Genomic DNA, 72,089 nt, shown 5'->3' on the forward strand with positions numbered 1-72,089 from the left:
AAAACAAGTCTGGTCCCACTGGAAAAGAACAGTGACAGAAGGGGACAGACAAATATCTCTGGGGAGGGAGTTCCACAGTTTGGCGCCATGGCCAAAAAGGCCCTTGGTTGCTACCAACCTAATATGAGAAGGCAGGGGAATCTGAAGTAGTGCCTTGGTATAGCTGATTTTATTAATATTATATAGTAATTATAATTATTCATACTGGCATATCTAGCTGAAAGATGGCATGTCTAAGGGTGACATACCAGATTTTGGTAGACAGAGGAGAGATTTTCAACAAGGTTCAGAGATCTGTTTAATTCAAAATTAAATTGCAAAAAAAGCAGTGGATTTCAAGAGTATCTGCTGTAATTACTTTTATACACCCTATAATTACAGTATTGTCATGTTCACAGGTAGTCTTTTGTTATGTAGAAGAATCTGAGTCCTGAGGGTATTATCATTTGTGAGCAAAACCACCAGGGAAGATTTCCCTTTCTCTTAGGCCCTTCTTAAATAACATCTGTGATAATGTCATAATTTTTAATATTACACAGACGCAACAATCAGGGCAGCTACTGCCAGTGAGATTGTGGATGGGATAGAACAACTAATTGGGGCCTGTCTCTCTGAGGAGGTCAGATACATACATCACATGCTATTTCCCTTCACTGGCTAGGCAAACTACTATGGAGCTGAGGATTGGTTATGGGCTAGAATGGGGCAAAGAAGGCAAGGGATTATGTAATCTTGCTTCTGAAAGTCAACTCTCTTTGTCAGACATAGTAGAGATCTACATTTTTACTCTGCTGTGTCTGACGAAGAGAACTGACTCTTGAAAGCTTATATCCTGAGAATGTTGTTGGCCGCTTAGGTACTGCTGGACAAATTTAAGCGTCCTATTGCAGCTCAACATGGCTACCCTCTGAAACTGTAATCCTGCTGCTGCAAATGAGCTATCATGCTGTGCCGGAGAGGCAGTTGTGTTTTTGCCTTTTCTTCCCTTTTCAACTACGTATAGTGAATGAAAGAATGGACATGGGGGAGCAAGGGGGATTTTGAAACAAGCATAGATCAGCAGGAGATAAAAGTAACAAAAATGACTCATAGGTTCTCCAGTTGGGTTCCTCCAAGCAGCATTATCCGGTAAGCTGAAAACAAAGCACCAGCTTCTTGACCCCCCATGGCTGTTCCTCTTGTTAGCTGGGCGGAAAATTTCCACCCATCTATTACACTCTCTGACTCATTCTGTATGAGTTTAGACTGAAATAATTCTGCATAGAATTGCTCCATCAGTCACATGAAATAAATGAGACACTAGGTGGTGATTATATGGAAGGAAAAGGTAAATATATGTACAGGGCAATCTCAAATTTAGAAACAAAGTAGAATTTAAAATATATAGAAATGATAATAATAAATAATAAGTAATAATAATTTACAAAACAAAAATAGTTTAGTGTAGCCTGACTTGAGACCTCTGCTCAAATGAGTTGACCATGAAAGGGAAGGAATCAATGGGATAAGCTTTTGTTACTAACATGTTTCAGTTAATAAAATGGAACAAGCTTGATTCTAGGTCTTCTTGTGTGTACGATGAACTAAAGGTTCTTAGTTTAGTTTTGTTATTCTGACACTCATAATTAGGTTTCTTTATAAAATTTTGAATTCCAATCACTGTAGGTGACTTCACCTTGCTGTGGATTATCTCCCATATGGGAGATTTCCACTACCCCACCTCAGTGTTGGCAACCTTTCTCAGAGAGGAATTTCATGACAAACTACTAACTTCTTGGAGAAGAGGGAGGCGAGGAAAGATCAACTCTGCCAACTCATTCCATAAACTCATGGGTAGGATTCACGCCCCATGTGGAGATACCAATTCTTATAAATGGCTCCTATACCTGAGTGTGTCCTAGCCTCTAGCCCAGCAATTCCCAACCAGGGTTCCGTGGTACCCTGGGGTGCCGTGAGCATGTCCCAGGGGTACCGTGGCAACACTATTGCCCCCCCCCCCTCACTTTTGTGGTGTCTCCCGCCGGTGCCAGCAAGGACATGAAGCTGGCCTAGGGGGGCAAGGCCTGCCGCAAGGTCAGCAACCATCCCCCCCCCGCCCCGCCCAGTGCTTCCCTTCACCCTGGGAGGGGAAGATTGGGGGATGGCAAGAAGGGGCATTGGGAGAGGAAGGTGGGGGATGGTAGGGGTACCGTGAGATATGAAGAGTGAGATTAAGGGTACCGTGACGTTGAAAAGGTTGGGAAACTCTGCTAATGAACCTTCCGATTAACGTCCCCTTGGTTAATATGAATCAATGTATAATTGGGCATGCTTATCTTTGGGCATGGCTATACTTTTGTCTCACCAAAAGATTTCAGGAGATTTTTTAATTTAACTGCTGCCACTTCCTGGACCTCACCAAGTTGGGGCATCTGAATGCAAACAGTCACCTCAAATGCTCTAGCTGGGACATCATTGCATGTGTATGCCACCAACCACAACACAGTACACAGACACACGGCATTAGGAAGCACAACTGAGACTCTGGATCCATTTTCTTGCCCAATCTTTCAACTGCAGTAGATTCCCCCCCTGCTGCCCTTGCTCGAAAATCAAATTAAAAAACAGAGCCCTGCAAAGAAGACACACTTGAAACCTGCCTGGGCCACTTTGTTCACTCCCATGCCAGGAGGCAACTGTGATGCTGGCTCGCAGTCACCTGTCTGAAACCTCCATGGCGAGAAAGCAAAGCTGCTTCCCATGCTCAGGCAGTTTGTTCTCCAGACTGATGGAATCCCCCCCCCGCCCCCCCCGTTAGTCAATACAAAATTATTTTCCCACTGCAGGAGCCCTGGTGCCCATGGCTCACATTCTCCTTTGCACTCTTACACTTTTTCCTCTTTGCACGTATTGTACATTGGAGAACAGGCTCAGCGGGGCTCTCCTCACATAGTGAAAGACACAAGTACTTTCTTCCAAGCCTCTACAGCACTAATCAAAGGCTAGCCTGGCTTGGTGTGTGTCTAAAGTCGCCGCCCCGCCCCATAATCACAAACACCAGGCTGGGTACACATGAGGGCAAGACACCACACAACTGCCACAACAGTCTCCCGGTTCCTTCCCCACCACCCAAATTGCCAAGCCAGGCCTGCCAGCCCTGCCAACTCACTGTGTGCTCACTTGCTCACTCACAGGCCTGCTCATAGTCCTTCAGGACTATTTTCTGCTGCAGAAGCAGGAACATCTGCCACACAGCTACTGACTGCATCTTTCTGTAAGACAGAGTATAGTATTTGATACCATGCAAAAGCAGCATGAAGTCAGCATATTATGAATAAGGTCTTTTTAATTATAGGAATATTCTTTGGGGAGTGGGTTTTCTTTGCCATGAAACAATGTTAAGAAGCCACTAGACATGAAGGAGGAGGAGGAGGAGTCTTCTGCTTGGTTAACATATGAAATTAAAGGCTTGATGTAAAGATTCAGTATTGCAGTTTTAATGTTTTATTTGCCCAACTTTCATTGGAAAGACGATTAATTAAATCCCGCCATTTCTACATTAAAATTTATATTTTATATAAATGTGTGTGTATGACACACACACGTGTGCATATTTGCAATGTCTTTCAAAATCTGTATCTTGAAATATCTTGTTATTCTAGAAGCTATATGACAGAAATTATACCCATATTTTCCGCACTACTGTATTGTTGTCAGAATTATTACAGATGCATGTCTTCCTACCTGGTACATGTGCTAATCAGTTTGTACATTCTGTTTCGGAAAATTGTCATTGTTATCTTCTACCACGTTCATTTCTTAATATCAAGATTTGCCTTAGCTTGGGACTTTTCTGCATTTTTTGTTTATTTTCTTTTCTTTTTTTGCTGGTAACATGATTGAAATATTTGGGTGATTCACTCTAGGTCCAGAGAGCTCATTCAGATGGGTAGAACAAAGCTTTTGTCTCCCAAACGGCTGTCTTTTTCGTCCTCCCTCGTCATTTCTGAACGGGGATGATTCATGCACCTCTCGTATTTACAGTTTCAGAGTCTGCTCAGGCCTTTCGTAAATGTTCACTTCTTCCTCCTTTTCATTTTGTTAAAAAAAACTATTCAGCTCAGAGGGCAGGAAACTGGTCATCATGGTGTAAGATAGCGTAGTGATAGAAACAGGACAGGAACAGAACGAACAGATCAGAAACAAAAATGAAATCACAACATTTACCACCTTTGAACAATTCTCTTGTTTGATGTTCTGACCATTTTATGATAAATTAGCATTTAAGACAAAAATAGTTTTTACACGTGCACACAAATCAGCTGAAGAGTCACTCTAAGGCTGACGTGTGATACTCTTATTCATAACTTTGTGACAAATAACGTGGGAAATACTTCTGTCTTTTATAGGCTAGGTGTGAAATCTGTTTGGTGCATAAAATAACACATGAGAAGAAAGTGGGGAAGGGAGGAAGATGACAACATATTCTATGCCCCTTGTTGTTCCTGTTGTTGTTGAATCAATTTCATATGATAAGTCTAGTTCTCAATTTATTTTACCTTTTATCTAGAGATTTTTTAAAAGCCATGGTTTGAAATTCATACTTTAAGCTCTGGAATGAGATTCTGTGTTATTCAAGGCCAGCTCTAGCGTAACTATTTAAAGCCAGGGGTTTATAATAAATCTAATTAACTACCTTCATGAAAGGTTTCAAAATGTGTTCGGGGGAAACACTCAGTGTTCTTTGAAAGCTCTTCAGGTGCGAATATTTGAAATGGCTTTCCTAGAAGCTGGTTTACCCATCTGTACTGTCCTTTTACTGCAAAGCATAGAAGCAATCAGGTGCTGGGTATGCTGTTGGGTACAGTTTCAGTTCATGTAGTAGGATAACCCAACATATAGATGAAGCAGTCTGCATAGATTGAACGTATGAAATAGAATCACGTGCATTGTGCAAGAATTTCACAGCTGACACAGTGTAGAAAGGACTCTCCATAGGGCAGAAGTTTGAAATCACCGCTGTTATACATGAAGTTCTTTTTTGTTTGAGTGAACCTGAATAGGAGTATCATGAATAGGAGTATCATATTTGTATCATTCATAATTTTACAAATCTCTATTTTGATTTCATAAATCTTTCTACTAAAATCCTGCCAACAAATCTAATCTGAAATCTAATGTGTAACCATTTGATACAGCCAGTAGGCAGTGTCCTCTCACAAGTCTGATTTTCTGCCCCACTAAAAGACTTTCAGAACATCTTCCAAATAACATAATTCAAGATCCATGAAGTTAGATCTAGTCAAAAGCCCATAGCAAAGACATCATATCAGTTTCCTCTTGTCTATAGTATACCAAGAAGCTCTTTCCATAAGTGCATGACTGGGATAGTTGAAACAGCACGGTCAGTGATCTGCTGCAAATGGTTGTCATCATTTTGTCTTGGTTGCAACAGATATGTCCTCTTACAGTTGATGTTTGGGCATCTTGATTATTTAGAGTGAAGCCTAATACACATTGCCCACTAAAGTCTGAAGACAAAATCCTCTTTTTTCATCTGGTGGACCCTCACGTTCCAGCTGTACATGATGGCTTTAGCCCCAGTCCAGTTTTGTGCCTGTCTATGTCTCTGGACAAATTGTTTTGACACCTTCTCTTAAGGAAACACTCTTGGAATAAAGTTCCATCCTACTCTACGGAATAAAGTTCCATCCTACTCTAAACTGGCCTTGATGTGCCCTACAAATTGGGAGATGAAATAATGTTTCACATCTAATTCCAGAATCCACGTAAGGGTTGGAATATGTCTGGCCAAACCCTGCTAGGAAAGGGCAATCTTTAATCAACTTCTGTTCAGCCAGATCTTGCTTATGATTTCATCATTTATTCATTCCCATTGGGAAATGGTTTGTCAAAGAGCTGGAGAAAAACAGATGAAATGAACGTTTGGAAAATGTTGTGATGAAAAGATTCTATAGAATGGTGACTTCTTTGGGATGTATTTAAATAATAATTTGTTGGGCTTTTTGTACAATGTGAGAACTCACTTGTACATTATATTCACAATAGAGATAAAGTTGACTTGAGAGGGAATATATACAATTATGGTAGCTGGTCATGATGTCCAAACCACCTACAATAGCGAGAAACCATTGAGTTTTGTAAAGCATGAGCATGTTAAATTAGAGATCAGATGCAACTGGATACTTGCACTACTGAAAAGCAAAAAACCCCACAAACCAAAAAGTAATGTGTGAATAATCCCAAAGTGACATGGCAGTGTTGAAAGAGTGCTGGGAGGACAGGGCCAAACACACTGCTACATGAGCAAAGAATAGTGACAAGTCTCAACATGTTGGAGTTGTTATATGACCTTAGTTCACTACTGAAAGCTTAACACGACATGAATCAATCTGTATACACTGTGATGTACTTCTGGAACTTACAAGGTTTGACTTTCCACAGCCTGAGGACTTTCAGATTCAGAACAGCCAAGTACTGTTCCCTTTTTATGACTAATGCTATATTTTCGATAGCCTTTTATGAGACACAAGCATCACCTCACACAGTCACATGAGACAGTCATGTATTATAGGGAGCATGTTAGTGTACTTACTTCACAGAGAAAATGAATAAGTATTCTTAAGTTTTGTGGCACCAAGAGATCTCTTTTTAAACAGACAGTAGGAGGCATTTCCAAATCGTGCTACTATAAGAACATGTCTGTTCAGTTCTGTGAAAAAGTGAATCGTTCACGTAAAATACAGATTTGTTATTTTTTTAAAAAAAATTCTTTAGTACTGCCTTCCTACCCAAATAGGAATCCCAAGGCAGTGAAATAAAAACATTAAATCATCTCAACATTAAAAGTTCAAGACATTAAAAGAAGAGTTCAAAGCTGTTTTTAGTGTCACTTATGATGGCACCTGTTGGTCACTTTTCTAGTCCTTTATCCATTATAAAAGAATATTAAGCACAAAACAATAGCAGTTTACCATCAACATTGCTCTCATACTGTTACTTTTATCCTCCAGAAATTAGGTTTTGTTAGACTCAACAGTGCAAATCAGAAGTGGCATGAAATATACATTCATGTCCTAAAGGTTATCTCTGAGTTGAAGAATCACATACAATTTTAAAAGTTGGCAATAATGATTTAATCTCTTCTGACACTGTTATCGAATCCAACTCTCTTCACTGCTTAGGGCAGTTGCAGTTATATGTTTCATAATTACATTATAATTTTTAAAAAGGAGAAAGTTCAAAGAACAATTACGGGTTTTGATACCCTGAAGAGAATCCTTCACAGCACAGAAGGTGTATGTCTATGGGCTACTCACAGCTTAAGAATTCAAATACAAGAACTGCACCCAGAGGATCTTAAGTCAGGTGACTAACACTAAAGATCCTGTCTCATATTTCTGCACAGTGTAAGCACAACTCTCAGTGTTCCTAATGCTTCCTTGTTACAAGAAGCATCACTTATTTTATATTCAAATTTATTTCCCTCCTGCTAAAGCAGTGATGGCGAACCTTTTTGAGACCGAGTGCCCAAATTGCAATTCAAACCCCATTTATTTTTCGCAAAGTGCCAACCCGGCAATTTAACCTGAATGCTGAGGTTTTAGTTTAGAAAAAAACGGTTGGCTCCCTCTTCCTCCGCCCCATCCGCTTGAGCAGGGGCCAGCCTGCTCTAGCCTCTAGTAAGTCCTGCGCGCACCGCTCTGTGCCTCTCTAGTATCTCTGCCTCAGTGGTGGGATCCAAAAATTTTAATAACAGGTTCCAATGGTGGTGGGATTCAAACAGTGGCGTAGTGCCAATGGGGCTGGGCGGGGCACGACAGGGGTGTGCCCAGGCATTTGGTGGGCGGGGCATTCCTGGGCGGGGCTGTGACAAGGACGCAGGGCACATGCGCCCCAGGTATAGTTCCCTTTTACTGTAGCCATTTTTGTTAAGGGCAAAAGCTATCGGCTGCAGAAAAGAGACAAGTTAGGGATTGTCTGCCAATTCCCATCTCGCTCTGAAATGAAGGTAAATGTATGGGGGTGGGCACCTTGGGGTGGGGGGTAGGGGTGTCATGGGGGAAGGGGGCCACAGGGGGCTCTAGGGGGCAATTTTGCATTTCCCACTTGATGAGATTTGCTGTACCCAGGGACAGTGATTACCCCTTTTGTCCCTATTGGAGTTAATCATTAACAACCGGTTCTCCGAACTGAGAAAATTTTAATAACCGGTTCTACCGAATAGGTGCGAATAGGCTGCATCCCACCTCTGCTCTGCCTCCTCTGCGCCCCCCCCCCCTCGGGCAGCAGCCACCCGAAGCACAAGTACCAGGCCTGCCAGCCGAGTCCTCCCTGCTCACCGCGGTGCACGCACGTCGTGCTCAGTGGCCCAGGCCAGCCTAGATGTGTGTGTGTGTGTGTGGGGGGGGTGATTTTCCACCCCCACATGATGAACTCTGTGTGTGTGTGCCCACAGAGAGAGCTCCAAGTGCCACCTCTGGCACCCGTGCCATAGGTTCGCCATCACTGTGCTAAAGCATGACTTTGCAAAAGAGAAGTGCACTCCATTTTTAAAAGTCTATGCTGAAATGAAATATGCAATGATAGAACTTAACAGATTCTAAAGATAGTAGCACTTGATTGGGATTTTTGGGAATGTGTACAAACCACATATGTAAATGTATGCATATGTACATTCATGTACGTTGTTCTGCAACAGATAGGTGCTTAACAGAAAAATCCTTTCTTTGAATTATGCATGATGGATGAGAGCAGCATTACTATTACATTTTCTTCAACTGCCCCAAAGATATCAGCCATAGTGGATTTACAATGGCAGAATATCACTTCTGCACTGATGTAACTGCTGTGGCACACCACCAGCACAAACACAAATACAAACCAGATGAGTGAAGTGCCATTAACACTATCTATGTATATTCCTTGACCATAAAGTAGAACTCAAAAATTGTCTGCGGAGGAGGAGGAGGAGGAGGAGGAGGAGGCTGTTACTTATACATTCTACATACATACTTTCTTTTGGCCATTGGTCCATAGAATGGACATATAGTTGGAATTGGAGTACAGTGTCTTCTTTGTACCCCTGACTATTTTCTTCTCCTGTTGTCTGCTCGGGGTTCTATGGGATTCAAAACCTTTATTGTAGGAAGACCTGTAGGTTGTAGGTTATGGTTCCAAAGAACGGAGAATTAGCTGCTTGTCTTCCGTTTTCTGTGCAGTCCCAGTTTGGGACTGCGCATGATTGTCTGTAGACAGAATTTTCCAGCTTCTAGGACAGGGAGGGGACACTTCACCCCAGTGCGCATGTATAGCTTTTTCTGCCACATCGGAGTGTGCCTAAAAGGAGAGGGCCCCCTTTCCCCTTAGTTCTTCTTGCTGCTGAACTGAGAAGTTCAGTTTAACTTTGTGCCTCAGTTTACTTATCCTTCATTCTTTCTACTGAGAATTCTTCTTCTTCATCACAATGGCTCAAAAGACATTGTTCAAGAAATGTCTCCAAAGCTAAGGTGAAGTTCAGACTTGTGGACAAGGGCTCAGCATTTCGCCAGGTACTCTTTTGGTTCTGGAGCTTTTGGAACTGATTGTGCTTCAGGAGGTGCTTTTACCTTTTCCTTGCTTGGTCCATAGAATAGCCAAAAAATAAAGATTGGATTGTTCTTCCAGGATTTTCACAAAGGGTAGAAGAGGCTTAATGGTTTGTTACCCATTCAACTGATAGGGTACTTTCCCGAGAGAGTGCCTGGACTGTTTCCTACGTGCCAGTTGATTGAAGGTGAGCAGATATAGTGAGCAATGATCTGCTGGGTGTGCTGATTAAATCACTGTGACTGCTAACAGTAGGGTTGCCAACCTCTAGGTTGGGTCTGGAGATCTCCTAGAATTAATTGTTACTGGTCTCTAGAGATCAGTTCCCTTGCAGAAAACAGTTGCTTTGGAGGATGGGTTCTATAGCATCATCTCCCTGCTAAGCTCCCTCCCCTCTTCAAATCTCACCCTTCCCAAAATCTATCATCTAAGTCTCCAGGAAATCCCAACCTGGAATTGACAAGTCTAGTCATGGAAGCCACAGTAAAATAAAAGGACAGTCTTCCTATCTACCTCAACTTGTCAGTCATTCATGACCTGTCTGTTCCCAGCCCTCTAAGCTCTCAGTTGGAAAAGAACTAGTGAATAAAGTGGACCCAGAGCCATGGTTTTCAAAAACAGAAGCAGTGTTCTGCTTCCAAAATGTGTTTTCTGAAGTGCCACACATCCTAAATACATTAATCTGAGTTGTCTTCAGATTTCCATATATTCTTTTATCTTGTAAACCCTAATTCCAGAGAAGGAAGAGTAGGACAGACATTGTAGTTGCTGATGTCCCGTGCCTTTGTGGATGGCTGCCAGTTTCAGGATAAATTTAAATTTTGATGTCTGTGGAGCTGCATTATCTGTGAAGAGTTCCAAATGTGAACCTGTGTACTTTTTTCAGCAGCCAAACGCTTTGGAACATAAAGGCCTATCCGTGGAAGGAATAAAGTCCATAGAGGCAAAGTGATGTCAGACCAGAGAGGTTATCTCTTAACGTCACTAGTTTGCTAAGTAAATCACCATTGATTTTGGCCTTTGTACCCATTTTCCACGAGTAGTTAATTATTACACATCCAGATGAATGCCAGACTGGCTTTGTAGCCTCTTTTCTCTTAACATATAAAAAAGCAAGGGAAATAGTGGACCTTTCTCCCACTCCACTATATATTTATCCATAAAGAGACCCAATATATTAAAAACATAATAAATCTGACTATGAAATCATGGTGAGGTGGCTGGGAAATGAGTCTCCTTCCCTGTGAGTCTGACGAAGCATTATCCTCATGTGTTTCTCATGTCACCATGAGCTAGTTAATAATATACTGAGTAAGAACAACGTAACCATTCCTCGGCCCGCTGTCTTTTTAAAGCAATATGAAATGCCGAGGAATGTAAGGGTGTACATTGCTGATGCTGTACATAATTTGAGCACTGAGCCCACTGTTGCAGAAGACTCATAGTTCTTTTACAATATTATTCCAGATCAAAATCAGGGGAAATTGGTTTTTTTTTTCGACAGAAGAAGTCAGCTGAGCTCTGACTTTGCTACGCTACCCCATCTTCCAGTTCTTCCCCAAAGCAGTTTTTCACTGATCGATTCTGCTTTTCTGTGGGGTAGAGGGGGGAATTTGCACAAGTGAATATATACAAATAAGTAAGACTCAAGTCCAATATGTAGATGTAGTGCTTTAACAGTAAAAAAAAAGGGAAACTGACTGCCTGGCTCAGAAAGACTCAGCATTCAATTAACTGGTCAGTGCCTCTCAGTCAAATAGATTGTGAAGGTGGGAGAAAGTCAAGCTTAAGTTGTAGAAGAAAAAAATAGAGCAAGTCCTGATTTGCCAAATTCTGATTTGCCCTGACCTGGATGGTTCAGGTTAGCTCAATCTAATCAGATCTCAGAAGCTAAGCAGGGCTGACCCTGGCACTTGATATGGGAGACCACCAAGGAAGTCCAGGATTGCTATGCAAAAGCCGGCAATAACAAACCACCTCTGAATATCTTTTACCATGAAAACCCTGTGTGCACATTTTCTGGCACCTGAATTGAATCAGTAGGTACCCTAAAGAATATCTCTGGATCCACATACTCTAAATAAACAACCAATTATCTGCTTTGCACACCACAACAAAGTTCCTATTTAATTTTTTTAAGGCCAACTATTTGAGATTCATTAAGTTAACTTTGAATTTCCTGGCTTTTGTTAAGTCAGGAAGGAAGTCCAACCCAAACTTAAGTCATTAGAGTTATTTAAATGTGACTCTTAGCATTGTGTCTCTTGGCTTTTTCATGACTGGTCCTTTGTTCCTTTTTTTAAAAAAAAGGGTATTTGGAAAACAAACAAATACGAGATAAAGTAAGGAAATGTTGTGAGAACAGCTCTGCTTTCCTCACACGCTAGTTTTTAATTTATATAACCCAACAAGGGTGTGATATTTCTTATAGACTGCCAAATCAGTAGAGACAATCATTTCTAAAGGTCTGTGAATTACTAGCATTCTGTGAAACTGTGTGGCTCAGTATCCAGATATATTCTTTTGGATCAGATAAATCATTCCAGGAGCTTAAACAGCTGGAACAGAAATGCAAATAGGAGTGTGTTTGTGTGTGTATTCTGTAATTTTTTTACCCTACCCTTTCCCAGCATGTGGGGTTCTGGGCTAATAATAACATAATTTACATCATGTATCAATAGAACAAAAAACAAATATAAATATATATTTACCAGCAATAATTAATATTAAAACTCCAAGGTAATTTTAAATGGCACTAAAATAATCATTCACTCTCTGCAAAGATCTGTGCTTACCCCAAAGCAGAGATCAGAAGCTAAAATGACTCCAGAAACAGAAAGCTGACCAATAGAGTCTAAGGAGAAAAGGCAGCAACACTGATATCCAATCAGATCACAGGAATATTGCCATGTCTTTGAACCTTCAAGCCTTCAAAGTATCAAATCCACACATGCATGTTTAAAAAAAATTGAAAACATTTTCAGTGCAAACTACCTGAAATGTTTTACTTTGATAAGCTAAAACATTTGCAGAATGTTTTACAAGTCAGAATGTGGACTAAATCCACAGAAAAGATAGTTTTGAAAATGTTCTGTAAACATTGTAACTGCTTTGTGCAGAAAGGGCCATTGCATAGAATTTAAATGGATCCTTAGTGTGGGTGAGGTTAGTCCTAAGGTGCAATAGCAGGAAAACCTAAGGGACAATGGGGGACAAAGATGTAAAAGATCCAATAGGGTCCAGGAAAAAAGGACAGGGGAAGGAACAACAGGGAAGGAGAAGAGAAAGAGGGGCAGGAGGGAAGAGGGAGGGAGGGAGGGCGACCAAAAGATGTAGACCATCGCTGCCCTCAGTCATAGACCTGGAGAGACAGCTAGGTCTTACAGGCCCTGTGGAACTAGGCCAGATCTCACTTGACATCTTTAGTATCCACAAACTGCTTTTGACACTTCATGTGTGGTTGGGGGGGGTGGGGATTAGTGGATCCCATCTCCATCGCCTCTGATTTGACCATAGGCCACAAAACTCCTCACAGCTGTTCTCCAATGAGACTCCTTCACTAACAACTGAATAGCATTATTACATCTCCTTACAGAAACAAGAAATGAAATGTCATCAATATAATGTTCAGAGAAACATGATTTTTCCTGGCTGTAGTAATATGTTTGAATATCGCTTTGACTATCTGCCCGCCTGTCTCTCTGTCAGACAGAAGGATTCTGGCATAGCCAGTTCCCTGATAATACTTGTGGAGGACAATACCTGTGAAGGGTGCCGATACATTACCAGCAACACTATTATTTAGCCTCTGCAGCGTTGTATTCCTTAACAAATTTAACCCCATCTTCAGTCTTGCAGTTGCATAACCTAGGCTTGGGGGCTTCTTCTCTGGGTTAAATTTTACTGCAATAACAATCTCAGGCTTTTAATCCAATGTGATTCTGGGTACTCAAGTGAATCTTTTTGGGAAAGTTCTCTGACAAATATTCCTTTCCAGTGGGAGATCAAGGCCCATTAACCACAATCCTTGAAATAACTTTTCTCAACGTGAAGTAGGTGACACAGTCAAACTTACCTAGGTATTTCAAATGTCATTTAATCAAGAAGGCTGTTACAAGCTTTGGTACAATTATTCAGTATTAATAAGCATGCCTACACAAATCTGTTTTGGGAAAGTATTAACAATGCATAACTGAATCCAAAAACAATTTTATACAGTGAGCATAATGTTGAGGTTTCTCCTCTGATTCAGCATCACTCAGCCCCCAATAATATTATTGCAAGTTGCCTTGAATCATGAAGATACATGAGGTGTAAATGGTTTACTGCATAAATAAATATTGATAATGCAAAGTTTTCTGAATCTTTGTCAGTCTTGAGAATGAAAATATGTATCTTTGTAGCAGAAGGATCCACTAATATGTATACTACTAGTCTTGAAGACTTCATGAAGGTCCTAACATCATATAACAACATGGTTAGTATCTAGGATTGTCAACCTCCACATGGATAGCAGTCACAAGACTGAATATGTTTTAAAAACTTAAAATACTCTACTACTATATACACAAAACAGTCCTCTGAAATTTTAGCACATTATACATTTATGTGGGATTTATACCTCAGTTTCCTCTGTAGTACAATTTCAAAATAATATACAGATATGTGGGACTTGTCTCTCAGTCTCCACTGTAACACTTTATATCAGCACCATTCCTAGCAGCATATACCTAACATACAAACTTATGGTGTGTTGCAGATTCTTAGGTTTGAAATGAATAATGGTGCTGCCTGACCTTGTTGTTTCTTCTTCACAGGCTCAAAATATTATTAGTGTTCCCAAAGTCCCTCACATTTAACTATTTCACAGCATTCCACTTGGACAGTGTTCAGCCATAGAGTTTCTAGCTGCCGCTTCAGTGTCCTAGCCATTCAGTCATTTTTAGATTTACAAAACATTACTGTCTTTTAATTTTACTTAGAAGCATCTGTGATGAGACAAGGGTTTAAAGATCCCAGCTCTCTCTCTCTCTCTCTCTCACACACACACACACACACACACACACTCACACACTCACACACACACACACACACACACACACACACACACGCCCACATCTTTCCTATATGAAAGTTGCCCCTTCATACACTATTAAATTGTAAGGGTGTATTGTTGAAGGCTTTCACGGCTAGATTCAACTGGTTGTGGTGGGTTTTCCGGGCTATGTGGCCGTGGTCTGATGAATCTTGTTCCTAACGTTTCGCCTGCATCTGTGGCTGGCATCTTCAGAGGTGTATCACAGAGGGAAGTCTGTTACACACTGTGCTTATGCCAAAATTACACACTGTGCTTACCCCACACTGTAACTTCCCTCTGTGATACACCTCTGAAGATGTCCTCTGTGATACACCTCTGAAGATGCCAGCCACAGATGCAGGCGAAACGTTAGGAACAAGATCCACCAGACCACGGCCACAAAGCCCGGAAAACCCACCACAACCAAAAAATTGTAAGGGTATTCACTGGAAAAATGATAGGAAACATTGAACATAATAGGAAAAGAGGAAGGCCAAGCACGAGACAGACTCAATAAAAGAAGCCAAGGCCCTCAGTTTGTATGACCTCAGCAAGGCTGTTAATGAGAGGATGTTTTGGAGATCATTGATTCATAAGTCAGAAATGACTTGATGGCACATAACATGAATAGGCCCTCCTTTCCCCCCACCCTTTCCCAAGGTGCAAAATCAGGCTCCTTGGGGAAGGTCAAGCCTATCAGATGAGGTCTACTCATGGTCTTTGGCAAAACCAAGCATATCACAGCTCCCAGTTTTAAAGTTGGGGTAGCAAGGACAAGAGAACAACCCATCCTCTTCCCTTGCAGGCTGCTCCATTTTACTCCAGGCTGCTCCAGGGCTTGCAGTAGCTCACTAGAGCACAGGAATTGAGCTTTCCCAACATCCTAGCAGCACCCTAATCGGGGAACAGGCATGTACAGTACAGAATGAGCCATCTCTTGTGGGCAATTGACCCTCCCTCATCTCCTGCCACTGCACCCTCTTTGCCTGCTACCCACGGCACCTGCCCCACCCCCTCATATCCCCTAGATCTGGCCCTGCCATTTACAACACAAATATAGAAATGATGCTTTTAGGCTACAGAGTATTTTCTGGAAAGGATATAGATTTGAGTCAATTTTGTCCCACTTGCTTAATACTGGGATTAATAATTCTCCCTCATGTGTATTTCCCTGCCAATTTATTCACACAATTTAGACTACATGGAGGGCTTTCAAATGATCTCTCCACATTCAGGAATCAGCTCTGTGGAATGCCTGTTCACATTAATTAGTATTTCCCAGCCTCTCATGGGAAGTAACAATAGCTCTGGATTTTTCACAGACCCCCCACCCCCACCCCCACCCCACCGCAGGACTGACTGTGAGTAACCAAAGTAGTTTGAATCCCCTTTTGTGCTCTTTTAACAGAGCAGTTTATCCTAAGCAACTGGAGTGTGCCGTCACCCAAAGTTTAAGAGATGGCTGCTTCCACTTGTGTTCCATTACTGGCAGACTTCTAACCTATGAATCCTCAAACCTCTTCACCTCAGTTTTACTCTGTGTGTGTGTTTGTGTGTGTGTGCCTGTCCCTTAATATATAACTGGTTTTTTATTCATTTTCTTTCCAATTATATCACCTAGACCACACTTTCTATTTCAATATCCCCTCTCTGATAGATATTTTCTTTTCTAATCCATGATTAGAATACTCACAGACGGCCTTGGCTGTCTTTCTTACATTTATACAGATGTCATTCTTCCAGAACATTGTCACCTTTTCCAGTATTTTCAGAATTGTAGACTATTATCTATTCCAGAATCTTTTAGATCAACTAATAGTAGTGTAAATAAGTAGAAGATTAACAGTACTCTATTGAAGTTAAACCAATAGTCTCAGTATAACACTTCTTCATAAAAGTTATTATTTTATCAATATTGCCAGAACCTTCCAGAATCTTCTCTGAAGTTGATACTTATTATTTTAATGTCTTTTGTATTTTTTGTATTTTAAGTCTGACAGCATATCTCAGTTGAATGTATTAGAAATATGTTTTCTAATGAATTTTTATGTTTTATGAATTTATTATAATACTCCCATTGTTTCTAGTTTAAAAAAATCTATGCCAAATCTGGCAACATGTAACTGATTGTATAATTGTTTGTGTTCAGTAGTTTTACAGCCAACAATTTAGACTAAAAGACAAGCCAGATTTTGTTGTCTTGAAAATAAAAACTGGCAGTTTTGTTCTTTTTCATTTCTATTTATTTATTGTTGATGATGTTATCACAATAACACCATGAATCAGTGACAGACTGTGAACTAAAGGATCATATGTTCTGGGAGTAAATTCCACTCTTGTTCCACTGACATCGTTGTAAAAGTAACAGGAGCAAAAGTAACAGGAGCAAAGGCTTGTACAAGTAGGGCACTAGACCGAGAGAAAGGGAAATAAAACGACCCCCATGTGACCATTCCCCAGTATGTTTCAGTAATGTTAACATTTTGTAAACCTTGAAGGGCTGGTCAGCACTGGCGTAATGCCCATTGGGCAAGATGGGCAGCTGCCCAGGGCATCACCTTGTGGGGGGCATCAAAATGCTGGGTTCGTTTTGGGGTATTTTAGTGGTTTTCCATTTTTGGCCTGCAGGGGGCGCAGTTTTTAGGCTAGCGGCACCAAATTTTCAGCGTATCATCAGGAGACTGTCCTTATGCTACCCCCCAAGTTTGGTGAGGTTTGGTTCAGGGAGTCCAAAGTTATGGACTCCCAAAGGGGGTGCCCCTATCCCCCATTGTTTCCAATGGGAGCTAATAGGAGATGGGGGCTACAGTTTTGAGGGTCCATAACTTTGGCCCCCCTGAACCAAACTGCACCAGACATGGGGGGTATCATTAGGGCAGTCTCCTGATGAGACCCTGAAGAAAGTTTTGAGACTGTGCCTTCAGAAATGTCCCCCCCCCCCCCCACACACAGCCTGTAACCCCCCATTGACAGCAATGCAGAAAACTCAATGCAGAACAAAGATTCTTTGGGCAAATTTCACCGTAGGATGTTCCTGCAGGGGTGCATTTTTTTAGCGGATGGTCGGGCACGAAAAATTTCAGAATCATATGGAGATGATAGCTTTTAAAGTTTGTTGCAGCGTTTGGTTCCAGGGGGGGGGGCCAAAGTTATGGACTGTAGCCCCCATCTCCTATTAGCTCCCATTGGAAACAATGGGGGATGGGGCACCCCCTTTGGGAGTCCATAACTTTGGACTCCTTGAATCAAACCTCACCAAACTTGGGGAGTAGCATAAAGACAGTCTCCTGATGATATGCTGAAATATTGGTGCTGATATGTCTAAAAATGCACCCCCTGCAGGCACCAATGTCCTGGTGCAAAAAAAAATTTGGTCATGGTGGAGTGGCCGCCCATGGGAGGGGGGCATCCAACTCAGGTTTTGCCCAGGGCTACAGTTTGCCCAGGGCTGCCTCGTTATGCCCCTGCTGGTCAGCACAGAACACAGGAATGCCAAATGTATTTTTATCATGTGATTTAGGAGCTTCATGAAGTCCACATTCACAAGATTTGCAATAAACTCACAATAATGTGTCCTTCTGCTACAAAGATACATGTTGTCATTCTCACATAACATGGGAATAAATCTGCATTACTAATATCTCACTTCCTTGCTTTAAATTTTACTGTGATAAAGATCTCCGTCTTTTAATCCAATAGAAATTATTCTGGGTGCTTGAGTGATCCTCTTTGGTCTCTGACAATTAATATTTTCCAGGGAGTGATTAATGGCAACTACAAACCTCAAAGTATGGGAACTATTTCCATGATAATACCATACACTTGAGGATCCTGATCCTAGATCCTAGGACCTAGAATGATATTGTATTAAGTGTGCAAAGCATTCTGTATGATAAAGAAGATTATCATATAACCACTGTCTCATACCTAATGCCAATATAGGTTATTGTGATTATTGTGATAAGAAGATTATCAACCAATCAACACAGGTGGCACTCACAACAGTTATTTTTTCCAACTTCTGTCTTGTTCCATCCCAGGGACCCACAACCCCGATTGGTACATAACAAGAAACAGAAGATGAAGGGTGTCCCCAGTCATATCAAAACAGTACCTGGCTCAAGGTTGACTCAGCCTTCCATCCTTCTGAGTTGGGTAAAATGAGTTCCCAGCTTGCTGGGGGTAAAGTGTAGATGACTGGGGAAGGCAATGGCAAAGCACCCCATAAAACAAAGCTTACCTAGTACATGTTGTGATGTGATGTCATTCTATGGGTCAATAATGACCCAGTTCTTGCACAGGAATTACCTTTACCTTTTTTTAAAAAAACCCTTAACTACAACCATTATAAGCCAAGCCCCTAAAGTCTTACAGTTCTGCCAGTAAATCATTTGGTTGAGACTCCAATAGACGTCTCTGGGAACAGATTTCCACAGTTTTAGAACAGCCACTGAATACATCTCTTCTGTCTGTTCGCACTTGGTCCATGGTTTGTATGATCCAGACCCTTGCCCTCTTGAAACCACGATGGGAAGGTAAACGGTGTCTATATTTACATCAACTCCCATTTAGGAATCAGGTAGTTGCTACCCAAATGCTATATTTATTTTGCTTATAAGGGGACTAAGAAATCCTCCTTTTTGACTTCCACATAAACCAGAGATAAAGACTGGATGTTGGGCTCAGTGTTGGCTCATGGCATCAGTGACGATGTTGACGATTTTATTCCAACCAGCAGAGGGCAATGATGAGTCTAGACTTCATATAGGAATATAAAATTAATATCAACTCTACCACACCGGACTGGTGTTAGTCAATTATAAGAATGAATTGGGGCTTTTGCATGTGAGAATGGCTCTGACTTTTGCTCTTACATCGAGACCACTTTAATTCCTCTCTGAAAAGCCAGGCTCTTGCTAGCAGGGAAACTAGAGCGAAGGGTTACATCAGTCGATTATATCCCTCAGGAGAGGAAGGCTTTGTGTATGGATGCATTCAAATCGGCTTGGCTGTTCTGCCTGCTGGATGACGTCAGCGCTCCGGGGCTGGGGAGTGTCGCCGGTCTGGCTCTCAGCCCGGTGACGTCTTCCACGAAAAGTAGTCACGTGACCCAGCTCCATTCACAAAAAAAAAGCCGAAGCGGCAAACTGCAGCTACACTATATAAGGCGAGGCGCCGCGTCCAGCGAGCAAGCAAACCGTACCAGCCACGCAAGAAGAGCCAATAAACTAGACGCGCAAAAGCCAAGCAAGCGTTGTCGTCTTCATTTATCCCGCCAAGTCCAGCTACCTTTGGGATACAAAGAACAAGACCCGGTGAGAAAGAAAGAAAGATTTGGTTTGCAATCCGCGAAGCTTTCGGTTTGCAAAGCTCCAAGAAACCCTCCCAGCAAGAACAAAGGAGCAACCTGGGGAGGACGCCGCCTGCCAGCCCAAGACAAAAGGGAGCCCTGGTCGTCCCGGTCCGCTCCCCGAGGCCATCGCTCGCCTTAGCGCTGCCCACCCAGTCCCCAGCTATTATGGTCAACATGGATGTGTGCGCCCTGGATTGTGAGACGCTGCAGGGGCTGCTGAAGGACAGGTCCTTCCAGTGCCTGCTCCTGGACTGCCGGTCCTTTTTTTCCTTCAACTCCTCGCACGTCGGCGGCTCGCACAATGTCCGCTTGAGCACCATCGTCCGGCGGAGGGCCAAGGGGGCCATGGGGCTGGATCACATCCTGCCCAACGAAGAAGTGCGCTCCCGTCTGCACAAGGGGCTTTATCACGCCGTGGTGTTGCTGGACGAGCGCAGCGCCGACCTTGAGGCGCCCAAGAGAGACAGCACCCTCATGCTGGCCCTCAACACCCTGTGCAGAGAAGCCCGCGACACCCGCATCTGCTTCCTCAAGGGTGAGTCTCTCGACCTGCCAGCAGATCACCATCCCCAGACACTTCCTTCGCTGGGAATCAACACACACAGCGCTAAAGGCCCACACCACACAGGCCCACGGGGACATTAGGAAATAATTTAAAAAGTGTGATTGCTGAAGAGCCCTAAGATCTCTTTCTTCAAAGAGAGAAAACCTTTAATTGGAAGGTTTTCAACTCCTCATGAAGACAAACGGGGCAGTGTGTTTAGGATCATTGGGACTAAAGGAAGTTTTCTAGACATTCATACACAAACCCTAGACGTAAGATGTACTTCTCTGAAAATAGCTAACCATCCCATCTTTTTTCAATTTTCTCCAACAGGAGGATACGAAGCCTTGCTGTCTACATACCCTGAGTTGTGCTCAAAGCCGTCTGCTCCAAAGGGTCTGAGTCTGCCTCTCAGCACCAACCACATGTCTGGCGGTGCAGATTCAAACTGCAGCTCCTGCGGGACTCCTCTGTATGATCAGGTCAGTCACAAAGCATCAATTATTCTGGGGGAAATACTCGTTTTTCAGCAGTTAGCTTGGAAATGGTGTGTCTGAAATGGGGGCGGCATCCACAGATATATTCTGTTTCGAACCATAGAGTGTTGAAAACAAAAGAAATGTTGGAGGTGACAGACAGCAATCAAACAGAGACAGCAGTGTCGGAAGCTATTTTTGAAGCAGGATTAATGGATTGATTTCTTCTCTCTTCTCTATTTTAGGGTGGTCCAGTGGAAATCCTACCTTTCCTGTACTTGGGCAGTGCCTACCATGCTTCCAGGAAAGATATGCTGGATGCTTTGGGGATCACAGCCTTGATCAACGTCTCTGCCAACTGCCCAAACCATTTTGAAGAGCACTATCAGTACAAAAGCATCCCTGTAGAGGATAACCACAAGGCTGACATCAGTTGCTGGTTTAATGAAGCCATCGACTTCATTGGTAAATGAGTTTTCTCTCGGCAGCCTACCAGTCACAGTAATTAGCTTATATTGTCCCTGGGAGTCAGTGTCTTAACTGAAGCCTCTAGACCCTTAAAAATTGAGCTGTGGGATATTATGTCTTCGGGGATTAAAATAGCATGGCCTGAAATAAATCTGTAGCTGTATGGGCGCTTGAGCCACACTGGAAGATGGTGTTGTCAAATGCTAAGAACGTCAGTCGGTTTACTGAAATAACTGCATCGGCTAGTAATTTTAGCCAATGTCCTGCTGACAGCATTTCCAAATGCAGTTTTTCAAACAAGAATTAGTGGGAAATGGTTAGACAACATAAGAACCCTGAAGTCAGAGCTGAGTATGCATGCCTACTGGTTTGCCTCATACTCCATTCCCAGCAAAGTAGCATAATACTGTACATTCTTAGGAAGGGAAACTTTGAAGGTCAGATGAAGAACTTTTGCACAAGAGCTATCTGTTTGTTAACATGGATATTCCACTTATTTGCAGATTCTGTTAAAAATGATGGCGGACGAGTTTTTGTTCACTGTCAAGCTGGCATCTCCCGCTCAGCAACCATCTGCCTCGCTTACCTTATGAGGACCAACCGAGTCAAACTGGACGAAGCCTTTGAGTTTGTCAAGCAGAGGAGAAGCATCATCTCCCCCAACTTCAGCTTCATGGGACAGTTGCTGCAGTTTGAGTCTCAGGTCCTTGCTCCAAATTGCTCAGCAGAGGCTGGAAGCCCTGCCATGGCTGCATTGGACAGAGGGGCTCCCACGACAACCGTCTTCAACTTTCCAGTCTCCATCCCTGTCCATCCTTCTGCCAAAGCACTAAGCTACCTTCAGAGCCCTATCACCACTTCTCCAAGCTGCTGAAAGGCAGAAGCAAACTGACTCTCAAAACAAGATTTGATACTGTGGCTGTTATCTCAAAAAGTGCAATAACCCCGGGGGACAGTTAGCCTCTGCACACATAGGTTTCTGCTCCTTTCAGCTGCAAAGCAATACAGAGTCATCAGGACAGAGCAGCATATCCAGAAAACGAGGTTCTTTTTGCTAGATTTTGCTGAGATGTGTGTTTGACCAACATTTGGATGCCTACAAAGGAGACAAAGCACAGTGAACATTGCTTTTTACTCCTGAACTATTCCTCTTAACATTTTCTGTCTCTTTCTGTTTTGTCAGTCTGTGCTTTGATAGCGAACCTTACAGTATTCTCGTTCCTGGGTGTGCTAGGCTACAGTGACACTGTCCCCTTGTGTAAGGAAGTCTCAGTATTTATTTATTTTTATGCAGTGTTTGTGTGTGTGTGTGTGTGTTACCTTTATAAGTCTTTCTTTTTCAAAAAAGAAAGAAAAACCAAATACCTCAGTATTTTTTGGGTACTGTAATCTTGTAAATATCTCTTAAACTGTTCCCTAAGCACTGACATTGAAAGCACAAAGGAGTGGTTGTGGCTGTGGTTGCCAAGAGTAGGATGTTTGCTGATTTATTTATGATGTGAAATAATATATTTCTTCTTATGATGGAAGATCTGGGTTTTTTGTTTATAATTATGCCTTTTTATACACATGGAATAAATTATGACATTTCTATTAAAAATGTATTCCTGAAAGAGTTTTCTTTTGAAGTTGAAAAATTACAGCTGTGAGTCCAGAAAGCCTGCTAGCTAGCACACAGTAAGGCCGTATTCGTAACAGCTTGCTTTGTGGAGGGAAATGGTGCTGGTAATGATACTTACATAGCCCCAAATGAAAAGACCTGTGCCATGATTTGTAATAAATCCAATCAAAGATCTCCACAAAAATTTCGATTCAGTGGTTACTGCCAGTGGGGACAAAAGCTCACATTGCAGCTATGCATTCCCCAAAAGATGATTAGCAGTACTGTCAATTTTGACTATTCTGATCACTTACCGTAAAGAGAAAAGGGAACCTAGCTTACATCTAGCAGTCTTTGCGTGTACAGAGAAAAGGGAACCTAGCTTACATCTAGCAGTCTTTGCCCTGTAACTATCACAAGTATTATCAGATCCAATTGTGCAAACTTCTCTGTTAAGTGGCTGGGAGAGCACAGCAGTGGAGGGATTGGATGAAGGCCCTGCTCTCCTGCAACATATTGTAAGAAAACATGCAAGAACATCTATTAAGACATCACATCTGCCAGCTTCAATGACTCTCAGTGATCTGAGGGACTACTTTTCTACAGCTTAGGGTCTTACTACAATTTCTCTTGTATCTATCCTGTGTGTGTTAGGGCAGGGCTGTAATCAAGTCACTTCCCTGATATAAAAATTGAGTCTGGCCGGCCCGCTACGAGGCAGTGACCTGCACAAAGCTTCCAAATCAGCCCTGCCACATGCTTCCTTGCACTACTGACAGCTGAGTTACAGAGGCTAGCGGGTCTCTTGTTTTCTCCTGAACTAAGAGCATAGATTCGCAATCAGCAAAGGATAGTGGGCAAGGCCAGGGCTTCTCTCCCTTGTGCTGAGCCATAGAAACACAGTGACAGTGCTAATGGCAGCCGTGCATCCTGGTTCTCTTTCTGTCTGTTGAGAGGGCAAGGCATATATATGTGTGTGATGGCAAAGGGAGAAGTGCAGCAGGGAAGAGCAGAAGGGGGTTTCTGGATGGAGTCTGGCTGATCATTGTTCATAATCTCAACCTTATGGAATTATAGTGGGGTGCTGGTATTGCCTGTTCCATAAAGCAGAGCCTAATGAGAGGCTGTTCATCACTGAAAGTCAGTGATTATGATAATAATTCCACACAGTTTTCTTAAGAGCCACTTCAAGGCACACAGGGTACTGCTGTATACATACTGCAACAGTGGTATTAATGCAATGCAAATTAAATCACAATTCCATAGGAGTGTCTGTGTGTAGGTCTATAGCCTGCATATACTAGTGTGGTCTTTACTGTGTGTATAGATAATTCTTGCATATGGGATATTTCACAGACTTACTAATTGTTCCCATTTTGTGAATGGGCAATTGAAGCCATCCAATTATGCCTTCCCTGAAGCCAAATTGTGAGGCTGCAGCTAATCAGGAATATGAGCCACCCATTTTTAGGTTCAAGGCCAATGTTCTATTTATGGGATTAAGATTTCTTTCACATGCTGCTAGCCCTAGGCCTCAGACAAAATCTGTTCCACAAGGCCCACCTTTTCCTTCCTTTTGGGGTACAATTAATGCAGGGTTTTGTTTTGCTGCCAAGTCACTGCTGACTTATGGCAAACCAGTAGGGTTTTCGAGGCAAGATACACTCTGAGGTGGTTTGCCATTGTCTGCCTCTCTGAAGTGGGCCTGGACTTCCTTGATCCCATTCAAATTCTAACCAGAGTCCTGCTAAGCTTCTGAACTTTGACAAGGTTGGATTATCCTGAGCTATCGAGGTAAGGGTGTTAATGCGGTTAACTGTGCCAGAAAAGAAAATAAGAGAAACATGAACAGTTATTTAAGCTTTATGCCTTTAAAGTCCAGCGGCTCTTGTTCTGCTTTTAGGCCATCCAAAACAGGCTTGCACAGGTGCAGACAAAAGGAGTTTCTGTCCCAGTGACTTCATTGGAAGTGTGCTAATCACTAAACCAAAGCCCGATGTTCAGGATGATGTGTGGCCACAGATTAAACATGGGGCGGCTATGCTGATAGCAGTTACCCCCCTCAACAGTTCACTGCTAACATCTTCTGTATACATTTCAGTTTTGTCAGTGACAAATAGCCTAAGTCAGGAGGTTTAGTGTGTACTGTTATTTTCACTGAACAGGAAAATTAGAACAAGAATGATAACTCAAGATACAAAAAGAAGCACAAAGAAGATATGAAAATTTCCTAATGTTCAGTATGTACATGGACAGCTGAATATCATATTCACAAATAAACTTCTCTACATTCTCTTCCAAACTCCTATCTTTCTAATGTTCCTAATACAGCTTTTAAAGTTGTAAACAGCCCAGAGCACTTTGGGGGTGGGCGGTACAACAAATATGATGTATAAACAAACAAACAAACAAACATTTTTGAGGGAATTTGAAAGAGTAAATCCAGAGACTGAAACCTCAGAAAGCTCACTGAATGATTTCAAGCCAGTCATTACGTTCAGTGTAGCCTACTTCACAAGATTATTGCGAAGAAAAAAGCACAATGGGTGGGCTAAACCACATATATCATCCCAAGCTTGTTGGAGAATAGACAAGATAGAAAGTCACAAAGCAAGAAATAAAATCTGCAAGGAACTTTATTCTTCCATGTAATAATGCTCTCCCCCTTGTGCTTCTTTATGTAACAGTTATTTCAGAATAAAATAGGTGTGTGTGATGTGGCCTGTGCAATGAAATTCCACCTTTAAACCAAATCTCCATCAGTGGAAAAATACAACCTTGGCAGCCTTAGTCCAAACACATACACCCACCAACTGATTAATTGAATTTCTGATAGAATATAATTCCCCTGTGAGCCACAGGAGATTTTTATGTATTTTAGAAAACAATAGAAAGCATTACCTGGCAGCCCCTTGACTTTACAATCTAAGCAGACACTTGACAAAAACGCACAAAGGAGCCATTTGGGCATGATTCATGTTCCAGAACAAACCCAACCCAGCTGGTTGCAGCTTGTGCTGTAGGGCACAAGGCCATACAATCACTTTCGAATACTTTTTCGTTAATTGCATTCAGTGATTTATTATAGAGGAGAAAGCCAAGGTTATTTTTTTTAAAGTTATTTTTACTGGCTCTGAACAATCCCTAATATCTTAACTAGAAAATATATATATATACACACACATAATAATTTGCTATTTTACCTACATTCGTAGACACCCAGACAGTTCTTTATTTAACTATCTTTATGATTAGGGTGTTCTGACTGTCTCTCCAAGTTGGTGCTCTTTAATATGCCTCCATTTGAATGAAACACAAAAGTTGTGTGTATAACTTTAAGATTATATAAGTCTGTAATTACACAGTTGCCTATATCCCCATGGCAACCACTAGGAGTTTCCCTTTTGTGAGGAAGGCAATAACATGGCTTCCTGTTGCTGACAAAACAGTTTGTCACGAAGTGGTAAAAAAGGCCTGCTCAGCGTCGGCAGGAACCTGTTTCAGGATTAGTTGGTTGCCATGCAGTGCTACAAAAACACACACACGCTTAACGGTAAGCATTGTCATCACTGACAGGTCGACAGGGAAAAAAAGTACAATTCCGGTGTAAATGATCAGACAACTACGGAAGCCCACAGAGATACATACAGAAAGGACAAGAAAGAAAACATAATCAGCATGATCCAGGAATTATAGCACATACACAAATATAAGGTTGCCAACCTCCAGGTTGGCCTTGGGGAGCTCCTGGACTTACAACCAATCTATAGCCTACAGAGATCAGTCCCACTGAAGAAAATGTTCTTATGCCTTCCTTTCCCAAACCTCACCGACCCACTATTCAAATTTCCCGGACTTTCCCAGCCCACAGTTGCCAACCCAGCATATGTGTCACATAGGAGCAGGGATTCTAACTGTAAACACCCAGTTAATTATTTCCAGGTGCATTCCTTGTGGCACAATGTCTTTGACTTTCTTTAGCAGATTATCTTTTAAAAGAGGATTGTGCGTGTGCCTGCTAGCTCATAGAATGCCATGAATACATAATGTTTGTTATCAATCCAGCATAGTACCAACAGTTACATTACGCCATACAGGTAATTACTGAAAAGCAAAATTAAATGAGATGGATGACGAGCTGGGCTCATTTTGTAAGTGGCTGTTTGTGTTTTGGCGTGGCTTTGGTGCAACAGGATAAGGAAGAAGCAAGTCTTATCTGCGTTGACCTCAGTTGGGAAGTTGTTAAGCACAGCTTTAGGTATGTAGGTCATTATGGACTAAAGTAAACTGCAAGTTTTCCTCCTTGATTGCTGGCGACACTAGTAATTAAACTAAATTTTGTCTATGCTGGTTCATTACAAGTCAAAACAGACATCAAGTTCATCTGACATACGTTGGCTGTGCTCATTGGTTTCTCTCATACAGACATTCTTGGGAGATAATCGCTGCCTGTTCCAGTCATGGGATTTCCCTGGTTAATTATCCTGCCTGTGGGCTCATACACATTTCCTGGCAAACTGAGAACTACAAAGTGATTTGCTTACCCTCAAAATACTTCTGCAAAGGGGAAGAAATGGTATCAAAAATCTAACTTGTAGCTGTGGGTATTGACTGGCTCCTGTCAGAGTACACATGACTCGGATTCTGTACAAAGATTAAGGAACTGTGTCAACTAAAACTGTCTCAGAAGAATCACACTTTACAATGCAAACGTGATTGCTCTTTATGCACCAGTGTAGCATCAGTATGTCTGCCCACAAACTCATAAAATGTGGAAGCTGTACATCCATGGCCTGGGAACTCTGATTGGGGCCCATCATGTATGAGTTTGTAAAGATTCATATATACAGGAATATGACATCTGCACTTAATGGGGAAACCCCACTGTACCTGTAGGTTGCAGGCATGCTTAAAGAGGTGCTGTACACGGAATAGTTCAGAGAATCTTGCATGTCTAAGAGCCTAAAGTACAGCAAAACAAAAATATCTGAAGACTCAACATTCATAGGGAGCAGATATCCATGTGTGATCACATATCGAAGTTCCAAGAGGAAATGTAAGAACTTATAGAGAGAATTCCATAGGGATGTCAACTAGCCCAGACTTACCACATGGATTCTGCTTTATGTAGCTCCTGCTGAAGACTGAACCCAAATAAGGAGTTGTTCATGTGCATCAGCCTGTCAAGGAGATTGGGTGGTATTCTATGTATTACCCTACTTGTTTTATTTATCACATTGCATCCTACTCTTCCTCCTGGGGTTAGATTGAGAGATAATGACTGGTGCAAAAGCACACATTAAGTTTCATAATGCAGTGGACATTTGAATCCTGATCCAAGTCCAAAAATCTACAACATAGGGACCTTACATGTTTGGTTTAATAAGATGGCCCTAGGTTTATTGAGTTGGGTCTGGGTTCCTATGCAGCTATGGAAAATGGCTTTTAAGTAAATGAGAGCCCAAACAATCTCAGATGTCCTCCATGGTAGGAGGACAAAGGGCCCCTCTCTCCCCCACCCCATCTTCCCCTATGGAAACAGTGCTGGGGGAGTTACTCCTTCATTGTGATGCTTAATGTCACAGAATACTCCACATGAAGTGACTTCCCCCAGTACCGTTTCCACACAGGAAAATGGCTAGGGGGAGTATTCCTTCCTTTAGAGGGGTTTTCCAAGATTATTTGGGCTCTCCTTTATTTTTTAAAAGCCATGTTCCACAGTTGCCACAGTTGTGGCTGCAGGAAACCCAAATTGCCACAGTTGTGGCTGCAGGAAACCCAAATTGGATCTTGGAAATCTGGATCCAACTAATTTAAAAACATGTGTGTAGTTTGGCTCTAGGGAACCCAGTATGGCAGGACAGTTATGAACTAGGGAGCTCCCTGGTTCTCTCTCTGCCACAAATCCAAAATTGGATTTGAGAATGTTCTCATTGCCTCTGCTTCAGTAAATTCAAGATGTAGACAGCTCAGTCATCATTGTGCACTGCTGGGGTAGTTTTGGGTGGAGTCTTTTGTAATGTTTTGCAAGCACAGTCCATTTAATAAGGACCGCTCTGAGATCATCGATGTAGAGGACACTGCAGTAAAAAGGGAAGGGATATTTTCAATAAATGCTGCAGTAGACTACAATACTCTCTCTTATAGAAGCGATTTCCTATGTTGATCATTATACCACCACTCAAATCCTTTAGTAAAAATGCTGTCCTAAACATTTCAGTTTTGTACATTCTGTGAAAATGATTGATGTCCTGACTACTTCAGGCAGATTATTACATAAGGTGGGAACCATCACAAAGAACATATGTGAAAGGACAGTTGTTGATTTTACCTGTTACCTGTTACAGTAGCATCTTCCGAAGGCCTTACTCTGATGAAAGAGACTGCTGTTGCAGGAGGACATAGCTGGAGAGGTAGTTCTGTGGGTCTAAGGCTTCTTAGGTGATAAGCAGAGCCTTGAACTGAACCCAGTAACTTATCCATAGCAAAGGAGTGTTTTCAGAACCAGGTGGAACATTAATATTATGGTTCATGTCCAACAGCCCCACATGGAATGTACTGCCGTAATCCAATGTAGATGTAAGCAAGGCATGCAACACAGTGACAAAACCTTTCCTGCCCAAGAAAGGTGCTGGTAAAAGGTGCTCCTGGCCACAGGTGCCAGCTGCTTCTCTGGCAGTAGGCCTGGGTCGAAGAGTACTCCCAAGTGTTCCTTCAAGGACAGTTCAAGGCCACTCAGAACGGATGACACCTTAAATCCTGGATCAGACCTTCCACTCAGAAGTAGCACTTCTGTCTTATCAAGATTTTGTTTCAGTTTATTAGCCTCCATTCATTCCAAAACTGCCTACAGACACCAGTTCAGGGTTTCTACAGCCTCCCTGGGATCAACTGGAAGTGCAAGATAAGAGCTGATAGTAACCTGTGCATTGGTGACAATGCAGCTCAGATCTCTGGATCCTGGTTTCATGTAGATGATGCAGTGGTGACAGCAGCAAAAAAATTCCTACTGCTCTGTAACCACTGCATCAGCTAGTTCACACCCAGCTCAGCTGTTTGAAGTATTTTGGCACTTATTGGCTCCAAATCTGAGCCTTGTCTGGGAACTGGTGTTTTGAAAGGTTTTTCTCCCCTGAGAAAATTTAAACATGTTCTGATTCGTATGCTGAGAGCTGGTGATGGGTCCATTTGATCTCCTGCCAGTTGCCACTGGAGACCTGGCATCCCTATTTATGGATCACTTTGATCCAGTTACCACGATGGATGCTGACAGGATCTTGGAGTATGTGAGTATTTCTACTTGTATTTTGGATACTTCCCATCCTAAAAGCATGTGAGGGTCACATTAATAAGTCCCTAATGTCTATTTATAAATCAGTTACTGACTTAGGATGTCTTTCCTCCGGCTCAAAAACAAGTGGTCACCCAATTACTACTTAAAAACTATAGCTAGAGGAAAACGGTGGCCATTTTTCACCTGGTTTCTAATTTGCCTTGGCTGGGCTAGATGATAAAAACAAAGTTAGCAAGGCAACTCTAGATTTTCCTGGATAATTCAGCTGCCCTAGACCAGGGGTCTGCAACCTGCGGCTTCAGAGCCGCATGCGGCTCTTTTAGCCTTTTACTGCAGCTCCACGTGGCCTGGAGGTCGGAGAGAAGCGCTGGAAGGAAAGGTGAGTGGAGGTGCCGAACCGGAGGTGGCTCCGTGCGTGAGGGCGCCGCTTTTCGAGTCCCCTCCACTCACCTCTCCTTCCAGCACTGCTATGAAGGGTTGGAGGGACACGCCCACGCTGGCCAACCCCTGGAGGTTGAAGGGTACCGTGAGCATGTCCCTCCAGAGCAGCCGCCACCCCCTCCCTGCCATCCCGCAGCCACCATTCCCCTCTGCCCAACGGAGCAGGCGGCTGTCTGCTCTGTCAGGCAGAGGGGGTTTCCCTGCCTGGCACCACTACCTCCCTCTGCCCCATGGACAAGGTGACCAGACGTCCCGTTTTTGGCGGGACAGTCTTAAACCAATTTGTCCCGCGTGCCGCGGGTTTTTTTTCTGTCCCGATTTTTGGAAGGCGCCCCAGAAGGCAGTGCGGCAGCCTCCCGCACATGCGGCCGCAGGAGTGCACTGCCTTCTGGGGTGCTCCCCGGTTTCCTGCCCTGTCACAGGGCGGGAAACAGGGGAGCGTCCCAGAAGGCAGTGCGCTCCTGTGGCCGCAGAAGGCAGTGCGACAGCCTCCTGCGCATGCGGCCGCAGGAGCGCGCTGCCTTTGGGGCGCTCCCCAGTTTCCCGCCCTGTGACAGGGCGGGAAACCGGGGAGCGCCCCCGTGTGCGCCCACCCTGTTCCCGGTTTTAAAAGGTGACAATCTGGTCACCTTACTCATGGAGCAGGCGGGCAGAGGAGGTTTCCCTGCCTGGTGCTGCTGCCTCCTGCAGCACGAGAGGTGGCGGCACCAGGCAGGCCGCAGACGCCATCCCCCCGTCTGCTGCACGGAGCAGGCAGCTGCCTGCTCCGTTGGGCAGAGGGGGTTTCCCTGACCAACGCCCATGCCTCCTACAGTGCGAAAGGCAGTGGCACCGGGCAGGCTGCAGCTGCCATCCCCACTCTGCCCCACGGAGCAGGTGGCTGCCTGCTCCGTCAGGCAGAGGGGGTTTCTCTGTCTGGCACCTCCACCTCCCAGAGCTGGAAGGAAAGGAGAGGGGAGGGGCCAAACCGGAGGCGGCTTCAAGTAGAGCCACCTCTTCGGCTCAGTAGATCTTCGGGGCCATGAAAAACGGGTCCAAATGGCTTTTTGGGTGGTAAAGGTTGCCAACCCCTGCCCTTGACTTTTTAAGTTCTAGTCAAGGATCTCTGTATGAAAGTAGATAAGAGCTGCACCTCTCTGTTCCTGGTAAGGGATTTGTCAGCAGCCTCAGATACTGTGGATCATGCAATCTTGTTCAGACATTACAGGTAGAAATAAGGATTAAGGGATATATTTTGAATTGGTTTACATTGTTTCTGAAGGACAAGACACAGAGGGTTGCCTTTGAGGACCAGTGTGGAACCTGTCTTGTGTGGGTTCCTTTAGGCCAGTGGTTCTCAACCTTCCTAATGCCGTGACCCTTTAATACAGTTCCTCATGTTGTGGTGAGCCCCAACCCTAACATTTATCCATTTTACAGATGGAGAACACTGATGCAGAGAGTCTTAGGTGACCCCTGTGAAAGGGTCGTTCGACCCCCCAAAGGGGTCCCGACCCCCAGGTTGAAAACCCCTGCTTTAGGCTCAATACTATTTCCCCTGCTATTCAATTGCTATGTAAAGCCCTTAGGGGAAATAATTTGTGGTTTTGGAGTAAGTTGTCATCAATATGCTGATGACAGCCCAGTTGTATTTCTCTTTATCTGGTGACACAGTAGAGGTTTTGAACCAGTGCCTTACTTATGTGGTTAAATGGCTGAGAGTGAGCTTTTTCCTTAGCCAGATTCAATGTTATATCATCCGAAATCCTGTATGGAAAATATTAACATGTAACATATTCAGACAAGCATTGCCCTTGTAAGGTGGGCAACATTAAATCTATCCATCATGCTGTATTTTATTGCCCTTTTATCTAGAAGTCTGAACAAAGAATCAGCCCTATTTTAGTAAATAGGACAGGACTTTCTGATTTTGAAAAGTTGTTCCTTCTCTTGAATAAGTCCAATGCTGAAATAAGCGAGAAAGTTGCTCAGTTTTTGCAAGATGCTATAAAGCTGCACCAGCTGACTGTACCAGCTGACTGGAAGATAAATAGTGCTTATTTATTCTACCTGTAATCTGCAATTATGGCTTACCCTTGATTTTGTTTGTAGTTTGATTATAATTATTTGGTATGTTTTATATGCCAATAAAGGTTTTCTGTCTGTGTCTCTCCTGCATGGGTTCTGCCCTCCACTAGACCTCGCTTGGGCTCCACTTGCTGGCTGTAGCAGGCACCCAGGCCTGTAACTGCACTCTCCCAAACTCCCACTTGGTGAGTGATTTTGGAGACCATATGCTGGGGGGAGCAGATCCCGTCTCTTGAGCTCCCAGGGGAAGGGGTGGAGATGCGACCAAGCATTCTGGGGCTCTCCCCACCAGCCCCGGGTCTTTGGAGGTGCACTGAGGCATCTTTGAGTGACTTGGAGACTACCTGGCCTTTCCTGGGCACCCTGTGCAAAGCAGGCTGGCTCAGTGGAGCTCAGGGGTTCCCTGGACGTTCTTGAGGTTTGGGGAGAGGTGGCACAGCTCCAGGCAGCGCAGAGACTGTCTGGCTGTTCCAGGTGCTGCAGCATGAGGCCAGTTGGCTTTCTGTGGCATGGAGTTTCCCCAGCCATTCCAGGGCTCTGTAGGGCAGGTGGCGCAGGGACGTCCCAAGTGTCAGGGCCCACAACCATCTCAGGACAACAACTCTCTGTATCTGAAACTAGCTGACAATCAATCATAACCGTATTAAGTGCCACATAGACCCCCAATAATTACACAGCAACCTGTAGTGTGATATGCATGAAAACAGACAAAAAACTGGAACCACTAATGATAAATTTAAACATGGTCAGTGAGAAGACTGTGAACAGACTCCTTTCATATGCCTACCTAAATATGGCATAGTCAGAAATGAACATTCAAGTGCTGTTATCGTAGGCCCCTTCCGCACATGCAGAATAGTGCACTTTCAATCCACTTTCACAATTGTTTGAAAGAGGATTTTGGTATTCCGCACAGTAAAATCCAGCTGCAAAGTGCATTGAAACTGGATTGAAAGTGCATTATTCTGCATGTGCGGAAAGTATAAAAGTTCCTCATCCTTGGATCTTTTGTGCTATCTATGAAATCAAATGAGACAGCTTGAAAAACAGATGCAGTTCAAAACTTCAGTTAGCAGCACATGATTGGTTCTTTTTCCCCTCATACTTATCCAGGGGTGTGTGTGCATGCGCGCGCATGTGCACGCACACACGCATATGGGAACAAGACAGTAGAACCAGCATGATGTAGTGTAGAATCCTGGACTAGAATCTGGGTCATCCAGGTGGGACTTGGGAATTCCCTGGAATTACAGCTCATCTCCAGGCTACAAAGATCAGTTCCCCTAGAGAAAATGGATGCTTTGGACTAGGTGTCAAACTCGCTGCCCTCCAGATGTTATGGACTACAGTTCCCAACATTCTGGCAGGAGATGATGGGAACTGTAGTCCACAACATCTGGAGGGGCATGAGTTTGACACCTGTGCTTTGGATGGTGGATTCTATGGCATTGTACCCCACTGAGGCCCTGTCCTCCCCAGGCTCCAACCCCAAATCTCCAGGAGTTTCCCCATCTGGATTTGGCAACCCTACCCCCCATAGCCCACTGGTTGCTGGGGGGACCTGCCAGCACTACCAGGCTCAAATCACCACTCTACCATGGGAACACAGTGAGTGAGCGTCACCCTCTTCCAGCCTAACCTGCCTCGTGGCTTGTTGCTGTGAAGATAAAATGGAGCCTAGGAGAGGAGAATGTGTTCTAAACTGCACTGGATCACCATTGGAGTGAAAAATGAGGAAAAAATAAATATTGATAACTGCTGCCTGGGAAAATTATCTATTACAATAATAAAGGGAAAGTAAAAGGGAAAGGTAGTCCCCCTGTGCAAGCACTGGATCACTACTGACTCATGGGTTGGTGTCACCTAAAAACATTTACTAGGTGACTATGTTTACAGGGTGTTTGTGATTGCCTTCCCCAGTTATCTACACTTCACCCCCAGCAAGGTGGATACTCATTTTACTCGCCTCGGAAGGATGAAAGGAGAGTCAACCTTGAGCCAACTAACAGAAACTGACCTCTGTCAGGATCAAACTCAGGTTGTGAGCAGAGCTTTGACTGCAGTAGTGCAGCTTAGAACTCTGCGCCACAGGACTTCTGAATAAAGAAAAGACATTTATTGAAAGAAAATGGCCATTGTGAAATTATTTTCTTGCAAACTTCCAAAAATCTCTAGTATATAAACATGATTCTCTGAGGAATACAATAGATGTCTTGTGATCCTGATGCCTTCTTCTCAAGACCCTTTTGGGATGCCAGCAGGTTGTAACAATTTTCATGCAGCAGTTTCTGTGCCTTCTCACCAATAAAAAGAATCAAGGAAGGCATGAATAAAGTCCAAAGGAACAGATTTTCTGCATCGCTTTCTAGCTGCTTCAACTATTTTCCAGCAACCAGTGGCCAACTCAAGAAAGAAAAAAGCCCATCCTCCTCCTCTACCTTTTATGTCTGTGCGGGTATAATACGTGTCCATGGACGTTAAAGCAGATGGTCTTTACAACTTCCTTTCATCCCTCTGTTTATAGCTTCTCTTCCAAACTCCAGGGACAGCTGACGTCATGGCTTTGCAACTGAGCTGTAATATTTTTGTCCAGCACTAATGCATTCCATAAGTTCTTGAAATCTAAAATGCAGTGGTGAGGTGCTTTTATGGGGGGTAATGGGATGACGGAGGAAGGGTGCATAGGCTAAAGGAAATAGGAAAGAGGTAGCTAGGTTGGCAGTGTTACCTATTTGTCCCAGTACCATCGACCAATTAGAGCAACAGACAGTGCTCTGGTCATTTATGGCATTGCATTTGTGGCAGATATGCTCATTGGGGGGGACCAGTCCATCCATCTGTTAAAGGCATCAGAGTGGATGCACGGCACTGAAGGTTACGCACTGAGCTATTTTAAGGTGGCCTGGGCAGTATCCCAATTACAGTTTGCTCTATTCCTGGGTATTAAATGATATTCCTGGATGCTGTGCAATTTTTTAAAATGTGAAACACACAGCTTTTCGTTCCAAGCAGGCAGAAAGTGAAATAAATGACTGGGGGGAAAGGCATATAATGGGGACCAGGATAATGAGCATCTAGGGAATTGGCATCTTGAAATGCAGTGGTTCTCAACCTTCCTAATGCTGCGACCCTTTAATACAGTTCCTCATGTTGTGGTGAGCCCCAACCCTAAGGTGACCAAATTTCTACTATTGAAAAGCGGGGCACGCATGCGCGCACCCACATGAGCACATTGCCTTTTGCGCGGCGCTCCCCGGTCAGGAAACAGGGAAGCGCCCCAGAAGGCACTGCGGCAGCCACAGTGCCTTCTGGGGCGCTTCCCTGTTTCCTGACTGGGGAGCACTGTGCAAAAGGCGCCACCGCAAAAGGCAGCGTGTCAAAAAACAGGGAAGTGCCCCAGTCCCGGTCAAAAAACAGGGAAGTGCCGGTCAAAAAACTCCCGGTCAAAAAACAGGGAAGTGCCACCTGAAAAGCGCACTGCAATACCGCGAAGATGCCTTCTGGAGCACTTCCCTGTGTTCTGACAATAGCGGGGCGCCCATGCCGCAAAAAGGCAGTGTGCTCCTGCGGCCGCGTGCGCACGGAGCACATTGCCTAATCGGGCCGCGTGCGCAGGAGCACATTGCCTAATTGGGACAATGCCAAAGCCCGGTAGGGCGCGGGACTTTACATCAGCGCAAAAGCGTGGCGAGTGTCCATCGGAAAAAGCGACGGCTGGTCTATACCCAACCCTAACATTTATCCATTTTACAGATGGAGAACACTGATGCAGAGAGTCTTAGGCGACCCCTGTGAAAGGGTCACTCGACCCCCAAAAGGGGTTCCGACCCCCAGGTTGAGAACCACTATTGAAATGGCTCACGGCCTCTGTTGAGGCTTAGATGAATGTTCAAATAAAGAATGTTTTGAGTTAATCAGAAGTTTGCATACTCTGCTAACAATGTAGTTGGCTCAGTCAGTCAGATATGACTTTACAAATTTTATAGCCTATGCAGTCTGAGTCATACAGTTTATTTCTGAGCAAGAAAAACTGCGCCGCCATAAGTGAAGCTTTGTGTGAGTAAGGCACGTGGTCAGCATATAAAACGAGGCGAGAGGCGGAGATAACATCTGAAATTGAGATTACCAGCGAAGGGCCAGCGCGGAGGCCGATGTTCCTAAAGTCTCCCGCGTGCTGGTTCCTGGCACCTTTTATTGTGATTCTATTGGGGGCGTGTAGAGGAGAGGAACGGAGGGAGTTCCGAGAAATGAGGTCAGGAGATCATCATATGTGATGCATGATCTCACCTATTTCACGATCTTGAGAGGAGCGTAAAGCGTCTGAGCCTAATCCTCACCTGGGGGCAAGACCATTGTCCCTAAGCCCGGTGACTAGGCCAGACCAGTTCATGACCCGTGACTCATAGGGGGGGATGATGAAAGGTAGAGTCTCGCGGTCGCGACCAGAAGGCCGTAGGTCCGCTGGTGTGCCAGCGTTCTACCACGGTGCTGCTGGGTCAGCGGTGCATTACTACATCTCCTCCTTTTTTACATTTTAGAGGGAAGGTCGAAATGCAAGGACGCGATTCAGGGGGACGCTTGTCTCCTCCGCTGTTTGGTCGAGTTGACCCGAGCTGCTTGTGCAACATTTTAACTTGGCTAAGGAGCAATAGCGGGGAAGGCGGGGAAATTAGAAAGGGCTTCTTACACGGAGTTGTTACAAAGGCAATATTAGATACACGATGAGCAGAAACCTTGACCCGGCGGTAATGGGGCATACTGAAATCAAACCAATGCAGAATTGAACAGTAGTACGGTATCTGGCAACTCATGCACTTTCAATATGAATCCCAACAATGACAAACAATCAATGGCGGCCGCCGATCCAGAATTGGTGGACTACGCAAGGGCGCAAGGCCAGAGCGGTCGACAGTCTCTGAGTGATGACCACGGAAATAAGTCAGGTGATTCCCACAAAGGAAGTCGCGAAGAAAACATACTCATGGCTAGAGCAGCCGCGTCTCCTCCGGCCAAAAAGAGGGGCCGAAGGAAAGGGGGAGCGACGGCGGTAGCTTCAGGAGGTGGAGCCACAGAGAGCAGGGCGATGGTGAAGCGGCAGCAGAAGGTTCAATGAAGCCGGATGCAACAACAACAAATAACACTATGCTACAAAAGATTAAAGCGTGCAATAACTTCCATGATCAGCTGGGTTACAGTACTCAATAATTCCTTTGGAGGAGGTCAGCTCCAAAGGGCATCATGCTCTCAGATGGAAACAATAATCATAGCTAAACAATACAAAGGCTATGAGTGATGCCAGAAAGGAAAAAAAAAGGGGGGGCAGCCCATGGCTGCATAAATGTCCAATGCACGGCTCTTGTTGTGTGAGCCAAATTAAAGCCTTTAAGAAGGCGATGTGGTGGTAGTAAGGTCCATGGATTTCTCAAGAACGTAGAGAGAGAGTTACCACGAAGATAGTCCTTAGCATTACAAGTTCAGTTGACTCTCTATCGAGCAAGGCCGCGCAGAGAAGGCATGTTCCGATAACAATCAGGTGGCTGGAAACAGAGGAGAGTTCCAAAGGTTAGCCTATCAGGAATGTTCCTGGCTGCAACTTCAAACTCCAGCCAGGGGGCGGCAGAGAGGGAGAGAGAATGGCGGTTGTAGATGAAGATCCTGCAGGGGGTGGCCGATTGCCACCGGCGGGGGGTAGTTGTGTAAGTAGCTGCTGATGGCTGTGAAATCTGCAGCGGTAGCCGCAGAGGTTGCAACTTTGGGGTTCTTGGGTGCTCCTTGAGGCGGGCCGGCTGCTGCGGGGAGCCTTCGGGTTCAGAGCTGATCATAGCTCCTGGCGCCTTTGTGAGATCCCTCTGGATCTTCAGGTCGTTCCGATGTTGATTGTGGGTCTGCTGAAGCTATGGGACGGGGTACTCCGGGGCTGGCTTCGTTCGGCATTGTTCCTCGAGCTGGTCGGACATGTCGGGCTGGGATCCATAGAGGGCCTGTGGGGAGAAGGACTGAAGCATACCCCCTTCCCCAGGTTATGAGGGGGGCCGGTCCCCGCCAGGTTCGGTCTGGGAGCTGGCGGTAGTAGACCTTGGCGTGGGGGAGGGGGTCTGACTGCCTGAAGTGTCTTTCATCGGGGGTGATCTGTTGCCCTGATGGTAGAGGCAAGCAAATTTAAATGATTGATGAAAAGGGTGAAGAGTACTTTTGATACCTCGTCCTTCGTTGTATGTGGCCTAAATGGGAGGCTACCTCCCCTTTCTTTGGTTTGTTTGGCTAGAATTTCTTTGAAGTTCGCGATTTGCTCTCTCAACGCATTGCTTCGCCCGGTGCTGTTGTACGGGAATTCCGTGTGTTAGCAGCACGATTCCCCAGATTGAAGTGCAAAACTGGAGCATGGCTGCGGGCGCATTGTCCGTTTTACCCCGTATGAGGGGCGGCCCAGTAACGGGTTAAGTGCATGCAAAGAGGTGCTGGATGCCGAAGCGTGATTGGTGGTTTCGGCTTCGGAGTAGGGTGGCCCAGACGCACCTCGAGTAGGTATCTATAAGTTACGTGGCAGGTTAAGCACCAGGGGCTAGAGGGCGAAAGAGGATCAGGAGTTTCACGTCCATTTGCCACAAGTCATTTGCCAAAAGGGCCCCTCTCGGATTTACCCCGGGGTCTGGACGAGGGGCCAAAGCGTGGAGCATTGAGCACAAGATTCAACGATAGATTGTGCCTGGTTGAGGGAGGATGCTTTACAGGATCGAGGCGAAAGTGCTTTTGCCCTGGTGGAAGAAATCGAGTGGGTGATTGAAAGCGGGTCGGAGAAGAGGGTGCTGGAGATGTGGGTAGCGCTTGTCCTGCATGCGGCTGGTTCCCCTCGCTGAGGGGCGCCTGGAAGCGGTGGTAATGCGCATGTGGCCCAATGGAAGTATTGAGAGGTTCTGGATGCTAGTAGGTTCCGTAATGTCAGTGGAAGAGACTCATGAGGTTTTGAGTCGATCCGGGAGGCTTAACGTAGGCTCCGGGTAGGTGGGCTTATCACGCATGCTTAACGTATTGGGAATGGACCAAAAGGTTGAAAGGTTGAGGGAAGGTTTGAAAAGCGCCAGAATGAAAGCTTAGCGGGCGAAGTTCGCTCCGTTGGAGCCGGAGAGCTTCAGGCGGCGTGTAAGCGGTCTGCCATTGGCCATTTTGTTGAAAACGGTAATGGCGCCGACGCTGGGCTTGCCCCCGTCGGGCGAAGATGGTGGGGGCGCCTTGGAGTGGGGACAGAAGGCTGCTAAAGAGCCCGAACGGGACAGGGGGGTAGAGTGGAGGAGAGTGAGGCGAGGATCCGGGGGGAGGTGGAAGCAGGATCTCCCGCAGCGAAATCCTCCAGGAGCCAGCTGGAGGGGTGAAGAAGCCGTTCAAGAGATGCTGGAATTCTGCTCTGTTTAGGAGTAAGCATGATGATTTTTTCGGGGTCCCCACCCCCACCATTGGGCTTCATGGTGCGCCTGGCGCCCTTGGTTGATGAGATCTGCGTAAAAGCTGGCCCGGAGTGGAGAGATTCTTTGCCGGCATCGTGAGGTAGAGTGAGGCCATTCAACCAAGAGAGGTTCTTGCGTGATCGGGTGTACCCTAGGGACTCCGGTTGGGAGAGAGGGGGGTGTTCAAGGAGGAAGAGGGAGAGAGGTTGATCTTTGAGGGTGGGGACCCGATCCACCCATCGGTGGAGCTAGGACCTCCCTTACTGCCCGAAAAGGCGTCTTTGTGCTTCTGGGTAGGAGTTGGATCCTGTCCCCTGGGTTTTTTAGCGAGTGGGAGTAGCGAGAACAGTGGGCTGAGCAAAGGGGTAGTGAGGGCAAAGAAAGGACGGGGACCCAGTTGAGGGTTCGAGCAGCTGCTGCAGCTGGAGGGAGGAGTGGGTGTGATATCTGGGATCTGCATCTCTGGAAGGTACTTGACAGGGGCGGAGTAGGAATGGAGTGAGTCTATGCCCCAGATACAAGAATGGCTCGTTCCTTTGCACCTTCGGGAGGCGATGTATAGAGCCTGGACTGTTTTAATGTGCCGTGCCAGCAAGCCGTTATCCACTCTTGCGGGGATAGTCGAAGGATGCGGCTATGTTAGGATATCATCCATGTAATGGATGATTATGGCTCCAGGCGCTTAGTACGCGAAAGCGGGGCTAAGAGGCGTGATGGACAAAAACTGGACACAAAGGTGGGACTGTTGAGGCATTCCTTGGGGGCAATACTTTCCATTAGTATCTGGCCGTTAGGCTGCTGATGATTAAAGCACCCGGCACCGTGGAAAGCTTAAAATGCAATTCTCGGATCTTCGGGAGAGAGGGGAATAGAAAAGAAACAATCTTTCAAAAGGTCAACAACCCAGGGACCTGGTAGTCCGAGGGGATAAGGTTGGGAGTTGGGTAAACCACATTGAAAGAGGGCCCATGGGTTGGATGCAGGCATTTACTGCTCTAAGAGGATCCTGTAGCAATGTCGGCCATCGCCGAGCCACTCTTGCCTTTATCCCGCAAAGACAGGCGTGTTCCATGGTGATGTTAAGAGGCCTCAATGCTGGCCCCGCAGCCAAAGCTATTCCTCCACGAAGTTGGTGCATGGCAGTCCAATTTTTCTCTGGGCAGTGGCCACTGTTTCTACCCATACTACAGGGTCTTGGTGGCCCATGTGAGGGTGAGGGCAGTGGGGCGCGGAAGCTTATTCGATCTCGAAGGCTCTCCCGCTGGCAAATGGGGAGGGCGAAGCTGAGTTACCGTCCGAGGATTCTGGGGGGGGTTTCCGGTGTAGCCCGGCTCCCCTTCCCTTTTCCCAGAAGCGGCGCAAATGCGCCCTGAAGCCGGCCATGCTGATCAGGCCGCCCGGTCACTTCGCCGATGGCCGTGCGAGCTCTCTGCACCCTGGGAGTTTTACCTGGGCTCTTAGAACTGTGTGAAGGGAGTGCGCGGATGCTCTTAGGGGCGTAGGAGCCCGGCGGCAGCGGGCTGCCCTGCGTGAGGCTGTTCCTGCAGGACACCACGCCCACGGCATTAGGGTGAAATGTCGCGGGCCCGCGGAGCAAAGCGAGGTCAGCGGCCCCTGCAATAAGGGATAAAGTTCCTGGGCTGCAAATTAAAAGGTGAAAAGAGTTGACCGGGGGACGGACCTCCCTGGGGAGGGTCTTCTCCCCTTAGGGGAGACTCCCCCCCAGGTCGCGGGTTGCAGAGCCCCCCTACTGGAGTAGCCTGCAATCTCTAATGAGAGTGTATCCCGGACTGGTGGCAACTGAAACACCAGCCAGGGGTTGTTTCCTAACAATGGAGAGGAAGACTCTGGCTTCCGGAGGAGTCCGTGGTAGTGGAGTGAAAAGACCCGAAATATCCTGGCAAGCTTTAAGCATGTCGGGCCAGTTCAGAGGGTTTCCCTACCTAGACTTCCTGTGATTGCTTCTTGTGGCGGCACTCAGCGGAGGCGTTCTCCTTGGCAAAGGCAGCTTAAGGAGTTAGCCTCTGGGGCCTCCTCGTTGTCCAACTTCTGCCTTTTGAGGAAACTTCCTGGAGCCTGCTCTAAGCAAAAGCTCGGCGTACAAAGGGAGTTCCTGGGGTTTTTGCCGGATGGTGGAGAAGCTCTGAGTGGGCTGGCTGGCATTGGGAACTTTGACAAACGCCTTGTAGGCGCACTCGGAGGCGCTCGCAAGGATGGCCTCGGGTAGGATAATCTGATTGTTGGGGTTACTGAAGGGCATACGAAGCCGTAGAAGCACAATGCTTGGCGGTGTAGAAGCGCCGGGCTTGAGGTGGCTGCCTTGCTGAAGCTTACTGCTGGCGGAACCTCGCTTTCCCAGATCGCAAATGGCGTAGGGCTCCCTGGAGACATCTGCGGAAGGTGGTCTTCCAGTCGTCCGGAACCATTAAGTGATTCCTCGCGACTGCCTCTAGCATGCCTCTCACCGTAGGGGCTAGTGACTCCTACAGCATCCCGCATCGCTTTGCGGAGCTCAGTGAGGATGTTATAGCCTAGGGGGCAGTACTCGACAACCCGCTGAACAATGCACCACCCACTCAACCGGTATCCTCGGCAGAAATGGACGGGGCACAACGCGAGAATATCGACATCGTCTTCCGTCAGGGTTTCTTTCTTTTGCAGATCGTGGGCTAATCACGGCTTCTGGGCGAGAGTTTCGAAACCCGCGCCATTACAAAGTGGGCGCTGACGGAGGTGCGTGTGGTTTCGAAATGGAAGGCGGGGAGCAAGGGGAGGTAAAGGCTGAGCCGCTGGAGAATTAAAGGAACATGGGGCCCGGAGGAGCAAAGGGGGGGCAGAAGGAGGACAGGCGTCCAATTTAGGATGGATAGGAGAAAATTCCGGGGCTGAAATTGAAGGTGAAAGATCGAAAGTGAGAGGCTGACTCTACGGCAAGGGAGCCATAGGTCTGCAGGGCTGATGGCGACATAACATTGTCTCCACGGGCCAGTAGCAGTGACATCGGCGCGCTACGAGGCTCTGTGCTTGTAAGAGTGCGCCCGATGTTTTCCCAGTCCTTAAGATTCAATGTCCCCCCCTCTGGGATTTACGCATGGACATTGAGCTTCAATCTCCTCAACCAATTTGCGCCCAGCTCCCTTCTCTTTACGGAGGACTCCTGCCGATTTCGCTAACGGCTTTCAGTTCGTCAACGTTTTGTCATGAAGCTACGCCGCTTTTTGCAAGCTCCCATACTCACCGGGTGTTCCGTGGGACGAGAGAGTGTCCTAGGACGGCGATGTTCTCTGGATGCGCCGATTCAGAGGGACAGGCGATACCGAAACGGTGGTCCCTGGATGCGCCCGATCCAGCCGGGAATCTCGGTATCGCGGTACTTTCCCAGGCGACGATGCAGCAGGGTGGGAGGTTCGGAGATTCCCGGGTTTTCGGCACCAGCTTGTAAGCTCGACCGCACGTGGGTCAGCGCAAGAACGGTGACGAGCGCTGGAGATAACATCTGGTGGAGATCGCCAGCAGCGGGAGCGCCGGAGGTCCGTGTTCCTAAGTTTTGAGAGTCTCCAGCGCTGCGGCTGGTTCCTGGCACCTTTTATTGCTTGATTCTATTGGGCGTAGTAGAGGGAGGAACGGAGGAGTTCCGGGAGAGCGGGGAGAGTGAAGGGAGAGATCATCATGTGATGCATGATCTCCCGCACCTGGCTACGCAGCTTGGGAGAGGAGCGTAAAAAGATGCCTGAGCCTAATCCTCACCTGGGGGCAAGACTCATTGTCCCATGCGCCCGGTGACTGGAGCTTCAGACAGTGTCTACTGACCCGTGACTCATAGGGGGATGAGGAGTGGGGGTGCGGTGCGACCAGAAGGCCGTAGGTCCGCTGGTGTGCCAACGTTCTACCACGGTGCTGCTGGGTCAGCGGTGCATTACTACACTTTGCTTCCTCATTTTAACATGGAAAACCATTGGTCTAGAAGAGTTCCCACATGAAAAACATCCACATTACTATGCTATAGAAGGTTCAAAAAGAAGTTCAAGGTTTAAAAAGAAGTTACTGCACAAGTTATTTCCCTCTAGGAGACAAGAAAGGGTTGCATGGAATTCTGTATGTAGTTTCTATATACTTTTCTCCATATATTCTGGCCCTCATTCAAATGTATCTTAAAAGTCTGGCCAGCAGTAGTTAGCAATGCAGGGGAATGTCTGGCTAGCATTTACCAACAGTGGTACCTTTTTTGTTATGTACAGAAAGCATATCTGCATCTGAGATGACATGGCCAATAGGGGAACTCTTATTGAAAACTGTGACTGCTTTCATACAGAGGATTTTCCTCATGTCAGTCACCTGATTCATTACGCTTTTTTCCCTGTTTCAACATCACATCATCCTCTACTCAAGTTCAAATCACAAATAATTCGTCTCTTCCTCTGAAAACTTTGGTGTATTTTACACCAGGAAAAACCCCGTTTTTGCTTCAGCATGACCTTTTCAGCACAATCTGTTTCTTGTGTTTAAAAAGGAAATGACACCTCGTGTTTGGTTTGACAGGAAGCACCTCTCCCTTCCTCTTCACTTTGAACTGCTTGGTGCCCTTGCTGGCAATTCAGTGAAACAAATTTTTATTTATTCTGTGTATGTTGAACAACACGGTAGTGCTATTTCAATACAGGATAATATCTGGTGTGCCAGTCTCTGCAGCACTCCAGGTAGTCAGGTGGGTTTCTAGTGACCGGGAAACACCCCCCCCCCCCCGGACAACTAGAAAGGCAGGAGCCGTACCCCATCCTCAGTGCCCCTGCTATTGCTAGTGGTTTGGTCAAGGCAGTGGCTGCAAAGGAGGCAACAGCTGACACTGCTGAGGGGCCAATGTTGCTGCCAATGTTTGAGACTGAGGCAAACAGCACAAGCAAATGACACCTCCCCCCACCCCCCCCACCCCCGCTCCAGCCCTAGGAGGAGCACCAGGCAGAGGTTCAGCTTTGTTGACATGCTGCCACTGAATTCCTGGTTAGCAAGGCTGGCTGAAGCAGTGGAAAACAAAGAGAAGCTATGCCCTGACAAGGGGAAGGTGTTCACTGATTTAACTACTCCTGTGGTAGCAGCAGTGTTGGGATGGGAAGCCTGCCATGTCTAATATAATCACAGTAATGTCAGGCATACACACCCATGTAACATACCAGAACACACAATTGAGAGGCAAAGATCTAAAATGAGGTGGAGAGGCAAGGGGTAAAGAGATAGAGCAAGAGGGGAAAGCAGAGGCTTGTAGCTACTTATTCAAACAGGTTCTGTGCAGAAATCCAGATCCTCAGGCTGAGTTCCCAACATACCTAGATAGCCAGTCATCTAAAATCTCTGTCCAGAGGGGAAAGCATTGTGAAGCTGGGTGCGGCACTGCACTCCCTGTACACATTAAGATTAGAAGATGAGTTCAATTTTGCAGCAGATTCTTGCCTCAGTTACAGGATTGGAGGTTTGAATTAAAAACAAAATATTTAATTCTGTGCTTAGGAACCATTGGTGGTATAGTGGTTAGAGTGCTAGACAAGGATCTGCGAGATCCAGGTTCAAATCCCATCCCTCCCACACCCCACTGTGGAAAATGGTCCGAGTGATCTTTCAGTTTAGCCTACCTTACAGAGTTGTTGTTGTTGTGGGACAATGTTATAAATCACTTTAGGTTTCCATTGGGTGGGTAGAAAGCAAGCAAGCAAGCAAGCAAGCAAGCAAGAAAGAAAGAAAGAAAGAAAGAAAGAAAGAAAGAAAGAAAGAAAGAAAGAAAAAAAGAAAGAAAGAAAGAACGAAAGAACGAATGAACGAACGAACGAAAGAACGAAAGAGGGGTAGAGAGGAATGCTCTATGATTGATCAAAGGTAAGTAAATTCTTGAATCCTGTGAAAACTTTCAACTAAAGAAAGAATGGGGACATCTCTGGGTGGAGAAAGGGAGGAATCTCTGATTGCTGCATTGGTGTACAGTTTGAGTGGGAAATTCAAGCATTTCAAATTAGATTACCTGGAACAGAGACCCTCTTAGTAGAAAATGTCAGTGTGACACTAGTTCTTTGTGTGCAGAAACGCTAAGGCAGCAGGATTCTTTTGCAGATCCTCTCAATGGTCCAGAGAGGGTTGGGCCACTTCCAGCTTTTGAGGCCCCTAGCCATAACAATTTATTTTTTAAAAAATGCGGACAACTGAGCCACATAAAAACAAGCCACAAAACTTATCAAATGCCAATAATTTAACAAGGTCTTTGAGGTACCTTTTTGAGCATTAGATTCAGGCCAAATAGTTCTCCCATACCCACCTCCAATCAGCCCTGCTCCTTTGCACTATGCATACTCTCAATCCATTGTTTTAGAATAGGGTAGCCAACTCTGGGTTGGGAAATTCCTGGAGATTTGGAGGACAGGACTTGAGGAAGGGAGGTATAATGAGGTATAATGCCATAGCATCCACCCACCAAAGCAGCTGTTTTCTCCAGGAGAACTGATCTCTGCAGTCTGGAAATCTCAGCTGATTCCTCTGGGAAATATCCAGACCCCATCTGGAGGCTGGCAATCCCATTTTAGCAGACCCATTTAATGGTCTGAAAGCCCCAGATCTTGGTAGGTCTGGATCTCTCTGGAACATAATGAAGTTGGAGAACCCTGATCCCTCTCTGCAGGCCTTTTGTCTTGCAAATAGCCTGAAACCTCTTGGCCCCATGTGACTGGCAGAAAGAAGCTGCTTTTGCATCAAAATGAAGAAGGAAGAAAATGGAGGTTTGATGGCAGAAGGATGGCTACACCAGCATAAATGCACTACGTGACCCTATCTTTGTATTCCACTGGTGCAAAGTGTTTTGCTATAATAATCTCTTTGTCCAGCAGGTATACTCAAGGCTAGAACTACACTGGTGATATCAATGACAGAGCGCTAAATGGTGTTTAGAACCTTGCAAAATAGTGACGACTGATTCATCACATTTCGGGTATGAGGATGGTATCCCTTTTTCCAGTTTCCAAAAAATTGTTTTTAAATATTGGAAAGTATTTGCAATGGAAATCTTTGGTATTTCTAAAGGAACAGTTGTCTTAGCACATGATGGATGGAAGATTTTCCTCCCATTCTTTTGTTCATTTGGAGAAGAATTAGGTCTTGTGAAAGATTAACTGGAAGAATGGACTAGTGTTCATTTAATGATGACTGGCACTAAAGAACTGCTCTTGAAATTATACAAAACTCTTATTTTACAACCTAATTCTAATCACCTAAGAAGGGGATTGATGATGAGATTAGGAGGATTAATCTGCCACCCTGTAGCATTGCAGGTCAGGTTTAAAACACCCAGTTGTTGTTTTTTTTTTTGAAAAAGCCAAAAGAAGCCCAACTCCCATACTGGTAGGGTAGGGGATTTTTCCTGGATTTTAAGGGCTTTTCCAAAAAAATTGGTTTTTTTAAAGCTCCCCACCACCACAAAACAATTCAGAGCCTAGGAGCTGAATGCCGGCCTTCCCTCAACTGAACCCAGCATTCAGCCCTGCACTTCCAAATGCCTCCTGTGTCTAAGTGAACTTTGGAAGTGATGGAGGTGTACAGCTGAATGCTGGGCCCACTGGACTTTTAGAGGTGGCCTTCAGCAGGAAACTGAGGGGGAGAGGGAGGGTGGGAGTGTTTTTTTTAATGGCAGCTGTCCAAAGCAACCTGAAAAATGCCAGGAAATTTAGACATTTCTCAGGATCTGCTTTTTGGCTTCCTTAAATTGTGACTATTTTTTCTGGCCAAAAATAAACCCCAAAAAAGCCTAAACAACATTTTTCAGGTTTATTTTCAGTTCAGCTTTATTTGTTTGTTTGTTTGTTTATTTACATTTTTGTCCCGCCCTTTCCTTAGTAGCTACTGCAAGCCATAACAAAACAAAACATTGTTTGAGACCTTTAATCAAATATGTTTAGATTTGTGGTTCTTTATATGAACGGTTCTTGCTCTCCAATCCAATGAATTCATCACTGCGATGACAAAACTTTCCTTTCTTTAGCTTCACAAATTTCAAACCACTTTCTGGATCCTAGCAGCATTTATGCTATGTGAGGTTATGCTGTTCCTGCAGGCATGTCCCACATCTGGCCAACAGGAGGAAACACTTAGATTCTGTTTTCCTTTTTGAGACTCTACTAATTGAATAAAGAAGATTGTACAGAACTGCTTCTGAACCATTCTGGTGCTGATGTGGAGCATTCTTCAGATATCATCTTTTCCGGGTTCTAATATACATTTCTGAGGCTTGGGTGTGGAGGTACTTATTCCAAAGAAGAAACATATATTCGCAGACAGTGAAGACAGAACTGCTGTGGGTCCCTGGACAAGAAACAGCAACCTGGATGCCTCTCTCTTCTGCCTTCATAGAAGGGTTATAGCCAACGATGTAGTCACTTGTCAGGAATGAGGAGGCCATGGTTTGTTTACAGCTGCACTCTGTTGTTTGCCCTGTTGCCTGGTGGAAGCAGAGGTATTTTTGTCCTCTTCCCATCGTGTGTGAGACATACACAGTTCAAGCAAGGTCTGGGATATTGGAGCCTTTTGCTTCTCTCATGTCTAGGATGTATTCATTTGCTATAAAAAGGCACAGCTATGCTCACTGGCCAGAATGCCAATGGAGTCTGCCACATGTTACAAAGCAGCGCATAATGAAGAACACCAAATAGAGGAAGCAGCTTCAGGGGAGTTTGTGGGTGGTGGACTACAGGTGCAATCCACGGCAGAGGGGGGAGGTGCTGGCAGAGCCATAGCTCCAAGGGGGCGGGGGGGGGGGCCGACGCACCAGGCGCGTGCCCCTGTGGGGGCATGGTGGGGGCGTGGCGTGGCGGGAGCAGAGGATGCACCAGTGCACCAGGCACTTTCCCCCTTTGCTACGCCTCTGGGTGCTGGCATAAGTGATACCTGCACCACTGAAAGGCGTGCTAATGCCAGCAGTGAAGCATCATGAAGCTCTGCAGCACTCCGGTGAGAATGTTACGCCAGTAATCCTCCGCAGCAGGAGCTTGTGCAGGCGCCAGTGGGGCATTCCAGGGGTGTTGTCTGGGGGCAGAGCGAACTTTTTGTTGGTTTCCTGAGGGCTTCAACCTAGGAACACCCTCTTCAGATACTGGCAAGTTACGCCTGCAAAAATGCAAGCATAGTCCATTAATACACAATAGTGACTTTTGGGCCATGCGTTAAAGGGTTTTTTTATTTTGCCCCCCCCCCCTCATTTCTGCACACACACCCAATTCATCTTTGTGGGTGGGATGGCTATGCCATCCCTGGCTGTTGCAAAGCTGCCCTCCCCAAATGGGCTGGGCTGCCCATCACATGAGATAACATAGGAGCCTGCAAGAAAGCATTACTGCCAATTTCAAGAGTGGCATGTTGTTGGGTACTGAGACCTTGAGGCCCAGGACAAGTAAGGACATCATTGTGTTTATGTGTGGGAACTATGCGCTCAATGCTGTGGAACTAGGAAGTTAAATCCTCTTAGTTAGCGATTGGCCTATGCTGCTATTGTTCCATTCATTTCCCTTACCTCCTACTTGTGAAAGGAGGGATTGTTTATATCACATCCAAAATAACAAAATCGCACAGTATCAAGTGTAAACGAGGGTGAGAACCTGAAGGGTAGCTCAAGTCTTCCTGCCTGGTCTTCTTACTTGTAGATGGTGACGTTAATGTTGCAGGAAGGAACACAGTGTTCCTGAAAGGAGTCAGACACATTCCACTCATAACTGAATGAAAACCGGCCCATTGCTCTCTTTTCCTCATCTCATACGCCAGTCTCCGTGAGAGTCCCACAGGGAGTTCAGGCTATTATTGAAGCCCCTCTCTATGGCAGAGCTCCAGGTCTATATTTCTTTTCACATGGGATGGCAAAAACAAACTCCTCCCGAACACGGCAGTCTGATGATCTCATTATGCGCTTGCTGTATTTTTCCAAGGAGCTTAGGCGCCAGTCGGGTAGGGATGGTGCGTAAGGACCAAGCAAAAAACTTGGCTGGTAGTGAGAATACTGAAACAACACTTGCAGCTCCTCTTCCTCCCAGTCTGAGGAAGACAGAGTAAGGCTATCCCTCAGCTTGTACTTGATTGTCCACAAATATCACTTGCCTTCAGGGCTAATATGGGCCAATAGCAAAAGCACAGAAGCTCAGCTGCATTCGAGCCTTACTGAATTTCTCTTTTAGTAAGCATGATGTTTTCCAGACTCTGCCACTAACATACTACCCTCACATGAGACACTTCAGCTTTGTTATCAAGTACCACGTCTGCACCCTACTCAATTTATTCCACTTCACTTTTTAAAAATCTTAAAAAGTGAAGTGGAATAAATTGAGTAGGGTGCAGACATGGTACTTGATAACAAGTCTGAAGTTGGAACACATTTGCATGTGACTATTTGTTTGCCCTGACCTGGATGGCCCAATCTTGGAAGCTAAGCAGGGAAGTAGTTGGAAGGGAGACCACCAAGGTAACATTGGAGAGGAAGGTTATGGCAAACCACTTCTGTTGTTAGTCTCTTGCCTTGAAAACCCTAAGAAGTAACATAGGTTGGCTGCAGCTTGATGGCACTTTACACACACGCATTATCTGTTCACTGAAGGGCCCTGATGAGCTTCCTGAAGTCTTTTCTTCATGAAACTTAAAGTCTTTGCCAAAATTCAACACTTATGGCAGAAACTGAAAGTTTAGAGAAAATTACTCAGTCTCTGAACTTTAGTAACATTGGCATAAATGCATTTCAGACGCGTCAAAAGTATGTGCTTTCACAATCTCTGTGAAGATGGGATGGGGGTGGGGGGAATGGTGTAGCAATTGCCTGCTACATTCCTTAAAAAGATTGCTGGGAAGGGGATGAAAAATAGCTACCCATATATAGTTATGAAGCGAGTTCGTGAACAATCCTGAACTTGCAACCTCCCATGATTTTTTTTTCTCTTCACAAAAAAACAAGGAAAGTTAGAACTGGGAAAGCTTCTGCCCAACAAGAAATCTTGCAAGTGCTCCACTAGTTATATAATCTACCTCCCACTTGCTATTGGCCACATTTGTCCATGACAGTCAAGTATCCTACAAATTTACCAGTTCGGCTATCAGAACACTGACTCGCTTGCTTTGGTCCTTAATCTTTACAAGGTATATACTGAATTTTACACTCTGAACGTTATGGTATTTTGGATCTACTTTGAGTTCTGCATCCTCTGGCCAAGTTTTTCAAACCAAGTACAGTACTTAGTGACTATGAATTTTTAGAGAGCAGACCTCCTTATTGCAAGAACAAATAACAATCTTGAGCTAATTCAGAAACTTGTGAATTTCTCAGTTACTGAATCATGGGCAGTAGGTGGAGTCTTAGGCCCCTTCCGCACATGCAGAATAATGCACTTTTAATTCACTTTCACAATTGTTTGCAAGTGGATTTTGCTATTCCGCACAGTAAAATCCAGCTGCAAAGTGCATTGAAAATGGATTGAAAGTGCATTATTCTGCATGTGCAGAAGGGGTTAGAAAGGCACTGTGGAAGGGAAGCTGGGAATATTGACCCTCTTGGCATGTAACTGGTGTCAGTGTATTGAAGGAGAAGTGAGAGACAAAAACCTTCCAAGGGTTGGGTTAGCCAGGAGTGCATCACACTGCCTGGTGGAGACTCAAGACAGTTGCTGGGCTCATAGATGCCTTGGAGGGTCAAACGGAGTGGCACTCAAAGGTCAATGGGGCCATGCTGCCACAGTAGCCATCATCTGTTTCACTCTTTATCACTTCAACACTCAATGAGGCCTGTATTTTTTGTTATATTTGCCACAAGAATCAGTATCCTCATCCCTACCTTTATATCATTTAGCAGTGTTAGCTGTCTGAAATGACAGCCAGTGGGATAACACAACTGGAGTTCTGGAGTAAAACATAGGTGATCTTAGTTTAAATCCACTTTCAGTAATGAAGTTGGGTGGCCTTGGATCAATCACTCCTTCTCAGCTACCTCACAGGGTCGTTGTGAGGCTAAAATGGGAAAAGGGCAGCCATACATGCTGTCTGCTACTCCGTGAAGAATGGAAGGATAATAATGTACAGATAAAGCTCAGAAGACATGAAAATCTCATATTTGGGCCCATTCTCATAATGCAAACTGTGCAGTTACAAATTGCCTTAGGGATAGTTGGTTTCACTATTCAAAACCAGACTCCATATTCTGTTATTAGAATTCTCAAGATATAACATGTTAGAAGCCACATCTCTTCTCCTGTAAAATACTAATAACAAAGTGGGGGAGTTAGTTTTGGCATGATGAAACCAACTGGAAGTTGAAAGGTCAACCTCCTCTCCTTTCATTAACAGCACCAAGGCAATCAGAGGCTGCACAGACCAAGACAAAAGATGTTTTGCCTTATTGTTTGAGCTGACAGATGAATCAGGGATACTGCATCAGTACTTGTTTTTTTCTGGCGGGCATAGGATGAAGGTCCTGATTCTGTGTGTGTTATATGCTGTCAAGTCACTTTCCAGTTATAGTGATTTTATGGATTAATGCTCACTGAAACATCCTATCATCAGTGGCGTACGGCCCTAGGGACATGGGGTAGCCCATGTTCCCGGGCGCACACCTTTTGGTCACGTGGAGGGCGCCAGATCCCCCCCCCTCCGGTAACCAAATGGGCAGCCCCTCTTCCCTGCCTAGAAGCTGGGCACGAGTTTCCCTCGCACCCGGCTTGTAGGCAGCGAAGAGGGGCTGGAGCCCAACTCGCGAGTAAGCATGGCTCACTTGCGAGCAAGCCATGCTTACTCACGAGTAAGCGGGGTTCCACATGTGGGGGGGCGCTCGGAGGGATTTTTGTTTCCAGGCGCCATTTGGCCCCAGTAGGCCTCTGCCTATCATTGACAGCATGCTTAGGTCTTGCAAGTTGAGGGTCATGGCTTCCTTTATTGAGTCCATCCAACTCATGTTGGGTCTTCCTCTTTTCCTGCTGCCTTCAACCTTTTATAGTGTTATTCTATTTTCCAGTAAGACTTGTATTTTCGTGATGTGACCAAAGTACAGTAGCCTCAGTTTAGTAATTTCAGCATCTAGGGCAAATTCGGCCTTGATTTGATCTGGAACCCACTTATTTCTCCTTATTCTAAGTGTGAGTGCTGCTAAATGGCATGGTTGCGGCTGGGGGGGTAAGAGCCTCACAGGTGGAATGAAACTCCCCATGCTACATATAACATCTAGAATCCAGGGTTAGCAGTCTAAAGTCTGGACTCTGGTTTTTAGTAAACCGTCTCTTACAGTACTACTGGATTTAACTGAATGTCAAGACTAAAAACTCCAGCCTGAATGTGCTTTTGTACTTTCCAGTGCTGGTCTCATCCCTGTCTGGCTAAGCAGGCAATTCTTAATTAATAGACTGAGGCATACACACAAGCTTATTGGCCCAAACAAGAACTCTGGAATGCTGTGGCCTAATGTAACCACTTCCAGATTTGCACAATTCACGTCAGTGCCTGAAACAAGAAATGGGTCTTGCTTAGTCACTGCCAAACATAGCAACAGCGTCGGCACAGCAAGGCTTTGTGGGATAGCAGAAGAACCTGTTTTTCTAAATGTCCCAGGCTCCACAGTTCAGTAAATGGCAGGGCTCTCGGAATGGGAAATTTGCATGTGGTAATGGCATTATAGTGATGACAATGAGATACAAAGCCAGTGATGAGAGCCTGTGTAGTATAATGATTAAAATATTGGATTAGGATCTGGAAAACCCAGGTTCAAATTTCTATTCTGCCACGGAAGCTTTGCGGGTAATCTTGGACCAATTACACACTCTCAGCCTAACCTACCTCACAGGATTGTTGTGAGGATAAGACAGGAAGAGAATGTTGTAAGCCACTTTGGGTCCTCATTGTGGAGAAAGGTGGGCTTTAAATAAATATATAAGCAAATAGATTCCTTTGGGGGAGGATCAGGAATACATGGCTATTCTACTCACTATTTTGAATGGGTAGAGCAAGGCAAGCATAAAGGAATGTTTACACCGATATGCAAACCAGATTCAGTATAGGTGAGGAATTGGCAACTTCTGCTGCTTTGGGAAGCCATTCTATCTTTCGACAGCAGTTGTGGGCCCCAAGGCACATTTGCCGCACAGTCTGATGACTTCACAACCAGGTTATATAATAAATTTGGTGCCACCTATCAGTCGAAACTCCCAGCTGCAACATATATGTTCAAGATGTCTAGGTCTTGATAGGAAAATTCCAGCAATGTAACATTTATGTTTGAAATCTCTTTCTGTGTGTACATTTTAAACACAACAAAATTTCAGAGTTAAACTGGGGATTTTTAAAAATTACACTTTGATTATAATTTGACATGTACATAGGAAGTTGCTTTAAACATAAAAGCTGCCATCTTTTAGACTGGTCCCGCTGTTTCTTTATTATCAGTTTGATCTGCAGACATTATCAGGTGATATTATTTAGTTCCTTGCCATTAAAAAGTTTGCCTTCCCATTTCCACATAGTAAACCTCTGTTAAACGACAGGACATTCTTTTGCTGGCCAGTTAGTAACTTAAGTTATACGCAGTGTGAACACAGTCCCATCGTTGCCTTTCTCACTGATAGAAGGTTTCCAGAAGCTCACTGATAGAAGGTTTCCAGAAGCTCACTGATAGAAGCTGTCCAGAATCTCAGGCAGGGAAAAAAACCTGGAGATATGAGGGGTTAAACCAAGTACCTGCTCTTTGTATTGTCGAAGGTTTTCATGGCTGGAATCAATAGACGTTGTGGGTTTTCGAGGTTGTATGGCTGTGTTCCAGTAGTATTTTTTCCTGGCATTTCGCCTGTATCTGTGGCTGGCATCTTCAGAAGATCTTCAGACACAGATGCAGGTGAAACGTCAGGACAAAATACTACTGGAACACAACCATATAACCCGGAAAACCCACAACATTCTACCTTCTCTTTACTTCTATGTGTAGCACTAGATAACAATGCTATCAAGGATTCCAAAATATTTCTCTTGGTCTGAGTTTGGCAACCCCAAATGTAAGAGATGTGCTTCTAATTTCTACATTTAGTATTTCTGCATATTCTGATGATCTCATATGCATAAGATCTAAGGAAGAGGGTTAATTCTCCCCCTGCTGAAAATTTCTTCTATTCCAGTACAGCCAACAGTTCAAAGACTTTAAAAATACAGAATTTGAAACATCTTAAACAATTCAAAGTGTAATGGAATAGTCAACATCAGAAAATATGAGACATTGCTCCATTTATTAGTTTAATTCAAATACCTTCAAAATAACAATGGTTCAGTTCAGACACTGCACAGAGCCATGATATAATTAACCCAAGTATAGTTAGTGTGAGTGCCTAAACGCAAGCCAGTCGACTAACTATATTTAGTTAGAATCCATCAAACTAGAATCTGAAGCCAGGATCTTGAGTTTGTTTATTAACTGGTCTTAATTATGGTTTCATGTGATGTCAGCATACAGTCATCTTGGCTTAATCTTAGTTTAACCCTAGCTTGTTCTTTAGCCATGCCCCTGCAGGCGACAGAGAGAATACCTCATCCTAAAAAAAGGTCCACTCAGAAGCAATGCTTATTCTTAGGAAATTATTCTTAGGATTGCAGCCAAAGAAATTGAACAGAAGCAAAGAAGTATCTGTGATTATGAACTGAATCCTAGTTTCACAAACTAATCCTAGTTGACATAACCATGGTTTGTGTGAAGTGAACTGAGCCAATATCTTCAGCTTGATTCAAGAGGCCTGTTGGGACAAAATCAGTTTCCCCTCTTAGTGCTGCAGGATCTACAGCTGTAATAACCATATTTGTAAATCACAAATGGTTAAGAACATAAGAAGACCTGCTGCTGGATCCAACCAGAGGGCTATTCAGTTCAGCATACTGTTTCACAGAGAGGCCAACACAAACAGTGCATGGAGGGTGACTCCCTTCCCTGCTGGTGCCTCCCAGCACTGCCTCTATAAATGGAACCTCCTTTCAGTCACCATGGGTAGGGGCCATTGATGAACCTCTCCTCCATGAGTCTGTCTAGCCCTCTTTTAAAGTTGTCAATGCTCATGGAAGTGAATTCCACACAGTTTAATTATTCAATAAAGAAGTATTTCCTTTTGCCCATCCTGTACCTATTGGCCTAATTGGGTGCCCCTAAGTTCTAATATTATGGGACAGGGAGAAAAAGCTCCCTCTATCTTTCTCTTCCCTGTGCATAATTTCTTAGGCTGTTTTTTGCTAAACTGAAAAGTTTCAGGCTCACCAGCCTTTCCTCGTGGAAAAACTACTCCAACCCCCTAACGATCTTGGTTTCCCTCCTTTGTTCCTTATTCTGCTATGAAACAAACCACATCCTAAAATCTGAACTTCCTGAGCTTAATGGTATTAAGTTAACCATTCCAAGCTGTGTTCCCTCCAACTATATAAGTAATGCCAGTCCTGTACTTATGCATAGTTCTAAGGCCTCCAGTGTGTATAAATCAATATGCTGTTACCCTATGAACAGTGGTGAATTCTTGTGCACAGAGAGAATGGAGCTGAAATAAAGGGTGAAGTATCTCATACCCTTCCAAGGCCTGGTTCAGGATGCTGAATGGACAGTGGGGTAGATTCCAGTACAGGAACTGAAGTTTCATACATTTCTTCACATTCAAAAGGAGATCTGAGCTACCAGGGAAAGTAGAGGGCAATATTACTTCTTGCTTGTAAATCAGGAATAGGATAGTCAGATTTCTTGCTCTTAGGTTCACACATCAGAGACAGGTGTTCTCAAAATAACATCCATTTATTAACAAGGAGATACAGGGATTTATTAACAAGGAGATACAGGGATGGTTTCAGGACAAATGAGCTCATGCAATCCTTACTTCTTGTCAACAAACAATACTAAACAGATATGCCACCCCATGTGACTAAATAAACTCACACAAATATTGGGGGGAAACAGATCTTTGCATTATCACATACACAATAAATGTGTCATACATAGTAGATCATAGGGTCAGCTGTGAAGCAAATATTGCATGATGTATGGCTGCTTTTAATCCATCCTACTTCATGAAAGCTTGGGCAAAAATATCCTTATGCACACTGGACCTCAGAGTACCTGGCAGTAAGCTGAGCAAGTAACAAAATATTTTTTTTCTCAGTGTGACTGAAGTCTGCTAAACATTTTAAAATGGCTTAAATAATTAGACTTATTCAGTTCCGGCAAAACTTATTTCTATGCAAATTTTGGATCAGCCCCCAATTTCCTAATGAATAAGCCACTAACAATATGCATTCAAACCACTTCCACTGTTCTATCCTTCTTTTCCTTGTATTACTGTATGAGTTGAATGGAAAGATTTATTTCAAAAATTACTTCATAATGAAACTTAATAAAATATTCTAGTGGAACCAACAAACACAAATTAGCCTGAATGGAGCTAATCAAAGTGTCTTTTGTTAAAAGCTAGGAAAAAAAATAGTCTAAGCTTATAGTGAGGTGTAAATAGTAAATAACATCTAACGATATGTGCCAGTTGCTATTGGTGTGTTTTAATGTATGTCTTTGAAAACTAGGTAAATGATAAGTAGCAAAATTTATAGGCAATGCAAATAATTTACAGCTAATTAAGTTGATAGTCTGAGTTAAGTTACAGAAGAATTTTCAAATACCTAGAAGATAAATCTATAAAATTTTAAATAATCAAGTTCCATTTGATGAATAATGGAGAATATATTTCTTAGCATAGAGATATAATGTTAGAGTCTAGATTAGATATAAACTTTCAAGAATAATATTTTGGATCCATATAGCAAAACAGTTGATATATGAACTCAGTGAACTACATAAATCTTTACAGATGATAAGGAAAATAACAGAAAAACACAAAAGCTATCATACTGCCTGCTCAAGATTAAAAAGGATGTGGCTAGCCTGATTTCATCAGATTTCAAAAACTAAGCAGGGTCGGCCCTGGCTAGTATTGAGGTGGGAGACCTCCAAGGAATTCCAGGGTCACTATGCAGAGGAAGGCAATGGCTGGCAACCTCTGTAAATTTCTTGCCTTGAAAACCCTACTGGATTGCCACAAGTCACGTGTGACTTGAGTGCATTTTACACTCATACACATGGTGTCAGTGGCGTACCGCCAAGGGGGTGGGGTGTGTGCGTGCGATGCACCAGGCGTGCCCCCTGAGAGGGGGTAGCAAGGGCATGGTAGGGGCATTGTAGCGTGGGGGCGTGGGGCACACGTGTGCCCTGGGCGCAGTCCCCCCTCGCTCCGCCCCTGCATGTTGTCATATAACAAATGCAGCAGAATGCTAACAGATAAATACCATGCAAAGATTAGAGATGGTGACTATCTTTCATAGGGCACAAAAGCTCTTCGGCATAAGGGTGGGAATATTTTGAATATTTTGGAAAGAATGGCTTCAAGGAACGTGTTATACCATTTTATGTAGAATGACTACTTTGCTGTTTACATAGATTAACTGACCTTTGAAGTTCATACAGAAGTAGCAATGGTAACAGTATTTCAGATTCCAAAAAGGGACTTGAAATTCTATTCAAAGTTATACATATCAATAGCACTTAGTGGCATATCTCTATGGAAGATTCATAGAATCCTAGTTTGGCAGTTCATCAGCGCTAAACAGGAAGTGAGGGAAGAAGCTGCCCAAATATATTTAGCAATACTAGAGAACTGACTTTGTTTTTCTATGTACACTGTGATTTATGCTCTGGCTACCTTTGCCTAGACTCTGGCCAAACAACCAATGGCAGTAGTGGTGGGAGATTCACACAGATAAGCATATAACTCACATGGATCAAATGTATCAAATGAGAACCTGCCAGACATGGACATCACTATATACTCCTCAGGAGGCAAGGCAAAGCACCAGGATCTCTCTTGGAGGTTGGAAACTAGGAGCCAGCAAAGACATGTATAATTACCATTGCCCTGTGCACTTTTCCCAGCAGCATCTAGGACTGGCTAATGCTGATGACAGGTTAATGAGCAAGACTTACCAGTGTTCTGACCCACTTTACTGATCCTTATGTAATTCTTCCTTTTTACGCAGTGGACAACATTCCTATATTCCTAATTTGACATCAATTATTCAAAAGGAAGGCCTCAATTGTGTCATTGTATTTACTTTGGAATTACTCCCAGGGCTATGTTTCTATCTAGGTAACAGCAATGTAGAGATCATCTAGGTAGCCTTTTTTTAAAAAAGCTGTTCAGGTGGCGTATTCTTTTAAAGTAGCTGTACAGCAATTTCAGTCACAATCCTTAGAAAGATTATGACATTCTTACAGTTTGTGGAGTGGAGACTGATAAATAATAACATTCTCAATGAGTACACAAAGGGGCTGAGTAAGAATCTGAGCTCCAATAAATGGGAGCTCCCACTGAAGTGCTCTGCCACTAACAGCACAATCCAGATCACTGAGGGAGTGTTGAAGTGGCACCACACTGCCTCCAAAGGGACTTTGGGTGGCACAGCAGTGGGGAAAAACAGCAAACCCTCCAGCTGGCCCAAAAGGTCACATAGCCCGAACAAGCTTACACTGCACAAAAATGTGATGTAAGTTTGTGAGCTCCCAGGGTGGGCTGGAATTATTATTATTATTATTATTATTATTATTTATTTGACTTAATATACCGCCCAATCCCCGAAGGGCTCTGGGCGGTGTACATCATAAAATCACATAAAAACATCATAAACATCCATAAATTACAATAAAACAGCAGTTATAATATATCAGGATGGCGTCCTATCTAGATCTAGTCCCTTTAACAAGAGGGGGTAATGGTCCCGGTGGTATAAGGGACCATCGATCTCAATAATGGATCCCGTTGGCATTGGGATTCCAACCTGGGGGGGGGGGGCACTCAGCGGCTGGTTTCTCCAAAAGCCCGGTGGAACAACTCGGTCTTGCAGGCCCTGCGGAAATCCCCAAGGTCCTGCAGGGCCCGGACAGTTGGAGGAAGAGTGTTCCACCAGGCAGGGGCCAGAGCCGTAAAGGCCCTGGCCCGCGTGGAGGCCAGCCGCATCATTGAGGGGCCAGGGATCTCCAGTAAATTGGCCTCTGCCGAGCGCAGAGGCCGAGCTGGGACATATGGGGTAATGCGGTCCCGAAGCGTACTCTAGGGTCCCCAGGCTGCGTAAGGCCTTAAAGGTCAGAACCCACACCTTGAAGACGATTCGGAATTCAACTGGAAGCCAGTGCAGACGGCGCAGCACAGGTTGTATGTGGTCTCGGAAGGCGCCCCCTGTGAGCAACCGAGCCGTTGCGTGCTGGACCAGTTTCAGTTTCCGGATCAAACGCAAGGGAAGGCCTGCGTAGAGCGAGTGGAATGCTGCGTAGAGTGAGTGGAATGCTGGTGGAAGCCAGATAATGTCGCTCCACGCCCAGGAAAGCCCTGGCTCCCCTCCACCCCCCAGTGCTCCACAGCCCAGAATTCTAGATTTTGCTGTAGCCAGGGACGGAGCGAGGGGAAAAAACGCCCAGTGCACTGGTGTGTCCTCCACCCCTGCCCCACCCCCACCTGTCCCGTCCCGCCCCGCCCCACCCCACCCCACCCCAGAATGACCCAGCCCCTGAGCACCCCCGCCCCACCCCGGAATGCCCTCTCCACACCCCCTCAGGGGTGCACACCCGGTGCGTTGTGCACCCCCAGTCCCCTTAGAGCTATGCCTCTGGCTGTAGCAGGGTGGAGGGGTGGCCAGCTGCCAGCATGTTTGCTCCCTGCACCAGTGGGGTTGCCCCTTATGCGGGGTGGGGGGCAGGTGCACTTGCATGGCCTTCCACCCCCTTCCCATCTGGATTGGGCTGGCCGTCACAAGGAGAGAGGTAATCTTTACTCTCAGATATTCTTCCTGATGGTATGGAATCTTCCTTCTCCCCTCTTTAGACCTGACCCCTTTATTTTACAAAATTTATAACCACTTCCCACAGACTTCACATGCAACAAAAAATGAAATAGCAGCAAAAAATATTACAATAAAATAGGCTTAAATGGTGTACCCAAATGTGATTGCATTTAAGAAAACATGAACTATTTCTCTGGGTTTTGGTGAACTGCTCTATCCTCAAATCTCCAAGTGTTTCCCAGCCTGGACATGGCAGCCCAGCCTCCCCACCGTCCGCTAATGGCTGAGGGGACCTGACAGCTCTAGTTGTGACTGCCCAGTGAAAAGACCTGCACAGATGAACCAAGTCCACTGGAACATGAACAGCAAGTGCGCATAATATGGCAGCCTTAATCTTTGTTTCAACAGCCTGGAAGTCTAAATCATGACTAAATATATTTTTGATTCAGGACATTTTTGTTCAAGCTTGTTGACAACCCTAGTCCTGTCCATTCTGCTGCTCATACTTATGGAAGCTGTAATCGATTTCTGCTTCCAGTGCATACCTACTGTGGATGCACATGACAAATCAGGGTGTTTAGCTCTTTACTTACTTACTTCGTTTATGTTCCTTCTTTCTTGTTAAGATGAGTATGCACACCTCAGATGATATGTGGTAGATTTCCAGCATATTTTATATGAAGAAAATAAAGGCGTATGAAGTGTCTACTCAAACTCTCTTAAAGCAGCACATCTATCTTCTAATAAACAATAAAGAAATAAATAAAATCTATATACTGAGTCTCACTCTGCCATCTTCTGGTCATAGGAAGAAGCTGTTGATCAGGCTGTATTTGTGTGTTATGCTGTTATAGCTATGGGTGTGTTTATCAAAATTTCATGTCACTTTTTAACATTGTCTCATTGGTCTGATATAATACATATGTGTTTTCCACTTTTAGAACGGCACTCATAGGGGTGATTTTCTAGATGTATATATATGAACTGTGCACTCATGAACCTACTTGTCTTCTACGTACTCTAAAATCAAAATAGGGCAAGTTAAGTAGTCCAATTTCCAACATTGTGGAGAAATTCTGGAACCTAAATTTGTAGCTTTTGCTTGATAACATCATGAGGTATGTAGGTTCTTATTGGAAAAGTGAAAATTCAGCATAAAAGAAGAAAGACCTGGTAAATGAGAAGAAAGAGAGGTGGGAAAATGGCCGGGGCAGGCACAAAAGAAAATCCAGCCAGCATCAATCATGCAGATGCCCTTGCACATATTTTAATGAGCAGGGTGATTTGGTGAGAGAAAAGATCACCATGACTATTAATATCATGCAGCACAGGCTGTAGCCTGTATCTTTCCATGTCACCACTGTCCTCATGCAAATGAAAGAGGCAGATTGCATAAGCAATGTCTGATGTGACACATGGGCTGTTTGCAGTTAGCACTTGGGTATCAATAACCAACTATAAAATTTGTACTTATCAAATACGATGGATACATTCATATGAAATTTGGCACATATTGCTTTAAATACTTGGAGATCGAGCTCTAATCTCTTCTTGCAATCCACATCTCAGTATATTAAAAGAATATGCATTTTATGAACATCTAGATGAGATGCACATAGAGTTCTCTGTCTGAGTATAAAAATATAAAATAGAAATGTTATCAGTTACTAACTGATGGTCAATATCCCCCACCCCTAAAAAAAATAGAATGAGAAACCCTGAAGTTCTGAAGACACTCAAATCTATCTATGCATTGTTCATGGACTGATGATAAATCATAGAATTATAGAGTTGGAAGAGACCACAAGGGCCATCCAGTCAAATCCCCTGCCATGCAGGAGCACACTATCAAAGCACTCCCAACAGATGGCTATCCAGCCTCCAAAGAAGCAGACTCCATCACCCATTGAGGCAGTGTATTCTACTGTGGAATAGACCTCATTGTCAGGAAGTTATTCCTAAAGTTTAGGTGGAATCTCTTTTCTCATAGTTTGAATCCATTGTTCTGTGTCCTAGTTTCTGGAGCAGTAGAAAAAAAGCTTGCTCCATCTTCAACGGGGGACCTGGTCAAAGGCCTCACTGAAATCACAGTATGCTACATCCACAGCATTCCTTTCATCTACCAAGCTTGTCATGCTATCGAAAAAGAGATAAAATTAATCTGGCATTACTTGATTTGAGAAACCCATGTTGACTTTTAATGATCACAGAATTCCCTTCTAAGTGCTTACAGATTATCTGTTTAATGATTTGTTCCAGAATATTTCCTGGTATGTCAGGCTGACTGGGCAGTAATTGTTTAAGATTTTATTTTTTCCCAGTTTAAAAGATGGGGACATTTTCCCTCTTCCAGTCTGCTGAGACTTTTCCTGTTCTCCAGGAATTTGAAGATTATAGCCTGTGGTTCTGAGATTACTTCTTTGGTGATTTTCCCCTTTTCCCCATTTTTTGTACATGTCCTTTTTAACTCTTAACTCAGTTGAAAATTCTTTAGACATCCATCCAGTGATGGGATCCAAAAATTTTAGTAACAGGTTCCCATGGTGGTGGGATTCAAACAGTGGCGTAGCGCCAATGGGGCTGGGCGGGGCATGACAGGGACGTGGCCGGGCATTCCGGGGGCGGGGCATTAATAATTTCTCTGTTACTGTAAAAAACTCTTACTGTAAAAAAAAAGTTCCTAATTTCCAGCTGGTATCTTTCTGTCGATAATTTAAACTCATTATAGCAAATCCTATTGTCTACTGCCAACAGAAACAACTAAAGAGTCCCCTGGACCCAACAGTAGTTAAAGGGTCCCTCCTCTTACTAGCCAGCAAGCTCCAGGCTATGAGAAAGAAGAAAAGAGGGGGAGGCGAGGGTGTGGAGACGGAAAAGCGGACCCAATTAATAACCCCTCTCAGCACACCCAAATAATTAGTAACCCACTCTCGGGAACTGGTGAGAACCTGCTGGATCCCACTTCTGCATCCATCCCTATGACACTTCCCATTTTCCTCCTCATTGGAACTGTCTGAAATTGCACCTTTAATATCTCACTTTTAAGAAACTTGCATCCATCATGCACTCCCTTTTCTTTTAATATTAACAAAGGGATCACACCAGTGGTGGGATCCAAAAATTTTAGTAACAGGCTCCCACGGTGGTGGGATTGAAATTGTGGCGTAGCGCCAATGGGGCTGGGTGGGGCATGACGGGGGCGTGGCTGGGCATTCCTGGGCGGGGCTGTGGCAAGGATGCAGCCGCTGCGCCGGTCCTTGGGCGGAAAACAAATGCACGCAGGCGCAGGCTGCCACGCACGCCGGTGCACCTCCTGCTAGACTGCTTCAAGCTCTGCGCGCGACAGCTGAGAGGAGGGCGTAACTAAGGCAAAAATCACGGGGCAAAATCACCAATTAGTAACACCCTCTCGGCACACGCAAATAATTAGTAACCTACTCTCGGGAACCTGTGAGAACCTGCTGGATCCCACCTCTGGATCACACCCAGTAGTTCTCTCAGTTCACTTGTCAGCTTTCTTAAAGTATAGAATGCATGTCTGACTATGCTTAGCTTCCAGTTTCTGCTGTGCAACAAACTCCAGGAGAAACGTTCTTTGTAGCATCATCTGCAAAGCCAGTTATTCACCTCCACTAGTCTTCTCTCTCCCCCCGAGCTACATCCTTGAACTGGGAGGAGAAATGAGATGACAATCTGTACATCGAGGTCCGTCGGCTTCCTACCTAGAACCACATAATCCCTTGTGATATCCTGAAAGGTATGTCTTGCAGTGGCACTGGTTCCCATGTGGACCAAAAGGAAGGGATAACACTCAGTGGACTTGATGAGTCTTGTCAGCCTCTCTGTTACATCATGGATTTTTGCCCCAGGGAGACAGCACACATCTCAAGACATTCACTGCTTCTGTTCCCCTCAGCCAGGAGCCCTTTAACATCACTACACATCTCCCTTCAAGATTGACAGGGGCCATTCCATGTGCTGACTCTTCCAAGGTCACCCATGGTTTCTCTGAGGACTGATTTTTTTGTTCATTAGGCTATTCCTTGTTGTTATCACCAACAAGGGGGAGAACTTCAAATCAATTTTGTAGCTTTAAATTTACAGAACAATTCCTGGTCCTTTCCACTTCTATGTCACATTCTTCCAAAAATGTACCTCCTATGTTTGAGAACTGCCCTCCTCAAAAACATCCCCTGTCTATTCCTCATGCTTCCTAATATATTAAAGGGTAGATACCCTTGCCTCAAGTTGCTGAACCTTCTCTTCCAAGAGAGTGACCAACTTGTACTTGCTGCAGGTGTAGTTACCCACATTCTCTGGCAAAAAAAAAGCAAACATACCACAGCTGTTAAAGATAACTGCTGCAACTCCCTCACCATCCATATTCAGTAGTCCTAAATATGTACTGAAACAGAACTCTGGGCCTCCCCCACAAAAATCTCCCACTAACCCCCTCCCCACAAATGCCTATTGGCCTTCTAACCTGAGATTTTCAGACCTGACCAAATGTCTATCTAAGATTAAAGGGATAACAAGCACCACAATAGGAAAGCCTCTGAACGAATTATAGATTTCCCCAGGCCAATAGCCACAGAAATGGCAGAATAGCTCTCCCCTCTAGCAGGGAGGAAGCTTGCAGTACAAAGGCTCACAGTCCCCATCTCTCAACAGCCACAGAAGCAGGAAGCTGGGACAGCAATCAACCGTAAGCAAACAGACCCTTCTCACTCAGCAACAAACTAGCCAGCAACTCTGGCCTCAGCTCTGTCTCCCAGCCCAGCTGACTCAATGAACTGGTTTGGCATTCAATAAGACGACGAGAGCCTCATGAGATGGCTGCTGTGTTATCCAGCTGCTTAAATCTGTCTCTGTGCTCTTTACAATATCTTGTGTCCAAGCCACTAGGATATGTTGGGAGAACCAACTAATTTGGTAAACCAGTTTACATACAAGGGCCCAGCTAACTCCAGTGCTTTATAATCAATATAAATATTTATTTCAGTCCCTTATAGAATTATTGACATTCCTGGAGTTAAATCCCCCCTTTTAAGAACCAGTATACCTAAACAGCTTACTGTATGTAACTGCTGCATGGAGCCACTTTTGAGTAGTTCAAGTAGTAGCTAGGTTGTAAAATGATTTTCAGGAAGCAAAAATTATCAATGGCTGTTGAGATAAATTCAGTTAAAAAACTGAAGAGTGAGTTTTCCAGTTGAAATGAAATAACCAAAAGCATCTCCCCTCAGGATGGGTATCAAGGTCCATTTTATTATTATTTTGATTAGCAACTTCAGGGAGGGAAATAAAAACAACGCTGATGACATTTGCAGATGATACTACTCTATGAGGTATTGCAAATACAGAGAAGAATCAGGAAACTATGCAACATGAACTAAATGGCCTTCTTAGCTGGAACAAAGGAATGAAATGCAGTAATACCAAACATAACGTCATGCATCTGAGGACAGACAATAAGTATTTTTGTTATTTGGTGGGGGCTCATCATCTGGGAACAAATAAGCAGGAAATAGATTTCAGACTATTGTTGGTTACAAGACTGTGAAGAGCTATGATCTGCTAGTTTGATGCAAGCTACACAAAGAAGACACTGTGATTCTAGGTCTTGAGTGTACTGGTGAGCAGTTGTAGGTTCTTTGCTAAAAGTCACTGCTGAAGACTTATTCTGTACATTACGGTCACTTTAGGTCTTCTGTTATCAGGAAGAATGGCTTCAAGGTGGAATTGGTGCAAAGAATAGCAATTAACCTTAAGTAACCACTGAAACAGAAAACATGAGCAGCAGTAGGGATTGGAAGAGCCATGTAAAGGGAAGAGTAATACAATTTCTCTATCACAGATCATCAGGGAGGAAAGAAACACCCAAACTCAAACCAGAAATCAAGTTGCCAGAGAGAAGCAATAGGGAATAGAAGATTCAAAGTCAGGATCAGGCTGGAAGTCTGGATCCAGCCAGAGGAGTAGTTTGAGCAGAAGAATTGGCAAATTTGAGCAGGGAGTCAGAATCTACAATGAAGGTGACAGCAGCAATCTTTAGATTTCAGCAGTGGCATAGCACCCAGGGGGCTGGGTGGGACTCCAGCACTTGGCACATCACTTATACATAGGGGTGGTGGCCGTTGATGATGATGAGTGTGAGGGCGTTCCAGGGCGAGGGCGAGTATTCCGGAGGTGCAGGACGAACGCGTGCCCCAGGTGCTGTTCCCCCTTGTTCCTCTTCTGGATCTTAGTCACGCTGAAGTCTACAGGCTGTACCTTTGTATCTTGAGGCTAGATCTTATTTTGTATCTCTGCCTGTATATCTTTCCATCGGCTGATCCCAGCAACTTTCAAGGACGGTGCTACGGTACAGCGGAGATTCATCTGGCCCCTTTTTCTGAAAGCTGTCAGCCTGAAACAGCAGATTGGGCACACTTCCTTAAGCCTCTAAAGTGAACTTTATTTATTGATTCAGTCCTTAGGTCATTAGAAAAGTGGGTAGATGTGTAGATAAGGGACTTCAAAGAGCAGGATATCATAAAACACAATAAGATTCCTTTGAAGAGACATATGCCACTAAATACAAATCTGGAGTAGTTTGTGATAGATGCAGCATTATTCATGAAGTAAGGAGAGAGTGAGCTATACTACTGTGTATAGAATGTACTGTGTGTATCCTACCATGTTATGTAACTTCTGCATGGTTAACATATTATGATAATACCTACGCTTTGTTTCATCTGTATCAGACTTCTGCTGGTTCAGTTTTCTATAATCCTAATCCTATTAAATTGCTTATTGGATGTCCCAGCCTGTTGGTTGCATTGATTTACCCTGTGTAATTCATCTTGAGTCACAGTGAGAAAGACAGATTACAAATAACTAAAACAAAATAAATAAAAAGTATAATTTCACAAGTGGGGAACCAGGAGACTCATGGGAGAGGAATGACATCCCTTTTCTCCCTCCTCACTGGGCCACCTACTCCCCACTGTTGTCTACCTGACAAATGTGTGACTGCGACAGTGATGGCAGCTCTGGCTCACCTCATCTTTTCCCCATCCACCCCACAGCTGTCTGTAACCATGGGGTGGATGATCCCATCCTTCTCTGATTCAGCCGGCCACACAATCAGTTGCCAGCCTGCTCAGCTGCAGCACCACTGCTGCTGCCTCCGCCTGCCTGGCTGATGTGATTTTTATTTTTCATTATTATGATTGGATTCATATCCCACCCTATCCCCATGGGGCTCAGGGGAGTTGTGGTGAATGAATCCCCTTCTCCCGCCCCACCCATCTGCCTGCCTGACTCACATGATGACGTGTCAGGGGCAATTCTGGGGGCTTGTGCTGCTCTTCTTTGCCTGTCAGCCTGCCAAGGAGAGGTGGTGGAGCCTAAGCCAGCCTACCAGCTGGATCCAGATGCATGAACTCAGCTAGCTCCTGCTTGTCTTCCTCCCTGCCCCTCTCAAGGTAAATGCATGTCATCTGCACAAGTGTTGCTGTCTTGGGGAGCAGATCTAACTTCCATCTATTTTTTTTTTTTACATTTTCCCTGCAAACCTGGTGGTTCCCTCTATTTGTAGAAAAATCACTTGGCCCCCTTCTCTGCATCTGTTAACCTGCACAAGGAGCCGAATTCAGATATAAGATATGTCCAGTTTTGTCTTTGTAAATGAATTCATGTATTGTTTTGTAATCTGAAAACAACCTTAATCACACAGTTTTTCATACAAATACATGTACCAAGAAGTCACTTCCCAATAATGCTCTGGAAATTAAACAATATGCTAATGCAGCAGGTTCTACATTACAAGACACATGTATCTTAATGTATGTAAGACTCAACCTTTCCATTCATTCATACAAAACCTATGGAAGTGGGCAAAAGAAGCAATGTAAAAACAACATTTTGGAAATTGTTCTGGAATTTCAATAGCATAGACTGTATCTTCACTAAGCCCTCTAGTGGCAGATTACCCATCATGTCTTTTACCACAATTACTGTGTTCAAGCATTTTCAGACAAATTGAATGTGCCGGATTCTTCTCAGCACTTTCAAGTATACAATGTGTGTGTTTGTGTTTTGGGGATGGGGGGTGTCCCAAGAAAACAGCAATATTACATTTGTGGAGGTCATGGAAATCTTTCCCCTTTGCTATCCAACTCCTCAACAGACAATCAGACCCCTCTCTGTTGATCTCCAAGTGTCAATGAATACAACTGTTTGAGCGCTCAGAACAGCTCAGGTATCTATGAGAGAACACTTTGGCATTTTTTACATGGAATTGCTGGGCTGTACTCAGAGGTGGGATCCAAAAATTTTAATAACAGGTTCTGATGGTGGTGGGATTCAAACAGTGGCGCCGCAGCACACACGCACCTCCAGTCCCTATTGGGCAGGGAGGTTGCTTTAGTAACCCCTTCTCAGCACTCAGAAAAAATTAGTAACCACTTCTAGAGAAGTGGTGAGAACTGGTTGGATCCCATCTCTGGTTGTACTCCAGGAATTCTGGCCTTGGCTGATGCTGTCACATCACCACCCATACTGCATGTGCTAAGCAGGTGTTTTTATGATTTATTGCATTGTTTTTGTTTGTTTTTGGTAAGGCAGGCTGTTACTAGTTGAAAGAAGATGTACAGAGGCGTTCCTCCCATTGAGCAAAGTGGGCAGCTGCCCAGGGCGCCACCTTGTGGTGGGCGACAAAATTGCAGGTTCGTTTGTGGGGGATTTTGTATGTTCAGTGTTTTTTCGTTTTTGGCCTGTAGGGGGCACAAATTTTAGGCTAGCAGCACCAAAATTTCAGAGATTTTTTGGGAGACTCTTCTGATGACATGACCCAGGTTTGGTGAGGTTTGGTTCAGGGAGTCCAAAGTTATGGACTCCCAAAGGGCATGCCCCATCCCCCATTGTTTCCAATGGGAGCTAATAGGAGATGGGGGCTACACCTTTGAGGGTCCATAACTTTGGACCCCCTGAACCAAACTCCACCAAACCTGGGTGGTATCATCAGTAGGGTCTCACGAAGATACTCTGAAGTTTTGGTGCTGCTATCTTAATAATTGCACCCCTGACAACAGACACTCCCTACATTTCCCCAGATTCTCTTTTAAAATCCACTCCCTTCCTGCCAATGCTTGTTTTCTTTCTTTCTTTTATTCTCTCAATGCCTAATAAAGGTTGTTGTTGTTGTTGTTGTTGTTGTTGTTGTTGTTGTTGTTGTTGTTGTTGTTGTTATTAAATCCACCCCCTTCGGCATGGATTTAAAGGGAGAATCTGAGGTCCCCAGTTTAAACATTGAAAGGGATGCTGTTTCAGGGTGGGGGAGAATCCACCTCAAAATAGCATTACTTTCAATGTTGTTTAAACTGGGGACCCCAGATTCTCCCTTTAAGATGGATTTAAAAGGATAATCTGGGCTCCCTAGTTTAAACACCATTGAAAATGATGCTGTTTTGTGGTGGATTCCAGTATTACTTGTTTAAACTAGGGAGCCCAGATTCTCCTTTTAAATCCACCTTAAAGTGAGAATCTGGGGTCCCCAGTTTAAACAACATTGAAAGTGATGCTGTTTCCCCAAATTGGGGGGACTGGATACAACACCATAAAATCTTTTCATAGCAGTAATAAAACATTTTTAAAGCATTCTGAAAATGTTTTCCAAAAATTATTTCTGCTGTGTGGCATGTGGGGGGGGCACGCCCCAAAAACTGTCAAATGACATTTTGTACGTCCCTATACTACTCTCCTATATGAGCTAAGAATCCAGTGAGCAAATCTATATGGTATGTCTCATCTATATCCGCAATTTGGGCTCATAGCAGCTAATTCACATAGCTGATTTAATGTAGTGGCAACATATTCATTATTTAAGATATTTATATCTATCAATCAAAAGGTTGTTATGGAAGTTACATGAAATCTAGATTACAAAATCATTAAAACAATAATCCTATTAGAAAGCAAAACAACATTGCGTTCCTCTGTCTGTCTGTCTGTCTGTCTGTCTGTCTGTCTGTCTGTCTGTCTGTCTGTCTGTCTGTCTGTCTGTCTGATATGGTGGCTTCTCATAGGTTCAGGAATGCAAAGTAGTGAAGTCAATGACATTTCATTCCAAGTAAATGTTTTTAAAGTTCAAATGAATCCATTGTAGTTGGGCATATGTATGCCAATGTTTCTGTGGCTTTTAAAATACATTGCTGCTATCTGTTAAACAGTATGAATAGTTAATTTCATATATGGGTATTAGTTACAGTGTGCCATATTTTCCCTTTTCACCAAAAGATCTAAGTGCAGTCAGTCATGGTGCAGTGGAAGTAAAAGTACCATGTTTCCACAGGTTAAAATAGTCCTACTTATCTATGAGCATTAAATAATAATTTTTAAGTGCAGCCTTTGTTAAAACCATCATTTTGTGCAGTATTAAATATGACAGTTTGAGACAAGAGCATTTATATTGCCTCAAATGACTATTGGCAAAACTTGGCTCCCTCTGACCTTATAGCTCTTACTTTTGTTTTTGTTGCGTCACCATTTTGTGTCAGCCTCAGGAGTCTCTGTACTGTTGTTGCCCGTTGCAGAATGTTCCCAGAAGTTTCTCTGCTCACAACTAATCCAATGGCCATTTCAATGTAAAAAGTAGATGAATAAAGTTTGTTTTTCCTGGTGATCCCGCAAACACGTCGTTTTTCCTATTTTTTTGTTTGAATGAGATATCTTTGTATTTATGAGGAAAACATCTAAGAATTGCAGCCACTTGGAGAGCTGGTCTACCTCCTAGTAGGAAGCAATGGGTAGACCTGGCCTAGAGATCAGGTTCTTAATGGGAGGTAGACCAGCCCTCTGGGAGTCTGTGATTTTTAGATGGTGTC

At 44.5% G+C, this 72,089-nt stretch overlaps 1 protein-coding gene across 1 annotated transcript; it reads left to right on the forward strand.

Moving 5' to 3' along the window:
* The first annotated feature begins 19,810 nt into the window (after positions 1–19,810).
* On the forward strand, positions 19,811–23,106 carry DUSP1 (dual specificity phosphatase 1). Its single transcript, XM_048491366.1, has 4 exons — positions 19,811–20,553; positions 20,896–21,044; positions 21,284–21,503; positions 22,010–23,106. The coding sequence occupies exons 1-4, from the start codon at positions 20,184–20,186 to the stop codon at positions 22,378–22,380; spliced, it is 1,110 nt and encodes a 369-aa protein (XP_048347323.1). The 5' UTR covers positions 19,811–20,183; the 3' UTR covers positions 22,381–23,106.
* The last annotated feature ends 48,983 nt before the right edge of the window (positions 23,107–72,089 follow it).

The sequence above is a fragment of the Sphaerodactylus townsendi genome, linkage group LG03, assembly GCF_021028975.2.
Source record: "Sphaerodactylus townsendi isolate TG3544 linkage group LG03, MPM_Stown_v2.3, whole genome shotgun sequence".
Taxonomy (NCBI): Eukaryota; Metazoa; Chordata; class Lepidosauria; order Squamata; family Sphaerodactylidae; genus Sphaerodactylus; species Sphaerodactylus townsendi.

What these genes read in the sequence shown, in the direction of transcription:
- DUSP1 (XM_048491366.1), top strand. Translation starts at nt 20,184, where the DNA reads ATGGTCAACATGGATGTGTGCGCCCTGGATTGTGAGACGCTGCAGGGG. An exon ending in CCGCATCTGCTTCCTCAAGG is followed by an intron (nt 20,554 to 20,895) that starts GTGAGTCTCTCG and finishes TTTCTCCAACAG; the next exon opens with GAGGATACGAAGCCTTGCTG. An exon ending in GGACTCCTCTGTATGATCAG is followed by an intron (nt 21,045 to 21,283) that starts GTCAGTCACAAA and finishes TCTCTATTTTAG; the next exon opens with GGTGGTCCAGTGGAAATCCT.